This window comes from Globicephala melas, chromosome 2, assembly GCF_963455315.2.
Source record: "Globicephala melas chromosome 2, mGloMel1.2, whole genome shotgun sequence".
Taxonomy (NCBI): domain Eukaryota; kingdom Metazoa; phylum Chordata; class Mammalia; order Artiodactyla; family Delphinidae; genus Globicephala; species Globicephala melas.
In genome coordinates, this window is record NC_083315.2 from 160,379,006 (window position 1) to 160,451,094 (window position 72,089).

At 34.3% G+C, this 72,089-nt stretch overlaps 1 long non-coding RNA gene across 1 annotated transcript; it reads right to left on the reverse strand.

Annotated features, from left to right (window-relative positions):
• Positions 1-1,551: 1,551 nt before the first annotated feature.
• On the reverse strand, positions 1,552-53,635 carry LOC132596780 (uncharacterized). Its single transcript, XR_009562783.1, has 3 exons — positions 53,322-53,635; positions 44,738-44,847; positions 1,552-1,857 (listed from the first exon to the last, which is right to left on the reverse strand). It is a non-coding gene; the product is annotated as an uncharacterized lncRNA (long non-coding RNA).
• Positions 53,636-72,089: the final 18,454 nt, after the last annotated feature.

Below are 72,089 nucleotides of genomic sequence, written 5' to 3' on the forward strand. Positions count from 1 at the left end.
ATATTTTAGTTTAGAAATTAGCAGAGTAATCCTGAGAGGGCTGGTTCTTGTATACTTAACTGTTACTTAATTGCAAATTTGTTAGCATTTCAACAGTATGGATGTTAGTGAACTTCACGTGATATGCATGTTAATATTTGTGATGTGTGTGTGTGTGTGTGTGTGTGTGTGTGTGTGTGTGTTTCAACCCTATGTATCTTTGGTGGGTGGGAGAAAGGGAATTTATGTCTAGTAGTTGAGACTGAAAGAGATGGTTAATTCATGGTGATTGTTGGAAGAGGTCATTGAGAGGATGTGATCGTTGGTTGACTACAAACTGGACCCCAGTAATGGAAGCCTCCTCACTCACTCCCCTGTCCTTGGAGTGTAAGTTCTTTTCACCTTTCTCACAGTGGAAGACATTTTCAAGAACACAGCTTTGAAAGAGTAAGGTATTGTTGAGACCATCAGGACTGTGCAGTTGGCAAGCTGGGGACCAAGGAGATTGGATGATATAGTTCCAGTCTGAGTCTGTTGGCTTGAGAAACAGAAGGGCTGATGGTGTGAGTTCAGTATAAGTCTGAGTCTGAAGGCAGGAGAGGAAGATATCCCAGTTTGAAGACAGAGAGAAAGAACTGTTCTATACTCAGACTTGTATTCTTTTTAAGCCTTCAACTGATTAAATGAGATCAACCTACACTGAAGAGGGCAATCTGCTTTATTTATTCTGTAGATTTAAATGCCAATCTCATTTAGAAATACCCTAACAGATACTCTCAGAGAAATAATGTTTAACCTAATATCTGAGCACACAAAATTAACCATCACATTTTTGATCAATACAGGCATTATTCGTTTTGTTGTGTTTTGCTTTATTGTATTTCATAGATATTGTGTTTTTTACAAATTCAAGGTCCGCGGCAACTCCAAGTCCAGCAAATATATTGGCACCGTTTTTCCAACAGCATTTGCTCACTTCTTGTCTGTGTCATATTTTGGAATTTCTCACAATATTTCAAAGTTTTTCATAATTATTATATTTACTAGGATGATCTGTGATCAGTGATCTTTGATGTTAACTGTTACAAAAAGATAATGAGTCCCTGAAGGCTCAGGTGATGGTTAGCATATTTTAGCAGTAAAGTATTGTTAAATTAAGGTATGTGCATTGTTTTTAGACAAAATGCTATTGCATACTTAATAGACTACAGTATAGTGTAAACATAACTCATATGCACCAAGAAACCAAAAAGTTCATGTGACTCATTTTATTACGCTATTCACTTTACTGCAGTGGTCTAGAACCAATCCTGCAATATATCTCCATGGTATGTGTGTATTTATTAAGCACTAGGGAGAGAACATATCTGGGGGCATGTGAAATTTGGGGTGTTTGTTCAAAATTAAGATGGAAATATTTTGCAGACTTCCCAAAAGAAGTTTCAAAACTTGGAAGACAATTTCTGCTGGAGTTTAAAATGTGTGGGTCGTTTTCCTAGAAGTAATGGCTGGTATTCCAGGCATTTGGGTTTGTTAAAGGAGAGAATAAAGAAAGAGATGAGGTAGCCTAGAGAGGGTCTATGTACATTAACTTTATTGAGGCATATTCAAATGACACATTTTACCAAACTGTACTTTAAATAGGAGCATCTTAGTACACGTCAATCATACATTAAAAAAAACTGTTAATGGGCTTCCCTGGTGGTGCAGTGGTTGAGAGTCCGCCTGCCGATGCAAGGGACAGGGGTTCCTGCCCCGGTCTGGGAGGATCCCACATGCCGCGGAACGGCTGGGACCGTGAGCCATGGCCGCTGAGCCTGCGCGTCCGGAGCCTGTGCTCCGCAACGGGAGAGGCCACGGCAGTGAGGGGCCCGCGTACTGCAAAAAAAAAAAAAAACCTGTTAAGAGTAGTAAACCAAATTATGTATATCCATGGAAGTCATCATGATATCGTCAGGTGCATTGATTGGACCAGTTAACCAAGTAACTTTAGTATATCTTCATCATCTTTCTATTGAGTTAACTCATCAATGCTAAGTGAATTGTTTGTTTTTCACATAGCCATAATCACAACAATGTTCTTCGACAACGTGTCCCATGGTTAGCTCTTAAACCATAGCATGACACTAAAGAGTCTTTCTGATAATAAGTACAAGTTCTGGGCTTCATTGTAATAAATATGTAATAAAATGTGATAAGATGGAATAAATAATATTCTATTATATTATTAGAAGTAAAAATGGAAATGTAAGACATGCAGAATGAAGTCAGGGAGATCATGCTAAAAATTCAATAATTTCCTTGTCCCTGAAATCAAAGAAAGGATTTTTTTCTTACTGTCCAGGACTCACTGTTTTGTTTTGGTTTTTTTTCCTCCCCTTAAACAGAATATCAAGATATGTTTAAACATTTACTCTTTTAAATGTTAAAAAAACCTCTTTGAAACTACAAAATGTATTGAAGTTTTAAAGAGAAAACTTTATTACATCATGTCTGATTCATCAGAAAGAAGAAAGAAGTCATTCTATTCTATCGTACTTCACAGTTTATAGGTATGTTCACATACACAACTTAATTTAAGTCTCCCTAAGTTCTTGAGAAGTGGGTAAGACAGATATTGACAGACTCATTTTTTAATCAAGAAACTAAGATTTGAAGAAGTTAATGATTTCTCCATGGTCAAAGATGTAGTAAATGGGACTGAAACTGAGAACCTTGACTTATTTCCTTGATGCAAAGAAACAGCGCTAAAAGTACGGTCCTGTGTTTCTGTCCTAATGAGAAAATCTTAGAAGTTCAATTCCAAGCTAGTTCTTAAAAAGTGGGAAGATTTAGTGAAGGGTGACAGTGGCTTATCTTCATTGACCTGGTTTGTTCATCCATAAAAATCACTGAAGGCAGGAGAGATAAAGGCTCAAAATGCAAAATAGAAAGTGGACTGCATGGTCCAGCACACATGCAAGCCCTGAACACTGAGAAAAATGGGTGGCAAACAGCCAGTAAGAACTGCCAACTCAACATCTCCTGCAATGGAATGAGATTCAGAAGGCTGCTGCAACCTATAGGCGTATTACACCTGGGAGCATTCTAATATCCAGTCTCTCTTTGAATGCAACTATCTGCTGAGATTATAAAATCACCTGGAAGAAGGTTAAAACAGTTTTTCTGGGGAAGAAAACATTTTTATCATATGTCTCAAGATTCAGAAGTGATAGGACAAATAAAAATATAAAAGCAAGTGGAAAAGCTGAAATGTTTCACATTTTAATGCACAGATAAGAAAGGACAAGAATGATATTGCTAAAATCTTTGGCAAATATTTATGAGGTTTCTGTCACATTGGTCCCCTGATATGTAACCAGTAAGACCTCTTTAATAGCAATCAATTATATAATTTCAAGGTGGGCAACCTTTTAAATACATTTTTGGAAAATGTTTTCACAGAGGATTAACTGAATTAAAACAGCTTTACTAAGGTACTGTTTTAAAACCTAGTTTCTCCTCCCCATAATTATTGCAATTATTGTTTTCAATAACTAACAGCATATATTGTATCTATATTCATTATAGTGTTTTCTCTTTTTGAAACAGAAAATAGCCTAAAGAAAAGTAGGGAGGAGTGAGAAAAAAAAAATATATATATATATATAAAGTTATAAATACAAGTAGCATTAATTTAAATACATTTTTCAGGTTTTAGTTTCTTGGTCAACTAAAACTATTTTGATAATAGAAATAAATAAATGTTTTGTAAGTTGATGATTGTATGCTCATTAAAGTACTAAAAAAATTCCTTTAAAATAATCTAACTTACTGTTTCCTTCATCTCAGTTCACTCTAATGGTCTTGGAATAAAACTCTGGAAGCCTTAAGAAGTTATTAAGATAAACAAATTAAATGCAAATTAACATATTCAGTCTCAAGAGTAATAGAACAGACATGTTGATGTTGTTTGGTTTGTAAGCGAGTTCACTAACCAACACACCTATCTGTACTGGAAAAAAAATTTGCTACTGAAAGTGCTTAAAAAGTGTTCCTAATTAATTATTTAATATAATAGGCATAAAAGACACACCTTTTTTGATTATTGAGCATTTTTTAACTGTGGTTTCCTATGAAATAACTAGCCCTGATATTCTAAATCTAATTTCCTTCAAAAGCTTCACCAGTGTTAAGGTGAGTAGATGTTTTCCAAGCTGAAAGGGGATGTGGGGCAAGAGAATTCCTGCCAGAGGGAAAAAATAACTTAGGCAAACAAACCAACATTTAAAGAAAATATGGTTTATTTCAGGAATAATGATTAATTAGCTATGATTTTAGAGTAGCATTCTTTAAAATCAGGTTGGTACAGACTATGAGCTCTCTAAGCCACACACGTATAAAAATAAAAGAAAATTTGGAGTGTCTTAGCCAGCTTGGTTTGCTATAGCAAATTACCATAGAATGGGTGTCTTAAATAACAGAAATTGATTTCTCACAGTTCTGCAAGGTGGAAAATCTCAGATCAGGGTACATGGCATACTTATGGTATGCTCCCTATTCTGCTTTGCAGATGGCCATCTTGCTGTGTTCTAGAGCAGGGATAAGTAAACTAATTAATGCTCTTGGGGCAAACTTAGACTGCTGCCTGTTTTTGCAAATAAAGTTTTATTGGAACATAGTCATGGCTATGTATGTGTGTATGTATGTATTGTCCATGACTACTTTTGTGCTACAACAGCAGAGTTGACTTGTAGAGATGGAGATTATCTAGCTTATAAAGCCTAAAATATTTACTATTCAATCCTTTATGGAAAAAGCTTGATGATGCCTACATTAGATAATCTGATGAACAATTTCATGTCAGATTTTCTGATTTGCTTCACTTCAGTCTGTCGGGAAGTCAAACAGTGAGACATAAAATACGTAAAGTTTGTATTATTTATAATTAAATAAAAATATTTAATTACAAATAGTATAATTCATACATGTAGCTCTCTATATATGCATGTGTACGTATCTACACATTTAATTACATGCACACACTATCAAGAACTAAGTATTGGGCCTTCCCAGGTGGCGCAGTGGTTGAGAGTCCACCTGCCGATGCAGGGGACACGGGTTCGTGCCCCAGTCCGGGAGGATCCCACATGCCGCGGAGCGGCTGGGCCCGTGAGCCATGGCCGCTGAGCCTGCGCTTCCGGAGCCTGTGCTCCTCAACGGGAGAGACCACAACAGTGAGAGGCCCGCGTACAGCAAAAAAAAAAAAAAAAAAAAAAAGAACTAAGTATTTTTAATTGCTTTTAAATTAAAAAGATTTTAAAGATCTTTTACAGTTCCCTTTTTGATACAAGAACTTATATTTAAATAGGTTTCAATTAATTTGTAAAAAGAAAATATGATATAATTCATCTTCCATTACTGTTTCCTCTGCCAAACTTATTTTTTATTAAGTTATTGTCATTCCTCTTTCATTCTTGCCCATTCTATTCCTTAATATTATATTTTATTTGTGACTTAGCACTTGAAATGCAATCATAGTAAAGTTTGCTTCTCATGGGTGTTATCTACACTGCTAATTATGCTTCACCCTTTTCTAGCCCAAGCCTCACTATTTGAGATAATTCAACAAAGATTTGTACCAATTACTAAATGTTCATGGAGCATATAATGTCAATTGTATCTCAACAATTATTTAGTTACTTAAGAAGCAGATTAAAAAAGTTCTTCCTTCCTTCCTTCCTTATTTTTTTCTTTCTTTCATTATATTTAATTTTCATGAATTTAATGTAGCTGATTTTTGTATTGTAAAATATTCCTGCTGTATAATTGTGTAAAAAGGAACAGAAATATGTAGTGCATTTTTTCTGAGTGACCCAACACTTGCTTTCCAGGACACTGTGCCTACAGAATTAACATTCACTGAAACTAAATATAAGTCAAGAGATTTTGGATTGCTGTTATTTATTATAATGTTAAATGGAGAAGTGGTTTTGTAGAGGGCTGGAAGGAAAAAAAGCTGGGGATAAACATTGAGGGATCCAAGTTTGAGAAGTTGGTTTGAACATTCAAAGGTATAAAGTAGATTCTGCTTTACTGGCTCATTGGTTTAAAAAAAAAATTACAGAAGAGAAAGAACACATCTGTGTAGTATTAAGTACAAAGTAAGTGTGTATTCAATATAAAGCCCTTGTGTGTATATATATTATATATTGTATATATATTAAATATAGAATAAGAAGTTCACTGATATTAGAACTCTACATTTCAGTTTCATTTTTTGAAATGAGAGATCCCTATTAAGTGCCTTTTAACTTTACCTCTAAAGTCCAAACAGATGCTGAATCATACAACCAGGGTGGGGCGTGCCTTTAAGAGGGTCTTAGATATGGATTAGAATAGGAGTAGTTTCTAGTGGATGATAAGGAATGGCAACGTCCTTGGTTCTCTTTGCTCAACAAGGATCAGCGCACAGGGTGGAGACCCAGCAGGGCTTCCATCTGCCACCACCTCCGGAGACTTCCTGATTTGTCCTTCAGATGTGCCCTCTCTGTGAGCTCTCTTTATTCTCTGGGGTCAGAGACTAAAGCCTGGGACCCTTTGAGGCTGCCTGTTTTTACATAAGATACTAATGGCAAACAATGTTGATAGGTCTATCAAGCTCTACTATGTCAGGTAAGTTTGAGAAGTCATCAGTACTGTACTGCAAGTCATTTAGAGAGGAATTGTTGCAGAAAGGATTTAGAGAATATTCAAATTATACAAACTTGGAACTGAAACTGTGTAGAGTTCTAAGAAGACCTCTTAATTGAATCTAGCAATGGCTTAAATGTGTATCTCAAAATAATTACAATGTTTTAATCAGTTGCAATAAATCAGATTTATACCATGTTACACCCGTTTGTATTTTTGACCCATGTGTATTACAAAAATTGAAAATGAGGCCACCCTATAAAGTGTCTTCACTAATTAGAGAAATTCTTCTACTCATTTTATTTTTGCTTTATTTTGTGCTCTGTTGAGGTTCATCAGAAGTAACTATAAACACTTTCCAGGTCACGTAGTCATGCTTAAAACTGCATAGTTCCTCTGGTTGGCAAGCAGCCCTATTCCTAAGGGTATAGTGACAAACTCGACTCTGTTTATCTTCTTTACATTAAATTAAATTACTGGTACTGATATGTTTTTGCAAAGCAGTTCACCCCAGTTATTAAAATGTTGTGTATTTTTGACCACTTTTAATTCAGCTTTGCTCTTTAAATTTGCAGCATTTCCTTATCCACAAACATGAATGCAAAGATTAATTCTCTGCCAATGTTTTTGTTTCATGTCGTCTAACAAAGTATGTTTATATTTAGTTCATAATGTACAAAGAGAAGCTATTTTTCTCCATTATTTTCACTAGCATTATCATTATATCATCATCATTAAAAAAAAAAATCTTAAAACTGACTTGTGTGGGAGACTGACCTAGAGACTAGAGACTATAAGAAAGGTACATAATAAGATCATATAATTCTTTCCTTTTCAAAAATACCAAGCTATACATCTCCTAATAAGAGTTTTATTTTATGTTTGTTTTGTTTTGTTTTGTTTTCCCCCACTGGTTGCAACTAGGCATTTATTCCAATGAGCCTGTCCTGCTCTGGAACTCTGTTTTGGTAGCTGTCCTCCATAAATTATTTTTAATACCTCCAAAGAGGTTGACTTTTACCTTTAATTTGTATTTCATGGATCCCTTGAGGCAATACAGAGATGAGATCAGAGCTAGGGCCCTGGCTTCAAATTCCTGGGGTCCAGTCCCAATTGCTATATGTACTGTCTGTGTGACCTTGACACACCCTACTTCAATTTTCTCACCTGCAAAATGAGAACATTAAGAATAGTCAGCCCTATGGAGTTGTAGGGAGTGATAAAAGAGGGGAAAATGTGTAAAGCGTTTAACAGACTGACTGGTACCTAATCAAAGTAAATACTTGTTAGCTGCTATCATTCTAAGTTAAGTTAGGTAATACTTGGTAGGTTCAGTAATACTAAGGCCTAATAAAGTATATATTTCATTTTTCAAATCATCTTATAACTTAGAGGAATTTCTTAAGGATAATTCTTAAAATGAGTTTTACAATTGGAACTAGAATATGGACTTCGAAAATTATCTTAAAAATATGCATTAAAATTATCCTATAGGTATACTGGATAATAAGTTACTTTTTTTATCTTTTAGTTACAACTACTCATTGCTTGAGAGGCTTCCCTGCCCTCTTGGAGTCACCAATCTATAAATGACTTAAACAAATTTGGAATGTTTAATGAAAGAGTTGGGTGTCTGCCCTGGGTAGGTGATAAGGGTAGGTGCATCTTTGGAAGCCAAAGAGGAGAGATCCTCATAAGAAAACATTTGACTCTTGCCATAAAGCTTTCATACATTTGTTTAATAGCAGGTCTAGCTAGTGCATTTACATTCCATTTTATCATAAATTTTGCTGTAGTATGTTGTTTCTCTCTGGACATTTTGACAGCTGAGTGGAAAATTCTTCCACCCTCTTCAATGGGTATCCATAGGACAGTTTTCTTTAATACACTCTGGTACTAATGCCATTTGCATTGTTTCCTGCTACTTTGAAACTTCTTTGGTCAAAGGGGTTGCTTATTATTTGCTTAACTCCTTAGAAACTATGCACTTAAAGCATAAAATCTATCTCTTCAAAACTGAGCCCCACATGGCTACTTTTGCCAAAGGCCAGGAAGGATTTATCATGGTGCTACATCAAGCATTTGAATATGAACTGACATAGATACACAATATGATTTAAAGGAAGTAGTTGATGTTGTCTGAGTGATAACTCTTGACCTGAGAAGCTCTGAAGTAGTGAAAGGGGGCTAAATTTGCATGATTTGTGCCATAAGCAATATTTATAATGTAAGAGGGCTTTAAAGATTAATACGTTCCCAGAGCAACACATGAAAGAGACAGGAAAGGTTATTCAATGATCATCCAATGGGCTGTTTATTTGCAATACGTTCATCTGGAAGACTTTCTTAGGTTTTTTTTTTTTTCTTTCTCCCCATTAATTTAGTAAACAAGGAAGACATTGATATCTCCCTAATTTAAAAATATTTTCTGCAAGTTCAAGTCTTTTAATCAAGGAGAAAAGGCACAATACTGTTTACAAAAATAGTTGATTGATTGATTGCCTCTTATTAGTTAAAAGGCCTATGGTACTTTGTAAGTTCTTATATCTTTAACTCCTTATTTTGAGAATCAAAGAGCTGTAAGTATTTTTCACAAAATAATTACATTATTGTTTTATTTAATTATCAATTGGTAGAAGGGTAAATTGATTCATAAAGCCCCTAAGAAAATATATAATTACAGAGGTCAAGTGTTAAAGTCTGAGGTTGACCACACTCTTGAAGGCAGTCCTCAGAAAAATTTCTTCAAAATTACTTGTCATGCACTTTTAACTTTCTGTCTAAACATAAGGGAAGTTCTCAAAAGAGCTTCATACTCCTTACTTTTTTTTCCAACTTAAAAATCAAATGGTTCTGAGTTCAGTGCCAAAATGAAAAGACTTGCGAGGAGTAGCATTAAAGGAAGTGTCAAGAGAAAGTTCAGAATTAAACAAGTTTTGATATCTACATATATTGTGATTTTAATTCCTTTGGCAAATGATGTTCGAGAGTATGGTTTTGTCTACACCCTTCCAAAACAATTGAGTCTAATTGAAAAGCAAAGAATTCTGTCAGTCAAACATTAGATTCCTTCATAGTGCCAAGCTGCTTTCACTGCAGATACAGAATACAATGCTTATTCTAGAAATGTGGGCAGAAATGGAACAGCCAATAACAAGATTGGCTCCAGCATCAGTGCCTACCTCATAGGCTCCCATTTTTGCTCTGCTTTCCCATCACAAGTCTTGTATAGTTTTCATTCCATTTTGGCATATTGAATCTCAATCAGAAAAAAAATGTGGATATTATGATTTATTTATAATATTGCTTTGAGGGAGGAATAAAGAAATCCAAAAAAAAAAAAAAAGAAATCCATTCTCCCTTATCTCATGGCTACTGAAGCATCATCTAATGTCACTGCCATCCTACAAAGGAGGGGAATTATTTAGGAAATTTAGCCAAGGTAACCGAAGAAATTAGCAGGACCAGACAAGAGAACTCCTAGTTCCCCAATTTTTCTAACCTATTTAACAGTAATTTCTCTGGGATCAGTTGCAGAATTTTGAAGAGGAATTTAGGGGAAAATATTTCTATTTTCCCCTGACAGGCACACAAAACCTATAAAAATGACAATTGATTCAGGATAATCACTTGGATCCATTCTAGAGTTGTTAAGAACAGTAAGATTTGTACATAAACTGTAAAGATAGGTTCAATAATTAACAGTTATTAGAGCAAATTAAATGCATCCAGATTAAATTGTTTCCCAAGCATTAGGGTCTTGACTTTATAATCAAAAGACTATTTTTCCCCATTAGTGTCTGTTCCATTCTAGTAGCTTTGCAGCTTAAGCATGCTTACTGCCACTAGGATGATCTATTTTTAATTGAGTACCACAGACTCACTGGAAGTTTACTAACCTAAGCTTAATAGGCACATTTATATTCTCTCTACTTGGTTCCCCTCATACCTAATGGTATGTACTGTAGCTAAAAGTCCAGGCTATGGAGTCAGTCAGGGATCAATCCCAGTTGTAAAGCTGTACTTTTCAACTGCATATTAGGTATGTTGTTGCTCTCTTGCAGCAAAACCATGTATGGTTTTGTAAAACAAGGATAATATTGTTTTGCGTTACAGAAATATTTTTAGAATTCACATAATATAATGCATAACAAAATCCTTAGCATGTAGTAAGGGGTCAAAATGTTTATATTATTACTTTCTCAGCATCTCCTTATGTCCTGTAAGCAAGTGTAGGGTGGTTTACATTGCAAGGAGGAGGTGGAAAAATGTATCAAAATAATATCCTCTGTGATGTCTTATCTCACCTCCTTAGGAGTGAGATTTCTTCCTTTTTAGAATAATCATGATTATCATTTGGTCATTAATATACCATTGACGTGAGTTGCTTTTTATCATAATTGTGCATATGTCCTATTACTTCAGGTCTGTGGTAATCTTGAGGGAGGGTGTCTGGACTTTTAATTCTATATAAATATACATTCTATGTAATAGCCAGAAAGTAAGTATACTCAGAAAGTATTTCTTTGAAAGAATAGGCCATGTGCCTAAAGGCAGATGACCTTATTTCCAGTCGTGGTTCTTACTCTCAATAAGCTGGTTTTGCTCAGACAAGTCACATGATCACATGACTTATGGCCTTCCTTTATAAAATTGTGGTAACAATCCCTCCCTACTACTTAGAGTGACGTGTGAATCATACAAGATAATGCAGATGAAAGCATGTGCCAAGTGAAGAAGTTAAACTCTAACTTGAAAATAAGAATGAGAGCTGGCTCTTGTTATGTTTCAGTGCATAATACAACATTTAGTTGCATTTACGTACTTGAAATGACAATGTGATTTAGAAAACACACTTGAATACAGTAATTTGCAGGTGGATGTGATTTACTTATAAATAAGAGCTACTGTTAACAGTATCCTATGTCCTCTGAAATTTCTTGTTGCACAGCATGGAGACACATGCATAAATGTAAAGAAAGTAATCATGGAAAGGTCATCACTTGCACAAATGTCATGCTGCCAACACCACGGACCTCCATTAGGAATGAGGAATTTATCTTGAAGAACTGAAGTGGGACGAGAATAAGTTTTATTTCTTTTCATTCTCAGACTGACATTTCACCATTCTGGAAGAACAGTCTCGAAATTCAACCTTCCCTTCTAGGGCTTTAATAAACATAGACAAGGTTTGTTTCCATTTCGTTCAGAGACTGGAGTGAGAAATGTTGAAATACCACATGAAAGACCTTGCTTATAGGGTTTCCAGCTGAGACTGGAGGCTGAAGTGCTGAAAACTCTCACAAGGGATCCAGACTTCATGACATTTCCAGACAAGCCTTGTGGTCCTGGGGGACAGAGGTAAAGTTAAGGTGAGCTTCCGGAAGCTTGGTACACTCTGTCTCCTCAATTTTGACCCACTCAAAGAGTATTGATAGAGAATTTTAGACATGTTTTCTTCATGATATTTTGTATTTGCTACATTATTGTGAGGATTACTATGCTCTGAATAGGAAAAGAATGGCTATTTTCCACTAAATGTCAAATGTTAACTACATTATGGAAAGTGCAGCTTCTTCTCCTTTTTTTTTTTTTTTTTTTAATGACCTCTCCTCAACAAGAGGCCTGTGGAAAATGGAGCGTTACCTATCTTAATAGGTTTCAATCTCCTGCCCAGGCTGCTTCAGTGATATTTCAGAGTCTATTAAAAGGGACTCAAAATTGCACAGCAGGAAGGCACTGCCAACTATTTTCTTGAAGCTCTGTTTTCTAGATTATCAAAAAGAAAAATAGAAAAAATGTGTTATTAGTTTTTTGTTGTTGTTGCTCTGTTGATGTGAAAGATACTATTCCCTACTAACAAATTATTAGGATTACTGACAATGTATCCAAGTCATTAGCCATAAGGAATAAAGAAATGAGACTGAAATAGAGTACTGATCATAAAAGTAGTCTTTAATTTAAAAAGTAAGGTATTATATTGTAACACTCTTTCCAGATACGTTAGTACCTTTCTAGAAAATCTAGACAATTATGCCTGAGTATCTTTATTTTGTTATTTTTATCTGCTAATACATACTTCTGAAAGGAATAAAAGTCAGTTACTACTCATTTCAAATGGTTGACATTTTAAAATAATGTGATTTGGAAAACATGAGCACATGATTTCTTTCATATTCAAAATCTGTTGGGCTATATGTATCTTTGCACCATGAATATTTTTATTGATACCTGATACACCATCATCTCCTATATGTTGACTTCATTATGTGCAAAACTCTTGGGAAAAACAGGATTTTCTTTTATCATGTATGTTTTGGATATGAAACAGAATTTATACATAAAATAATTTTCCAATTAGTATTAGTTTTTGAGTGACAGTAAAAGCACAGAGAGATGGTATAGATGCACATAAGCACTAATTTTCATATGAATATTAATTGTAGAATCTTTAATCAACTCTTGTCTTTTGAAAGATTGTTTCTTTCCCAGAATATGTTGAGTTTATTTTACTTTAAAGCAGAGTCCTTATTTTGCTTCCCTGGCACTAAATTAAGCAGAATAAATATTACAATGTTTTAACCATATCCTCCTGTTCTTCGGGGAAAAAAATAATAATTAAAGGACAGAGAATAATGTCACAATTGTTTATATGCATATGCTTAATGATGATACAAAAATCTCCCCTTGTTTTAAAGTTTCTTTATATTCTTTCCATAATGGTTGGTAACTGAGTGAGTTTTGGCAAACAGATATGCAAGACAAGTGGAAGTGGTTTACTGAGTAAACTGTCACAGGCAGAAAGCAAATTTATTTTTCTTATGACTTCATCTTTAACCCCATCCTCTTTATTCATTCTTTGCCCTCATACACCCTCACCACTCACAGCTCATTGGTCGCAATACTCATTATCATAGCCTTTCCCATTTGTATTATTTAACGAAATACCAGTACAGCTAGGGTGACCAGCAGTCCAGCTTAGACTGAGAGATTTTTCTCAGATGTAGGACTCTCATTGCTAAAACCTGGAATGTCCCAAGCAAACAGAGATGGTTTGTCACCCTAAGAGAACAGTCTGGAAATCATGTGACTCCAATCCTCCTCAGATTAACTCAAAGTTAACTCTGCAGCGCAGCAGGCTCTTGTCAGATTTTGCACTATTTCTCAGCTTATTTTTCTCTCCCTCCATCCACACGCCCAAGGGTGCATTTTGCTGCTCCAGGCTTGATTTGAAAGGGGACAGAAAGGTCAGTGTACATTAGTACAGGTGAAATCGATCTCAGTAAGCTCAGAGAGGACCCTGCCTTTTCTTATATCCTTGAAATCAATTCTACTACTTCCCTTCAGCATGTCAAGGCTTTGGGAGGAAGTGACTTCATCTTGCAATAACTTATTCTCATGATTAGGAGACACAGTGCAAATGAACTTTCTATCAGCCACAAGCTGTGCTGCTCTAATATGAGCCTTCTCTAAGACCTCCAAAATAGTGGATACCAGATTGAGATATATTGTTGAAACCGCTGGAATTATTTCCTTGACAAGTTTTAATCAATGTTTTGAAAATTTTGTATTTCTTGGGGAAGAGGAGAGAGATAAGGATGATTGGGGAAAAAAATATGAGTTTCCAGCTACAGTTCTTCTCTTACCAAACAAGGAATAATCCTAGATAATGATTATACTGCCTCTCATTTGTTGAGAAAGAAATGTCAATAACTAATAAATAAAAGTAAACCTTTCCTTCTAGACCCATTATAAATCGCCTGCAGGGTTTGTCAGTTTCTTTTGGATTGGCAGGAAACTCACCAACTATGGAAAGATTCATATTTTAAAATATTATGTAAGCATCTATGCTTTACTCTCAGGATAAAAACTCCCTAGAAGGGAAAAAAAAAAAGTCAAATTCTAGATTTCTAAGTCTCCTTATCTTTTCCTCCACTTTTACTCACTTTTCTTCTGAATTGTTTTAGGATTTTAGATTTCCTATTGATTGCTTAAATCACTTTGCTTTTACAAATCCACAACATTTCCCAAAAGGGTCTGTATTTGTACTTGGATGTGAATCACTATGAAAAGTCAAAACATTTCTTGTAAAGAGTGAGTGAAATCTAAGATGAATATTTACCTCTATCCATGCAATGGAAAAAGAAACAAAGCTATATCTCACCAGATTATATTGGAAGCATTTATACCTAAGTTGACTTCAACCCAGGTTTTGACTAGTTTCTATATTTATATAAATAATTTTAAATCACTACAAAATATTTTCTGCTATAAGATTTTAAATCACACTTTATGAAAATAGACATTGTTTTGAAATAAGAGTGTATACACTCTTATTTTGATGCCATTTGCTTCTAACTATTCAATTCTTATCACTCAATGTGAAGGTGTTTATCTTTGGTCAACAGAACTGCCCTATATCACCACCTGTAAAATAAGCCTGAGATAGCTAGAGTGATCATTTATTTTCTTTCCTATAAACCAAGGCAGTTTTGAAATAAAAGTGAGCACTAAAATTATTTACAATCGAATAATTTTTTAACATCTATTGACCAAAAATTTGTTTTAATATATTGGTAGATCTATAAAATCATCCTAATAAAATTTTAATTTGAGAAAAAAAATTCCAAGAATAATAGATATGTATGTATTTTGAAGAAAAACAAGAAAATTTTATATGTATAATTATATATAATATATATTTTATATATTATAGTATTAATTATAAGAATTTTATATATTATATTAATATTTTATTATATATTTACATTCTTTATATTGATTTTCTCAACTTTTAAAGATAGGCAAACCATTCCTCAGTTCTTATTTCTATACTTTAAACATTGTCTTAGCTCTATCTTAGTTTCTTAGTCATTACAAAACATCTCAATGATAATTTTCTAATTTATACATTTCAATATTATTTTATTATTTTAATGTTTTTATAAACTTTCCTGGAATTTGTTTTCAAAATTGCACTTTATATACAAAATATACATAGATACATAAACTCATATAAATACATACATTTCTAACTGATTCTTTTCTATAGACCATATTATTTTTAATTCAGAAAATATTCACTCTATAGCTGCTAAGATACCTACTAAGCTAAGAGAAAATTTTGCTAGGTGGAGAATATTCTCCATCGTAAATTTTTATTTAAATTAAAAAATATTTCAGTTCAAGAGATTACTTTTTTGCCTCCATTTAGAGGTTATTAATTTAACAATTATTTTTATAAAACAAAACTTGTGAAATGAGTTATTGCTGTTTATTATTCTTTTGAAATTTTTGCCAAATATACCTACAGCAATATCAAAGGTCTTCTCAATTTTATTATAAAGACAGTCAAAAGAATTAGAAAACATTTATGTATGGTCTGAAATAGTTTTTGGCATTTTTATCAGCTTCATCACAAAAATTTTGTAGTTACTATTCTAAATTTGTATTTGTAAAGTATTCTTTAGGTATGGAAAACTACAGTTTTAATTACTAGAATATCACAACTTCTCTGAACATAATTATGTTATATCTGAATGAAATCCAATTCTTAAATACATTTCTGCTCCAAAAATAGTTTTCTCATTTTCTAGAACTTTAAACTGAATTAAATATGCATATTGTCACTTCTAAATCAAATAATTTTATCATCTTTTGAACTTTTTAACTGAATGACAACAGCATTCACAATAATGTTAGATGTTTTAACAAAGTGTATTTCAAAAAAATTAATTCCATTACATTAGTAGAATTCAAAAACTTAACCATTATTAAATGTAACTAATTTTCTATTTAACTCATCTCACATAGTTACCTAAAAATGGTATATTTAACTGTTTGCAAAGTTCTTCCACTAATGATCTAACACATTCACAAATACTGTATTGCTTTATTTTCTTGTGCAGTCACAGGAGAACTTGAAATGGAAAATAAGAGAAGTAGAAGAACAGTCTGTTGATCTAAATGAAATGTTAAGCTTCATAGGATGGTGTGTAAATGTATTTTTCGTAACTATACACATAAAATAATTGTGTTTGTCATAGTCTCCTTTAAACAATGTATTCGTTATCTAGTGCTGCATGACAAATTTTTTCAAAATTTAAGTTAAAACAACTCATTTCTGAGGGTCAGAAATCCAAGCACGGATTAACTGGGTGGTGATTCTGGCTCAGTGTCTCTCAGAGGTTGTAATCAAGCTGTTGGCAGAGGCTGCAACTATTTCAACACATTCATGGCTGGAGAATTTGCTACCAAGCTCACTTCCATGGTAGCTGGCAGACCATAGTTCCTGGTCTGGCTGTTGGCCAGAGGCTTCAGTCTCTCTCCATGTGGGCCTTGTCATAACAGCTGTTTTCCCCAACAGCAAGAAGAGAGAGAGAGAGAAAGAAAGCGAGTAAGTACCCAAGATGCAAATCACATCTTTTCTAACCTAATGTTGAATGTGACATGCCATCACTTCTGCCATTTGTCACGCTGACCGACCAGTGTATGAAAAGGACTATATGTGAGTGAGAATCAGGAGGGAGAGATCACTGGGGTGACCTTGGAGGCTGGGTCCAAGAAACTACTACTAATTTGTAAAGTAGATGAAAATGTGAATATTCTAGATTTCAAGTGATAATGCATATCACCACACTATTCATGGATTAAGGGAAAGGTTGACTGACATTTATAAAAAGTACACATTCATCATCAGCTTTCTAGAGAAACAGAAACTCAGTGCCAGATTTTTTTCTCAAATGCTCATTTTTGTTTTCTTCAACTCATTGCAATCAAAAGAAGTTCTTTAGAAATAAAATAGGTACCACACAATGAAATAAATTACTGTAGATTGATGTCCTGCTGGAAATGACACACACAAAAAAAGAAAACAAACAAAAAAACAAACAAGAAAAACACTGTTGCAATAGTATTCAGACAGCCCTCTATATCCTACAGCTGAACAGCTAAGACTATTTCCACACATATATCAGAGAAACTAAGCCTATAATTGTCCGTATTTACCACTGATGCATTCATTGGTGACCAAACTTGTGCATATTCCAGACCTAAGGTACCAGATGGGTTAACTCTCCATAGCTGCTGATTTCTGAGAGTACTAATTCTTTTATTCAAATGTTATACATCCTATCCTTCAAAAATGAGCTTTAGTATTTTGCACGGGGAAAGAGCAGAGAAGAGAGAGATGGATGATCACTAATCATCTTTCAGCTTTAAACACCTGTTAAAGTGAGACCTCAATTCAGTGCATCTGATTCTCATACACTATTCAAGGAGACTGTGAAAAATCTGGGAGTGCTACAAAAGCCATCTTTATTTATTGTAGTGTGATAGTAAGAAAAATGCAATAATGTAATAATAATGTTTTATATAAAAAATAACAAAACTCCAGAACAAATGCTAAACTGAATGGTATCCCAGATCAATAGAAATAAACCAAGATTGTCCTGATAAACTCAGTGTACCGTCACTAGTCATCTTAATAACTATATTTAGGCTAAGGAGTAAAGAGGAATGTAAGTTACTATACATATTATAGGGAAAATATTTTCAAACATTTCATGGTAGTAAGAAACCTTGCACCAGTATTTTTCCTGGTAAACTCACTGTGATAAATTGGAAGTTATTGTAAGGCTGACAAAGACTTTGGGCTGTCAGAGACCTATTTTTAATATCAGTTTATTTTGAAAATACAAAGATATCATCCCTATTATACTACATTTATCTCAAAGATAGAGATATTTTCATACCATGAGAGTATACTGTTAATAAGGGTATAAATAATAGACAGGTGGACAGATGGTAAAACAATTTGAACAAACATCAAATAATAAATGGTTATTTTGGCACATGTTAATTATATACCTTTTTCTAACACTTTAAAGAGTACTTAATAAGCCTAGAGTCATTTTGAGTCATTTCCAAGAGCATTTTGGTGCTTCTCCAAAGAAGAATTAAAAATCAAAAGATAAGATTCCTCGTGTGGATGTGCTCTTCAGTCAGGAGACCTGAGATACACCCTCCCTCTGTTGTTACACATTTATTCAGTCAAGAGATTACTGTATTTCCTCAACTTGGTGGTTCATGAGCTTTAAAAGGTAGCTTTTTTAAAAGTATCATTATAAAAATCTTTAAGCACAGAGAAAACCTATGTACCTGCTACTCAAATTAAACAAATGGAGAAATTCACTTCCCGTCCCTAACTTTTCTCTTGAATTAGTGTGCTATGATCTTTTTCAATATTGCTAAATATTAAACATCGATCTCTAGTATATATTGTACCAATATATTTTTACTTGGTATTTCTAGAATATTTGTTTTTTCTACCAGTTTATTTAATACTGGGTTGTATTAACTTGAATTTACCTGGTATTAGAAAATTGAGCCTATCTTTGTATAGTGAAGAGCCTGCAGGTTTTTCAATTCCAAGTCTTACAAGTTCATGCCTTTACATAATTTTATTAATTTAAATCTTTTTCTTTATGTGTAGAGATGCCTTATTTTATTTTTATTTATTTAATTTTTTTTTCGGTACGCGGGCCTCCCACTGCTGTGGCTCCTCCCGCCGCGGAGCACAGCCTCCGGACGTGCAGGCCCAGCGGCCATGGCCCATGGGTCCAGGCCCTACGCGGCATGCGGCATCCCCCCAGGACCGGGTCACGAACCCGCGTACCCCGCATCGGCAGGCGGACTCTCAACCACTGCGCCACCAGGGAAGCCCCTTATTTGTTTTTTATAGTAATTATTTCACTCTTAAACATTCCCAATACCTTTTCCAAGTCTGTGGCTTGTTTTCTAATGTTGAGTACACTGACTTTTGCATAAAGAACTCTGCAATTTTAATGTGGTTCAGTATAGCAGTTCTTTCTTGCATGATTCGGACTTCATGTGTTTTAATTTTGAAATCCCTCTACTTTAAGGACAAAAATATTCTGTTATCTTCTGAAAATTCAAAATTTTATTTTTCACATTTATATCTTTACTTTGATATTTACTTTATCATATGAATAAAAATTGACATTTTACCCTATGGTAAACAATTTCCCATAGGTCACTTATTTTTCCCCCAGTTTATTACAGTAATATTGACAAGGGCTCAGGAAGGTGTGGATTCTGTCTGGTCTCTGGATAAAGGGGACTGCCTCTAGGGCTTTTTCAATAGGGTGATGCTGGGTCAAGGGTCTCCTTCAGGGTCCCTAGTTGGGTCCTCATACAGTGAACTTGTTATCAGGTGCACAGACAGGTGTGACTTCCACCAGGTCCCTGGGAGGCCCCCTGCTGGGTCATTGGATGGGTCCCTGGGTGGGCAAGATTGTTCCTGGGTCGCACCACAGAAGTGCTGAAACTGAGTCCTAGCAGTGATTCAGGGTCCACAGTCCAACTGAGGTCTGCATCCCTGGTTCTGGAGGCAGGGAGGACATGTCTCCCACCAAGTCCCTGGGCAAACAAGGTTACTTTCTTACCATGGCTAGAGGAGGATGGTGTCAAGTATGGGATTCCTTCAGCATCTTCAGGGATGCAGATCAGATTGTCTCTTGCCCAGACCCTGTGCCAGCAGGACTGCTTATAGACTATGGCTGAGAGAGGCTGAAGCCCAGTTACAGGACCATTTCCGAATATACAGTTGGATCAGTTTTGGTGGGCTTACCTTCAGGGTCTCCTGGACCATGGCTAAAATGGACAGGAGCCGGGTCGCAGGCCACTTCAGAGTCCACAGCATGGAAAAAGGTCCATGTGACTATTACCCAAGGCATGTGTGAGTGTGACTCCTCCCAAGTTCTTTCACGTGTGGTTCTGGTGACAGGACCAAAACCAAACAGAGCTGTAACTGAATCTTACCTGGATTACAAACCTCCTATCTGGATCCCAAAACTCCCATAAAGGTACTTTTGTCTGTGGATGGCTGCCAAATTATTATTGTCAAAGGGATATACTTTCTTATTCAGTGAAGACATCACTCCCCATACATCACTTATTGATTCATCCATCCTTTCCTTAGCTCTTTGTGTACATACAGGTATTAGTGTATTAGCACCTGCTCATATACTACTATCTGATATATGCTTGATTGTATTTCTGGATTCTTTATTCTGTTTTGCTGTCTATGCTGAACTAATGCCATACTGTTTTAAGCATCATACATCATGATAGACTTTAAACTCTGGTAGATTGTATCACATTGCTATTTTTTAAATGGTCTTTAGTAATCTTAGCCCTTTATTTTTCTACTTGGATTTTAGAATCAACTCAAGTACCATAGCAAGTCCCTGTTGGAATATTAATTGGAATATCACATTAAATTTATATGGTGATTCAGAGAAAAGTGTTATATTTATAAATGTTGATAATTTTCATCTATAAACACAATGAGTTTCATTGATTGCCTTATATAAAATTTTCATTTTTTTCAGAGAGGACTTGCAGTTCTTCTGTTAGATTTATTACTAGTTAATTTACAGATATTTTCTCTTCGTGAAAAGAGCCTACTCTAAATCATGTTTTCTTTTTTTTTTAACATCTTTATTGGAGTATAATTGCTTTACAATGGTGTGTTAGTTTCTGCTTTATAACCAAGTTAATCAGCTATACATATACATATATCCCCATATCTCCTCCCTCTTGCGTCTCCCTCCCACCTTCCCTATCTCACCCTCTAGGTGGTCACAAAACACAGAGTTGATCTCCCTGTGCTATGTGGCTGCTTCCCACTAGCTATCTATTTTACATTTGATAGTGTATATATGCCTATGCCACTCTCTCACTTTGTCTCAATTTGTTTTTATTCAATTTGTTTTTATATATTGATTTTGTTACTAACAACCTTACTGAGCTATATTATTAGTCATATTTTTCTGTAGACGCTCACGGATGTTCAATGTTAATAATCTTGTCTTCTACTAATACTAGCAAAACTGTTTCTTTCCCATTCAATCCTAATATTGATAACTTTTTCCCCCTTTTTCTTACTTCACTGACTAGAACTTCAAGTATAATGTTCATGTAGGGGAAATTGGATTTTTTCTCACTTTAATGTAAATACTTTAAATATTTTACCAATAGTACAATGTTTGCCATATTGTTTTGATGTTGCTTTGATATACCTATCAAAACAATCTTATCTTTATCAGGTTAAAATGTTTCATTGCATTACAGTTTAAACCAGTATAAATGGCTCTTGAATTTTGTGAATGCGTTTCTCCATTGACAGCAATGATTTTTTTAACCTTTCAGTGTTTTGTTACCATTACTGAGTTGTTTACTATTACTTAGCATTTTAGGATTTTCATATTGTGCTTGTGAAATATTGATGTCAAGATAATGTTAACCTCACAGAAATTTGAGGAGACGTCCCTCTCTTTTTCATTCTTTGCAAGAATTTGGGCTTAGATAATTCTTTAAAAAATGTCCCTGTAAATCTTAGTTGGCTTATTATATCTCTGACACATTCAGCCAGGTATTTTCTATATATGTGTGTCCAATTTTAAAAAATTTCATCAATAGTAATATTTTTCTGAATTGTCTAATCTACTGTTATCTAGAAATTTGCATCCAATGCAAACTCCTATGTTGAATTCCCATATGATTTTGTGAAATTCTTTCAACAAATTTTAAGTAATAAATTCAGTTTTTATATATATGGAAATTGTTTTAATTTTACTTCCATTCTAAAATAATATTCTAGCTGGGTACTAAATTCTAGACTCATATGATTATATTTTCTTACTATATCTATTATTGTAGATGAAAATTCAGCCATTCTTCCAATTATTGTCTCATTGTAGGTATTTTGTAATCTCTTTATTTACTTTATCAAGTATTTTTTCAGTAATTTAAATATGCCATTTTGCAACTGAGGTGTCCTGATATACTTCGGAAATTAACCCCTTATCCAATATGTGGTTTGAAAATAAATATTTTCTCCCATTCTATAGGTTTTCTTTTTACTTTGTTGATTGTTTCCTTTGCTGTGCAGAAACTGTTTAATTTGATGTAATCCCATTTGTTTATTTTTACTTCTGTTGCCTGCACTTTTTGTGTTATATCTGAGAGATCATCCCCAAGACCAACGTCAAGAAATGAGAATTTTCTTGTGCTTTCTTCTAGGAGTTTTACAGTTTCAAATCTTACATTCAAGCCTTTAAAACATTTTGAGTTGAGTTTTGTGTACAGTGTAAAGCAGGGGTCCAATTTTACTTTCTGTATGTGGGTATACAGTTTTCCCAAAACCATTTGTTGAAGAGACTATCTTTTCCCTATTTCATGCTCTTAGCACCTTCTCAAAGATCAGTTGACCATATATGCATCGGCGTGTTTTGGGGCTCTCTATTTGGTTTCATTCTGATTGCCAGCATTACTGACTACATTTGCTGATAGACGATTAATATATATTAATTTGAAATCTGCTTTAGTCACCATCATTGTAAATTTATTGCCCCTATCACTGTGACACCTAACTTTCTGTTAATCTTGCATTTTCTCTTTCTTTGGATGCAGATGTGTGGTAATTAATGTTTATATCAACACCATCTCAATATCTTTGGTATTATCAACTTGGAATAAAGGTAATCAAAGAGATACGTATAACAGTTAACAATATCTGTGCCCTGAATCCTCACTAGCCTCCCATTCTCTTGCTTGATTTTTCTGTCAACGCCTGGCCTTTTCTTGGCTTGGTCTTCTGATGACTCATATTCTTGGAGTAATTAGATGTGTTCTCTCTGGCCAATGGCTCAGCTCTCTCTGGGGGCTTTCAATTTGCTGTCTTGCTCTCAGTCTTGATGATGGGAGCTGGCATTTGGATCACCTTTTTTCTCTCTTAATCACCCTTTTTGGCTTGTCAATACTTTATTAAATAATTTCCTGTACACATGCCATTTTCTTACTCTCTCATCATCTTATTGTTTCTACTCCTATTGTGACTGTTTTGAGGTGACAAAAAATCCTTTACAATGCCCCTGGTACTATAATGTTTTACTTAGGTGTATATTTTTATATTTTCACAGCTAACCTCCTACTCCTGCCCTTCCATCCTTTTAAACTTGTCTCCAGGAGCATCTACAGAAACAAAAATGGATTAATGCAAGTGATAAAACAAATCTGGTTAGTTCTGTGGCATCTGGGCATCACCTAGGTTTTTTAGCAAGAACCTGCCTTAAAACCTATGCTTTCACGAAATAACTTTAGTGACAGTGAGGTGAATAAATTGTAGGTTAGAGAAACTCAAGGCATGGGAACTCAGGTGGTTGTCGGAGGACACTAGAAGACAGATGATTATGATTTCACCTAGATCAGTGTTTAGAGAAAAAAGAATCAATTTGAAAAATGTGAAGGAGAGGGCTTCCCTGGTGGCGCAGTGGTTGAGAGTCTGCCTGCCGATGCAAGGGACACGGGTTCGTGCCCCGGTTCAGGAAGATCCCACATGCCACGGAGCGGCTGGGCCCGTGAGCCATGGCCGCTGAGCCTGCGCGTCCGGAGCCTGTGCTCTGCAACGGGAGAGGCCACAACAGTGAGAGGCCCGCGTACTGCAAAAAAAAAAAAAAAAAAAAAAAAAATGTGAAGGAGGTAATATTCTAGTTTAGTGAGTGATTTCATGGGGAAGGGTAAAGGGAAGGAGAAATCAAGCTGCCTATCATTCATTCATGTTTCTAGTGTGAGTAATATGGGAAGTGGAATCAGGAGAGGAGGGGCAGATTTTAGTTTGGAAATGACTACTTTATTTATCTTTTGATTTTACAGTTTTTGATGGAATGACCCATATGGCAATCAGGTAGAAATGTCCAGCAGATCATTATAATTATGAACCTTCAGTTTATTAAAAGGATTATAGAGTGAAGAATTTTGAACTCATCTTCATATACATGGGAGAAAAGACTAATTAATTCAAAGATTATACAGTGAGAGCCACAGATATAAGGTGTGATAATTTGTCAATGCTTCTCTAGAAACAATGGTCTTACAGAGTGTTATTTTATTATCAAACAACTAAGTGTATTAGTTGTTTTGTTCTATACCAAGCACTTTAGGTTAGTTTTAAAATAACTATCTATTTATCTATATGTATTTGACATATATGTATGTCAAATTCTACAAGTTTTTTGGGGATCTCAAAATAATTTTCTATATGTCAACATTTAAAGAAAAGCAAGGGCAGGTCATGAAATGATTATAACAAAACAAGGCTCCACAGTTACAAATAAAAGCAAAATGCACCGTACTTTTTTGAAAAAAAGTCTTCAATTTCCCACCCTAAGTTGCACAACATTCAGCAGCAAAATGACAAACAAGAGAAAAAGAAGAGAGAAAAAACACATTCACAAAGAATTTGACCCAATAATTTTCTGTGACTGTTTATTTCTAAACAATATACTAGAAGAATTAATTATGTGAAGATTTGTAGGCAAGTAACAAACACCACTTTGCATTTTTGAACTATTAATTTGTTAATTATATATTCTATAGCCAAGTTCTTTGAAAAGAGTCATGCCTTCCTCTCCTGGAGAAGGAGCCTATTGTAAGGACCAAGTACTGTATCTTCATACATATCAAAGGTCCTCTGCTGAAGAACATGAGCTAGCAAGCTATGGTAAAGGGGTAAAGGGAGCGCTCAGGACTTTAGACCCTAAACCACACGAAGATGCATGGAGTTCCTGCTGTCCTACTTTACACCATTCATTTCTGTATTTCATGTGTTTCGTGTTCTTTGCAGCCATAATCTTCCAAATATGTGTGCTAAATGAATATATTTTGCTTTACCAGCAAAGACCTCTTTGCCAAAATGGAAAGAGCTTAATCATTTTCGAAGTCTGAAATGTCAGTTTTCTCCAAAGCTATGTCTTCATCTCTCTGTTTTTCTTATGCTCTCCAACCTCTCTATCTAGTTTAACTCTTGTACAGACCTCTCTAAGGTGCTCCAGAATAATGCTTGGCACTTTGTAGAGTCTAAGCATTTTTTAATAAATTAATAAATGAATGGATGCACTCTACCATTTTTAATGGGACCACTAAACACCTACTCTCTAAATACAGAAATCATTTTGTTTTTTTAAGTTATTTTGATACTACTATCAGTATTATTACTAAATTCTAAAGGCATATTTTAATAGATTATTTCATATCCATTAAACATATAGTTACCTGACTCTGTCTTTTCCAAGTTAATATTTTAAATATTTAATGATAAACTAAACATTACCATGAAATTCTGTGTTTTAGATTTATTCAGTGAATTCCCATAGAACTATGAAGTGGGTACCATATTTATCTTCATTTTATGTATGAGGAAACTAAGTCTGAAGTAACTTAAGTAACATAGCTAGACTAAGAGACAAAAGTTTAAACTCATATCTGAGAGTTTGTAACTGGTCATTTTCCGGGGAAGCCCATTCTACATGAGAATAATCCATTCAACTCTAGCCTTACAATTCCTTGAACTTCTCCATGCCACTATTCCACTCCAAAACTAAGCATTATTTCTTAGAAATGCTTCACACAAGAAATCAACACTACATATTTACCCATTGTGTCTTATCTTTCCAGCACTATCACACCCTTGTCTTCAACTCACCTGATCTGAGCTTTCATAGACATTCTCCATACTTTGATCCCTTTTTCTTCTAACCTATCATCCTTTTCCTAACATATTTCCTAGTCAGCCTAAAGAACAAGGAGTGACTATTTTAGTTGGAAGAACAGAAACACAATTAAAATTATTCAAGTAAAAATTAATTGATTCATCTTAGATTACATAGTACAGAAATTTATTGATTTTGAATGACAGGATCTAGGTGCTCAACTGAGTTTGAACATGGCTCAATGCAGGTGCTCAAGGATCTCATCAGAACATTGTCTTCTCTCTCTCCATCTTTTATTTCTACATTTCACCTTTTCTAGGTATATGAGTTCCTGGTTAAAAAATATATATATACAAATTTGTGTTCTCTAATCTCTGTAATTGCCTCAGCACCATTCATAACATTTTTCCCTTGCACATGGGATACTCTTTTTTTTATTTCCAAGCTAAAAATTTATTAGTCTCCTCTATTCCCTACCCAGTTTCTATCTGCCATATTCTCAGAAAATATCTTCAACCAACTTAGATCAATTTAAGGTCATCTAAAGTATGAATTCTTTTCATTTCTGACCACTCTCAAGTTTGAAGTTTTCTAAATGCATTCTTCCTTCCTCTCCTCCAGTCTCAGAGGTTGAGGTGTATTACTGCTTGTTTTTCCATTTTCTGCAGTAGTCACCCATCCTTATCTTGTTACTCTTCTGTGTTTTCTTTTTTAAGGTTTGCTAATGGCTCTCCTTTTCTTCACTTTATATATATTCTCAAACTTAAAACAAAACAAAAAATAGTCACAACAAATGCCTCCCTTCACTATGCTACTGCTGTATCATGTGCCTTCCCTGATCAGGTGGGCTTTTAGAAAGTTAAGTCTTTGCTATCACTCCATGAGTTTTTGCTTCTCATTTCCTCTTCAGCTGATTGCATTATAGCTTCTGCCTCTACTCTATTGAAATTGCTTTGGCAGATATTGTCAATAATGTCCTTATTGCCAAATTCAATTGATAAATTTTAGCCCTTATCTTACTGGAAGCATGAGCTGGTTATCTAATGTTTTGTTTTTTTTTTTAATTACTTGTCCATCAATAAACTTATTTTACTTTCTTCCTACTTTTCTATTTTTTTCTGGTCGTCTTTATGAAAATTCCTAATTGTAGGTCTTTTCCAATGGTTTCATCCATTATTGTTTCATTCTAAATATGCTCCTTGGGAGAGCTTATGTATAGATTGAGCCCTGATGATCCCCTTGAATTTTGCCTTTTTTATCCAATCATTACTTTGCCTTCTTCCTTCAAGAATGCCCCACAAATACTTCAAATTCAACATAACCAAACTCACCATTTTTCCACATGACCTCACCAGTGTTGTTGCTCTCTTTCAAACAAATAAAGGTTATTGTTATAACCATTATTATTATTACTGTTGTTATCATCATCATCACTTACTATGATATTTATATTTCTGGAATACATTTTAATAATGAGCAGACCACAATAACTTTAAAAAAATAGTGTTAATACATTTTTTCCAAGCAAATCTTATGCAGCTCTCTAAGGACATCATCATCATCATCATCCTTATCATCATAATCATCATCATTCCTAGTTTCCGTTCTAAACTAGACTGAAAATGCTTTGAGAAAAAGAGCATAACTTATTTTACATCACTGTTTTCACAATGCCTGCCACTTAGTGGAGTTTAGTAAATGTTACTAAATAAAGTAAATGAAGATTTTACTGCTACTATGTCTCAAACTTTAACCTAATTGGAAAGGATCATCCTTTCATTTTTCTTCTTGCCTTTTTCTTCTCTGCCATCACTTACTGCCATAATAAAATACTATAGACTAGGTGGCTTAAACAACAAAAATATATTTCCTCCCAGTTCTGAAGGCTAAGAGTACAAGTTCAAGGTGCCAGTTAGAATTGGTTTCCTCTGAAGCATTTCCTTGGCTTACAGATAGCCACAATCTTGCTGCTTCTTGGAATGGTTATCCCTCTGTGTATGCACATCTTTGGTGTCTCTATGTCTCCTAGTCTTTTCTTATAAGGACACCAATCAGATTGGATTAAAGCTTACCCTAAAGTCCTCATTTTAAGTTCATCACCTGTGTAAAGGTCCTTTCTCTAAATACAGTCAAAGTACACTTTGAAGTACTGGGATTAGGGCTTTAACATATAAATTTTAGAAGAACACAATTCAGTTTATAACACTTTCGATTATTTCATTCTTTCTCATGATTTTAAATACCTTCTATCACTGACAACTCCAAAATTTTTGTTTCTAGCCTGTATCAATCCCCTGAAACACAATCATGGTAACTCCATCCTTCCAGTGCTTTTAGACGAATGCTTCAATTCATCAGTTTCTTTCTCATTCTCCATCTAGTCCACCAGCAAAACTCTTGACCCTTCCTTCAGAATACATCTAGATTCTGACCAGCACTTCTCATTACTTTCTTTATAATTACTGCACTGCAATCAACCAATTTGCATCCTGTGTATTGTTGTAAATGCCTTCTATCTCCCCCTGACTTGAACGTCTATCTATGCTCCACCTTTAACCTCCTATAGTCTTTCCACAACACAATAGCCAGAGTAACGCTTTTACAAACTAAATTGGATCATGTGACTTCCAGTCAAAGATTTCCAGTAGCTGTCTATCTCGCTTAGGGTAAAAGCCAGCAGTGAAATGGCCTGTGGGTCCCCATATGATTGCCCCATCCCCAGCCACTATGTCTTTGACTTACTCTTCTTTTATGACTACATTGTTCATTCACTCTCCCTTTGCCACACAGACTTTGTTCCTTTCCTGCTACTACATCTGATTGTTTCTATCTCAAAGACATTTCACTTGCAGTTCCTTCTTCCCTGGAGCACCTCCCCCCATGGTGTCTGCATGGTTTATTCCCTAACCTTCTTGGGACCTTTACTCAAACACCCTCTTCTCAGCGAATCCATCTGTGACTCCCACACTTACAATGACAGAACAATCCTTACTTCCCTCTCTCTACTCTCTTTCTTGTTCTACTTTCTCCCCTATGTACTTGGGGAAAATACTATATATTTTAATAATGTGTTTTATGTTTCATCTTCTCCCACCCCAGCCACTGGAATCTGAGTTCTATAGGGGAAACAAGTTTTTTCTAATTTATTCACCGTTGTATCCCCAGGACCAACCCTTAAACACTGATGGTATGACTACATGTGTATGAGGCCACATGTCCCTTCCACATTTTAGGTGTCTGCATGTGAAATGGCTTTTTACAAGATATTGCTGATTATTTGAATGGAAATCCATTGAAGACAGAGAAAACAGTCTTTGGTTGAGAAATATTGAAAGAGCCATGGATTGCCTCAGTAATCTAACTTTGTTCGGCTTTTCCAGAATTTCAGTTTGTTTATTCATATTGTTTTTGTATGTGTGTTTTTTGTTAGTTTGCCTTTATTCTTTTTTTAGGAACGACAAGTAGTGTTTTCTGCAATGAACAGCCTGCTTGAGGTCAGAGAAAAAAAGTATCCGAATTATCAAATCTTCTTTGCGCATGTTAGAGTTGAAACGTAAACAGATCTGCTTGTCAGCTCCAGCTATCATAAAGGACTGCTTTCCTGAAAGCCAACAAATACAGAAAAGTTAATAGAAAGTGAATTAGTGGAACTTTTTTTCCACCATCTAGAAGAAAAAGAAATGTTGTATTTGTGGCCAGCAGCAATAAAAATATGTGAATTCCTGGGACTTTAGGTAGTGTTACAGATATTCTAAAGATATTATTGTTTTCTATAAGCTAGGCTTTCCTTTTTATTAATGTTAATGAAGACAGATTTTTTCTGAGTTCTAACGCCAAAACATAGATTAAATGTTCTATAAATATTACATATAAATGATGACAATAGTAATATCTGATCAAGAATACACCAAATACTGTTATATTTCCTAGTTTTCAAAAAGAATAAAATATGATTATTCAAGGAAAAATGAACTTTAACTGGCATCTGCATGGGTTGTCAATGTTGAAGTCTAATTACAAGCATGTATGTGTCACCACTGGCTTCTTTGGACCCAACTAGCAGAGTCTAGCTTACCTATCCCGTGGTTCTTGATGCCTCTGTCATATTTCTACTCATCTGAAAGCCTCCACAGAAGAACTAAATCTAACCTTTGTAAAAAAACAAGAGTCAGTTTAGTCCTCAGGTCAACAGTTCCCTTCTGTTGGGGAATAAGCTACACTGAAATCATGAGTGCCAGTCAATGAGCCCAGGCATGCAGGGTATTGCACATTACTTCCTGGTCTTAAATTAGCTTAATTTTTTGACTCTGAGCTTCCAACCTGCCTTGGAGACATGAAAGGTAAATTTATGTTTCCTGAAGTTCTTGGGATAGTGTGAACCTTCAGTGCCCTGACATAGTGAGGAGGTACCTAGGAGTTCATTTTAGCCCTTAGTCATCTTTCTGCCTCAATTACCACAGAGATCTTACTGTCCCAGTGAGTGGTCCTTCAGGTCTGCTAATTTTCCAGCTTCTGTGCCTCACATGGAGCCTAGGATACATTGACAAGCCTGAATCCAAGTAAATGCATGACTCTTGATGTTACTTCAAGTGCAAAGGCAGGGAGAGGGTGAGACAGAATAACACAGATTTTTCTTGATTAGGAAACTTCTTCCTTCTGTCCTCTTAAAACTTCTACTTTTTAGCTCTTTACAGGACATTCAGTATAATCTCCTCAATGCCTTGAGGTTTTGGGAAAAATAGATGCTGTGAAGGGAATTGTCTGTGGACAACTTCTACTTTCCGTGTTGTTACAAATATTCCCTGGGGAAAGAAGGCATAAAAACTTTCCCCCTGCTTGAATGAAAAGCAAAAGGGGAAAACAAGAAGAGAAAGAATACATATAAACATCTTTAAAATGTTATTGTCACGGATTTAATTATATTTGGAGTTTAAATCACTTAAAAAATAAAAAAGAGCAAAACACAAATAAATGAATGAGGTAAAGGTTTTAGGATTTCATCAGAAATAGTTGAGGGGAATAGGAGTATTTATTCTTAGTAAAAGAAAATGTTATATAGTTATCTTGATTTTTGTTGCTCTGGAGGAAAGAAATGAAGTGAGATATGTTTCAGTTTAGCATGAAAAAAGAAGCATCAAAGTTTGATGAATATAGAGTCAGAAAAACTTGGATTTGTTCCCAATTTCTCAACTTTGGAGCAAGTCAAATAGTGTATGAGTCTTAATTTATTCAGTCTCCCTTTCTCTGTCTGTCTGTCTCGCTCTCCTTCACATATTCAAGAAATGCTTATGTAGTACCTTCTCTGTTTCAGAATTCAAAGCACTGGTTCAGTTATTTGCGTCAATGAACAGAAAGGTCTAAAAGTTTTGCTTTCATGGCACCTACTGTTTAGTGAGAAAGATAGAAATTAGTCAAACAGCAGTTTAACTCAATGTAGAATGATAACAGTAACAAAAGCTATAAAGGAATATTACATGGTGCTAGGAATGAGAGGAGGCTAAGACATTCTGAAAAGTCTGGAGAAAGCGATTGAGGGTAGATCTGGGGAGGTTTTGACGTAGGGGTGGTGCCAGGTAACCAGACAAATGGAACAGGTGTCATGGGTACAGTCCTTGAGTTGGGAAAGGAGCCTGCCACCCTCAGGGAACTGAACAAAGGTCAGCCAAGACAGAAAGCAAGAGGGAAAGGAGAGAGAGGCTGGGAAAAGAAGAAAGGCTCAAGCCACATAGAGGTTAAAAAATGTGACAATTTACCCTAACACTAATAGTAAGCCAGTGTAGTTTAATTTGAGGCTATAGGATGAAGGCCTAATCAGATCTGTAGAATGTCTGTGAGGAGCCATATGGAGTTTTTTTTTTTTTTTTAGCAGTGAAATAACATTTGAAAGGGATTCAAAGGGCCATACCAAAGGCAGCTGTTTGCAACAAGTACAACTTTCTATAAGCCATTGCCTTTTTATGTAGATAATTTCTACACTTGTACATATTTAAGCAGAAATTAAATGGCCATCCATTTGGAATGTCTTTTGAGGTAGTTTTGCCTTGGGAGAGAGTTTGCAATTCTAGGGATATGTTCTGTTTTTAGACTCCATGATTTTCCTTAGGGAATTCCTGAGGAGAATCTTCCCATGAAAAAGCCTTGTATTGGGAACAAGTCTTTGTGGTTCCACAATAATACAAGAAGCCTCCACCATTTTGTCCCTCATTAGCTGACAGAGTTGTTTGGGAGGAATACATACTCTCACATTATTGGAGGAAAAACTAATGGGTAGAACAATTTTTATGGAACCTCCTGAGGCTTTATATATTGAAGGTTTAGAAGCGTAAGTTTTATCTGGGTGTATAATTCTTCAGAATGTTGGGGTTACTACCTATTTATTTCCCACCTGCTTTTGTAAATAATGATTTAAAAAAAAGTGAAATGACACCAGAAATTATGACAGTTTTACAATTGTTATAATAACCTGAATTGAGGTCTCATATGCAAATTATCTAACAAAAATAGTTTTCTTGCCCCTTAGATTTAGCTTAGATATGCAGGGATTATGTCGACACATGACAAGCTCATACATGTCATATTGTTTTGTTTTGGCAGACATTGTTGGTGTCTCCTCAGACTCTCTGGGATTACTTTTATTGGTTAGATGTGGTTCCCATGCCCTAGCAACCATAGGTGCTTTGGCTAATGGCTCATTGATTGACATCTGCAACTTTCTCCAAAGAATTTCTTTTGGGCTATTTACTTTATCTCATGGGGAACATAAAACCTCTCCCTCTGCCTCAAAACAGGACAAACTATGCCTTAGGTTTTATGCTCCAAAACTCCCTGGACAATCAGGCACAAAGCCAATTTCAACTAACACTACATTCATGTGTAAATTATTTGCCCTTCCTGTCCAGCTTCTTTTGTTCCTATAAGAGTTGCGCCTAAGGACTCCCCCTGAATAAATCATATACACAGAACTCCCAGCCTCAAGCTCTGCTTCTGGGGATCCCAAATTAAGACACATGGATATGTTACTCTGTAACCCCTGAGAATTCCCTTCTTACATGAAGAAAAAGTGAATAAATATTTTTAAAAAATAATGTGAGAACTGAGGTAAATGCCATTAATTGTGCCATTAATTATATTCTATAAAGAAACTAAAGAAACATATATTCCTAACATTAAGCATGAAATAAAATAATAATCTGATTAGAAAAAAGAAGTCTGCTTTTTCTCTGTTGATTGCTTCCTTTGCTGTACAGAAGGTTCTTATTTTTATGTAGTTCCATACATCTTGTTTTGCTTTTGTTGATTGTGCTTTTGGTGTTATAGTCAATAAAAATCATTGCCTAGACCAATGTCACAAAACTTTTACCCTATGGTTTCCTCTAGGAGCTTTATAGAGTCAGGTCTTATGTTTAAATTTTTAATCCATTTTGCATTGATTTTTGTGTATGGCATAAAATAAGAATCCAATTTTATTCTTTTACATGGGGGATATCCAGTTTTCTCAACACTATTTGTTGAAGAGACCAGTCTTTCCCCCATTATGTATTCTTGGCATCCTTGTTGCAGATCATGTAAACATATATGCATAAGTTTATTTCTGAGCTTTCTATTCTTTTCCATTGGTCTATGTGTCTGTCTTTATGTCAGTACCATACTTTTTTAAACACTATAGTTTGTAATGTAATTTGAAAGCAAGAAGTGTGATGCCTCCAGCTTTGTTCTTTCTCAAGATGGTTTGGGCTGTTTGGAGTCTTTAGTGGTACCATATGTATTTTAGGATAGTATTTTTTCTACTTCTATTTAAAATTGCCAGTGGGATTTTGACAGAAATCATGTTGAATCTGTAGATTGCCTTGGGTAGTATGGACATTTTGATAATACTAATTTTTCTAGTTCATAAACACAGGATGTCTTTTTCTTTATTTGTGTCTCCTTTACTTTTTTTGATCAATATTATGTAGTTTTCAGTGTACAAGTCTTTTACATTTTTCCTTAAATTTATTCCTAAGTACTTTACTCTTTTTGATATTATTATAAATGAGATTGTTTTCTTAATTTCCCTTTTGGGTAGTTCACTGTTATGTATATAAACAAGATTGATTTTTATATGTTGATTTTGTGTCTTGTTACTTTACTGAATCCTAACAGGATTTTTTTTTTTTTTTTTTTTTGGTCTTTAGGGTTTTCTACTCACAAGGTCATATCATCAGCAAACATGAATAAAATTTCACATCTTTTTTGATTTGGATGCCTTTTTATTTCTTTGTCTTGTCTAATTGTTCTGGCTGGGATTTCCAGTACTATGTTGAATAGAAGAAACAATGCAGAGTTTTTATCATGAATAATAAATTTTGTCAAATTCTCTTCTGCAAAAATTATAGGATTATGTGAGTTTATTTTTTTCTTTTTTAACTTGTTAACATAATGGATTATATTAATTTAATATCTTTTTAGAATTCCCTTTTAATTTTGTTAGTGATTTTTAGTATACTTGCTAGTGTTGCCATAACAAAGGACCGCAAACTGGGAAACTTAATAAAAATAGAAATTTATTGTGTCATTGTTCTGAAGGGTAGAAGGCTAAAATCAAGGTGTAAGCAGATTTGGTTCCTTCAGAGGGCTGTGAGGGAAAAATTTGTTTCATGCCTCTCTTTTTGGCTTGCAGATGGTCATCTTTAAACTGTGTTTCTTCACATTATCTCCCCTTTAAGTGTGTCTGTGACCAAATTTCTCCCTTTTATACGGATACCAGTCACATTCAATTAGGGCTTAAAGTAAAAACCATGTTTTAATTTTATTGCTTCTATAGAGACCCTTTCACCTTATTAGGTCACATTTTGAGGTACTCAGAATTAGAATGCCAACATATCGCTTTGAGGGGAACACAATTGCACTTTATATAAATTTCACTTAGTGATTGTTCTAGGTATTATATGTATATAGTCTATGGGTGTCATTATTTTTTTTCTTTTAATTTTTATTTTATATTGATTTTATATTTTATATTTTATGTTGATTAACAATGTTGTGTTAGTTTCAGGTGTGCAGCAAATGATTCAGCTATACATATACATGTATCTATTCTTTTTCAAATTCTTTTCCCATTTAGGTTATCACAGAATATTGAACAGCATTCCCTGTGCTATACAGTAGGTCTTTGTTGGTTATCTATTTTAAATATAGCAGTGTGTACATGTCAATCCCAAACTCCCAATCTGTTCCACTCCCCCACCCTTCCCCCTGGTATCCATAAGTTCATTTTCTAAGTCTGTGAGTCTGTTTTTGTTTTGTAAATAAGTTCATTTGTATCACTCTTTTTTTTTTTGATTCTGCATATATGCAATATCATATGATATTTGTCTTTCTCTATCTGACTCACTTCACTTAGTATGATAATCTCATCTCCAGGTCCATCCATGTTGCTTCAAATGGCATTGTTTCATTCTTTTTAATGGCTAAGTAATATTCCATTGTATATATGTACCACATCTTCTTTATCCATTCATCTGTTGATGGACATTTAGGCTGCTTCCATGTCTTGGCTATTGTAAACAGTACAGCAGTGAATATTAGGGTGCATGTATCCTTTCGAACCATATTTATCTCCAGATATATGCCCAGGAGTGGGATTGCTGGATCATATGGTAGCTCTATTTTTAGTTTCTTAAGGAACCTCCATACTGTTCTCCATAGTGCCTGTACCAATTTACATTCCCACCAACAGTGCAGGAGAGTTCTATGTGTTTCATTATTTTAGCAGATCAAGTAAAGTATTGAAACCTTACTGCACTTTGTATCCCTATACCCTCACCTGTTAATAATATAATTGTTTTAACTATTTCCTCTACATACATTTAGAACCTTATCCGTTGTATTACTTTTGCTTCAACCCTTACATATAATTTAGAAAAACTGAGAAGAGAAGAAAGTCTATTGCATTTAACCATACTTTTGCTTATATGCTCTTCCTTCCCTCCAGGTGTTTCAAGATTCTTTCTTTCATAAATTCCTTTATGTTTAAAAATCTTTCTTTAGCCATTTTTTAATGAGTGCATCTGTTTGTGACAAATCTCTTATTCTTCCTTCTTCTAAGAATACCATGATTTCCTCTATCATTCCTGAAGGATATTCTCATGGGCTATAAGATTATGGGTTGACAGGTTTTTCTTTCAGTACTTGAAAAATGTTGTGCCATTTTTCTCTGGCCTACTTGGTTTCTGATGAGAAATCCACTGTAATTTTAAATTGATTTTTCCTCTATAGATAAAATGTCTTTGTCTCTAACATTGCCTTCATTTTTTTGTTTTTATTTTTTTACTTTTTTAGTTTTCCATGTTTGACTATAATGTGTCTTCATGTTAATTTTTGGTGATATATGCTGTCTGTGGTTTGCTTAGCTTCTTGAATCTGTAGGTTTATGTCTTTTGCCAAATTTGGGAAGTTTTCTTTTCAATTATTATTTCTCTTCTTCTGGCTCTCTGATGACAAAAGTGTTGGATCTTTTGTTCTAGTCCTATTGGTATCTGAGCTACTGTTAACTATTTTCAAGCTATTTTATCTCTGCTGTTCAGATTGAGTAATTTCTATTGTTTCATCTTCAAGTTCATTGCATTTCCAATGTAGCCTTGATGCTGCTATAGAGCCATTTGTTGACTTTTTAAAAAAATAAATATTTTTCTTGGATTTTTTTTCATTCTAACACTTCTATTTTTATATCTTCTCTTTTATCGATATTTGCTGAGACTTTCTACTTTTTTGCTGAGACTTTCTGTTGCTTCATTTGTTTCAAGTGTGTTTGTAATTGTGCATTAACACATTTTTGTTTGGCTACTTTAAAATCTTTGTCAGATAGTTCAGATATCTTTGTCTTTTCAATATTGGCATATATTAACTATCATTTTTCTTTCAGTTTGAGATCTTCTTTCTTCAGTTTGAGATCTTCCTGTTTCTTAGTACAGTGAGAAATATTTTAATTTAAATCTGGACATTTTGAATATTATGAGACTCTGGATCTTATTATATTCTCCATTTTAGCTGGACTTTCTGATATTACTGTGGTGGGGCAAAAGAGGGGCACTACCATGTTACTGCCAGGTGTAAAGAGAAGTCCAGTCTCCCACTTGGCCTCCATTGACACCTAAGGGGAATGGCTGCTTGATATTGCTGGTTTAAAGTGGAGGCTATGGCTTTCCACTATATCTTCACTGATTGTTCCTGCTGGGATGGGTAGGAGTGCCTTGCCAATGCTCCCCTTGTGGTTGACTTGATAGCACGGTGAGATGAGGTGTTTGACCTTGTTACCACTAGGCAATGGTGAAAATCCTGGCTCCTGAGTTGACCTCTCTGACACCACCCTCAATGGTGGTGTTGGGGGATTTTGTTATAGCCAGGAAGGGTAGAAGTCCAGACCCCCTACATAGCTTTGGCTGACATGGGTGGAGGTGGGAACCACACTTTTTTTCCATGGTGTTTTACTTGTAGAGTGGCTATTATATGAAAGTTTTATGTTTTGTTAGGTTGCCTCTTTCCTGTCATTCATTTAGAGAGAAAAGGATTTTTGAGGGGTATATGTTACCTGTACCTTTTGGCATTTCCAGCTTGCCATCTTTATCTGCTCTAAGAGTAATATCTATAAGACATAAAGCAATCCCAAAGAACTCACCACCATGACATTCCTTGGCTACTGAGGTTTGTAGTCATTTTGGTTTCTTCTCTCTACACTTCAGAAACTTATGTCTGTGTTACATTTAATGCCCATGGTTTTAGTTTTTATCGTGAGGAGAATGGGAAAATATGTTTTCTCTATCTCATGGAAGCAAAAGTAATGAGAGCTGATATTTTAATAGAAATAATGGATCTCACACTTGTTAGAATAGCTGTTATCAAAAAAGACTAGAAATAACAAGTGTTGGCAAAGATGTCTCCACACTTGTGCACTGTTGGTGGCTTTGTAAATTGATGCAGTCACTATAAAAAATAGTATAGAGATACCTCAACAAGTAAAAATAGAACTACCATATGATCCAGAAATTCCACCTCTGGGTATTTATCCAAAGAAAACAAAAACACTAACTTAAAAAGATATATGCACCCCAATGTTTATTGTAGCATTGCTTATAATAGCCAGGATATGGAAACTACTTAAGAGTTCATTGATGGATGAATGGATAAAGAAATTATATATATATATGATATATATATATATCATATATATATATATATCATACCATACTTCTGGGCTTTATGGAGATGTTCACATTAAGAATATTATTTTGGCTGTACATTTATGATCTGTACATTTTTCTGTAGGTGTATTATACATTAATTGAAATAAAATGTGGAGGGCTCATACTTGTACACCATTGTGATTTTGTGACACTAGAAGATGTTCTTTGCAAAAGAAGAATTTAGTGGTATAGACATTTTCTTCACTAAAATTATGAGAGTTTAAAAAAAAAGTTTGTTGTGTTATTGTTATTATAACAGTACTTTCTCAATATTAATCACTAGCAAAAGTGTCAAGAATATATACTTTGCAGGTCAGGGAACAGAGAGCCATGTTCTTTATAACTTTAATGATTTTCTGGTAAACAGTCCTACATATTGTGGAAATATAGCGGCCAGAGAGAAGTTATGTCTGAAATATTTTAATAACTAATTTTGATTAAAATAAAATAGACCAGTACAATTTTTGGTCATAGAATGTTAATAGGATTCATCAGCACTTTGAAACACTCCATAATGCTGTCATTGAAAAGCCCATTAATAGCATCAATGTTTTGGGGTGACATGGCGAGCCAGGTAACTTTTTGGAGTCACTTTTTCCTTCTCTGCAGGAGGTTACAGCATCAGTGCACAGGGAATATAGTATGGTTTGAATTAAGAAATCTAAATGCTGGGAAGAGAATCCGAATCTGAAATTTCCAAATGACAGCTTAGATACAGAGTGCCAAATTTTATCCTTCTCATGTGCTACTGAAAGCCAAGAAAAACTAAAACTCAACAAAGGGACTTTTCATGCTATCTGCAGTGATCCAGATCAAGAAATCTATTCAGGCTGGAGGCCATTAAACCAAGAGCCGCACGCTATGCCATGAATTGGCTCACCCCCAGACTCTACCATACCACACTTGGTATATATGTTAGGTCAACTGGTGTGCTTCACCATCCTTGATTTGAAAAAAAGAGGCTAAGAGAAGAAGGTGCTAGTCTGACTTGTGATATTTATGGGATCATAATATTTTCATTAAATATGTGTGTGTAATTCAGTGAATGTGTTGACACTTGGAAACATCGAACCACATTAAGGGATAAAGTACAGGCTCGGCATTGACTAAGACTGTCAATATTAACAACATATCGAGATTACTTTGTTAAGAAATCAATAATGTGCCTGAGTAACTCCAAACATCTGGATATTTGTAAATAGGTATAGGAACAACCTCATATATTGGCATCGCATACAATTGGTGACACTGAAGGATTAATCCTAATCATTATTCCTCGGGAAAATAGACCAAGAAAATGTAATATTACAATTTCATAACAATTTCTTGAATTTTTTTTGTGCTTTATACTTTTTCAGGATATTTTCACATGCACTGTTTTATTTGCCCTGTGTGAAACCATTTTCAATTAAACAGAGCTTGTTTGTTTGTTTTGAAAAGAGATGGATGAAATGTGGTTTAGCGGCACAGTGTCATAGCTGGTTACACACAGAAGAGAATCCATTTTTTTGAGAATCCATTTTAATTAAAATTTATCCATTTCTCTTTCCCACAACTCTAATACTGTGGAATTGAGCACAATGTATGATTGTTGTGAAATGCATAGATCTATTGAAATGGAAAACCCAATAACATATCTTGATGTGTTCTCACCTCTTGTGTATTACCAGACACTTCTCCAGAGGTTTTTTGGGTTTTCTTTCATAATTGAGATTTTATTGGTTGTTTTGAGGATCAGTACACAAACATTTCAATTTTTACACTATTCTTAACATATATACCAAAAACCTAAAAGATCATGTAGTTGTGATTCTTTCCTGAACAGTTATTTCAGTAACTTTCCAGCTTAAAATTTGAAGGCAAATTTTCCTTAACAGGATATTAAGTACAAATATCTTCAAATATTGTTATGTTGTTACATTATAAGTCCCACTGATTCACAATTTAATACCATATACACTACATACTCAAATTGTCAATCGTTTCATAGCACATTAACAAAGTTACTAGGAAAACTGGGCTACCACAAGCAAAGATGTTACAAAGTGCACAAAATTCTGACCAGAAGTGCCAAGACCAGGGAGTGAGTGGTTTGCTGTACGAAACAATTCTACCAAAACAACATGGGAAGAGAAGTAATTTAAAGTGTTCAAGACATTAAATGCACAACTGACTCCAAACTGCCTTTTAGTATGCTAGGAGTGATCCACAGCACAACTAGATATCAACATTTCTATAGACTAAGAATAAAGGAATTTTTGAGTGGAAGGAAGCCTACTAATCACTTCTTGAGAATTAGAGACAAGCTCAGATAAACTTTGTAATCTATTTTAAGCTACATGGTAAGCTCAGAGCTGGTAGTAGAATTAGTTCAGTAACTAAAGCCAGCTATCTTTTCAGGATATTATGCATTAAATTCTTCAGTTGAAAAAAACAAAAAGAAAAAAAAGAAAAAAAACCCTAGATACATAGAATGAGATGCCTCTTAGTCAGAAAATATTAAGACTATATTGTGTTGACATTTTCCCAAGATTATTACAAAAATGTTTAGTCACATTTTGGAAAAGTTTTGCTCTTTTCTTTGGACAGCAGCCTTGCAATAGTAACATTCTTTTGCCCTTTCAAGTACAAGCTAAGACCAAAGACACCTTATCCTAGAAATAACGTTTGTTGTAATAATTAGGGGATAAAATTTATTTATTTTTTTCCATGAATCTTACCTGAATCACTTCAGGCTCAATCATCCACCACGATGCTTATTTAATGAACTTTATACCTTTTCAATATATATAAAAATGTTCACTTAAAATGAGATACATCCATGAGATGTGAATTTGATTTTAGTGCATAAATAAGAAACATATAAAGAAATATTTAAGTCTCAGAGGCAAGTTACTGTGAAGAGCAAAACTGTTAAGAGTGAAAAGTGTTCTTGATTGCAAAGTAAAACTATATTTTATGGTGCTTTATCAAAATTCTACTTGTAAATCAATGCTGTATTTTCAGTACATATTTTATTACTCCACATTTATAAATATATATGTGTACATGTTTATACTCACTCCTCTACTCAGTTTAATTAGTTACTCTGATATTTATAGGTGAACATTATTAATCCAATACTAGTAACTGCATAATCTATAAAATGATATGACATGTTCCTAGGGCTATAAAATTAATCGATGTAAAATGAAAACATTTGTGTGGTTTAGTATGCATTTGTTAATCTAAGTGCAGCCAAGAACTTCAGTTTCTTCTCCCCTATTTTCCAAAGTGTATTGGTTCATTTTTCCATATGAAAATTGATACAGGAGAAGCCACACCCTGATTCTCCCTTCCTGATTAGCCACAGTAAAAGAAGTTTTTCTACGGAATATTCGTAAGACTAGTTCAAGTGGAAGAAAATCATTTAATTATTATAAAGTGACATTTTTCACCTTCCCAAGCATACTCACTTAAATAAAATAGAATAATATATGTTTAATTTAAATGTGTTAATATTTTTAATTTATGTCCAGTTAAAGCCCTTTTTGTAAATGTTTTTAGAATTATTGGTTTTAGGTCTTAAAATTTAATTTTATAAATGAATTGATTTTTTTCAAAATGGAAAATCACAATATTTGCTGATTTTTGTCTGCATACTTATATATGCCTGTGTTTGTGTGTGTGTGTGTGTGTGTGTATATATATATATAGTTTTTAAATGCACAGAAGTTGTTGCTGTTGATATACAGGTACATGTGTATAAACTAATGCTATTTTCCATGCTACCTTGCTTGATAGAACTACCATATTTGGCTAATTTCAACAACTTCAATTTCTGGCTATATTTTTATTTCTTTAAATTTAATATGTTTATTTTTCTATATTGTGATCTTAGCTCCATTCTTTTTTTTTTAAACTTGTACTTATTTACTAATTCCTCCCATAGCTCATAGGAAATTTGTTAATTTATACATTTTATTTTAAGATAAAACAAGATTTTTACATTGATAATAAAAAGGAAGGGACTGAGTAAACCTGCTCTTTCTGTCACAACATATTCTATTACAGAACATGATATAATTTAAAACATTACATCTAATATTATTCTGATAAAATATAGATCATGAACTTTGTAAGTGATTTGGACTTGCTGCTTAATGCTTCCCCATATGTAGAATAGTTACTAATATCTAATTATCATTAAATCAATAGATGTTTTCATTCTTATTCACTGCTACACAAAGCAATTATTTAGATCTGTGGGTCTCTCCCACATGGGTCAACCTCTCTATTGGTGAACTTAATTTTTAACACGGTGAGCCAGTGCAATATTCTTGTGTCTATCTATTTAAACATCACTTAATTTCCATCAGAAACTAGATTAACTGTAGAGTAAGAAAAGTAAAGGAATTATTTCACTTAGCATGTATCAGCATTTTTTGCTGCCATTGTTCTTTGTTGGGAATAAGAAGTTGACGAATTTGATGCAGATTAGATTTTGCTTCTTGGAGCGAAATAAAAACAAAAACAAAAAAACAGGGCAATGTACAGTTGATGGAATTGTCTGTGTATTTGTGTATTTTTGAATATTAGTTGTTTAAAGTTGTTTGTCAGATTTTTAAATTTTATTTTTTTCACGGTAGCGGGCCTCGCACCTCTCACCGTTGTGGCCTCTCCCGTTGTGGAGCACGGGCTCCGGACGCGCAGGCTCAGTGGCCATGGCTCACTGGCCCATGTGAAATGCTGGGAATGTGGGATCTTCCCGGACCAGGGCACGAACCCGTGTCCCCTGCATCGGCAGGCGGACTCTCAACCACTGCGCCACCAGGGAAGCCCTGTCAGCTTTTTTTAACTGTCTTTTTTTCCTCAAAATTTGTAAGATACCAAGTTAGCATGTTCAAATTAGTAACACTAGAGCCAACGTCTGTCATTTTCCTTTTAATTTATTTACCCGTTAAATTTAACTGGACTCTTGAAATTCTCACTGGGCTTCTGGAAAGTGTAGGGGTAGAATCAGTAAACACTGAAGCAATTACCATGTAAGTATTGGACCAACTATACTAAAATATGGATTACTTTGGTGTTTTCTATAACAGAGCATCCAATTTGCCATTTTGAATACATTAAAAATTAATAAGTAGAATGTGCGGTTTATCCGTTGAAATGCTCTTAGTGATTCATTAGTGTGGATTCACCCACGCTATTACAATACCTAAAATATAGAATAAAATATGGGAGAGTCCTATATCTGCATATACCCACCACAGATATTTAACACAGTTCATCATGTTGTAATATTTGTTTTATATCATTTTTGTTTCAACAAGTAAACAGTATTTAATATCCCAATCTTGTCTCTTCCTCTCAAGAGGTAAGCATAACCCTAAAATTGGTGAAAGTCCTCACAGTTCGTGTCTTTATAGGTACCCAGCTCCAACGACAAATGTGTTTGTGCTTTAAATTACTTACAATTGAATTAATACTGCATATATCATTTTGTTCCTTGCTTTTTTCACTAAAAGTACAGTTTTTGAGACTTATACACATTTGATATATATAGATCTAGTTAATTCATTTTAGAATTTCATTATATGACGACATAATTTCCATATTCTCCAAATGAAGCATATTTTCGTAATTACCAATTGCTCACTGATGATGAAAACATGCTATTAAAGGTGAACAATGCTTCTTAAGTATTTACTTGGAATTAAAATTTTTTGATGGTAGGATTTGTAAATCTTGGTTTTACCAGACTTAAAGCATGGACTCAATTTTCTGCTCAGATTAAGAAATAAAACACTCAAAATATTTCATTAATTCATGTTGGGTGAGAAGAGGCAGTAGACCATTTAAAATAAATCAATCATAAAAAACTAAAAGCACTTCAAGAGCTTCAGTATGATCCACAGAGGCAGTATGCTGTATGAAAATCAGGACTCCCATTTGGAGGGACACCATATGGAACCCAACACATGGAATCCATTTAACAGTAGATGATACCACCTATCTGACCCCCTGACCCCAGTTTCTTCTATTCCATCTCTCACTTGCTGCCAGGATTATCTTCAAAACAGAAAAATGATCATGCCAAGCCCTAGCTTAAAAACTGTTGATAGTTCTCCAATGCACCAATGTGTTTCTAACCTACAAGAGAAAATTAATCTCTGTTCCTTTACTTTTTCCACCCTCTTCTCTTTACTCTAAACTCCACTCAAATCTTTGAACTTTGAATTATTCATAAGGCCCTGTATGAGACATGTTCTTTCACAACTTCCAGGTCTTTGGATGTATTCTTCCTCTTACCTGGAATGCACTCTTCTCTCTGTCCAGCAACTTCCTTCTCATCATGTAATGTAATGTCTGTAAGAGTAGCTCTGACATGGCCTTTTCTATGAAGGCTTCCTGGTAGCTCTCTGAAAGTAAAATTAATCTCCATCATGTGTCATGCATATATATATAGTAACATGTGACACGTGTCTTTTTTAACCCTAAGATTCTGAGCTCCTAAGACAACTTATTTAACAAACCATAATTTTAAAACATTAAGAAACTGAGATTATATCTAATTTATCTCTACAGATTAGAGGTGTTCAATAGATATGTGCTCAATTTATAGATGAAATCTACTGTTTAATATGTGTTTTATGTTAACTAAACACATATTTAGGGAAAATGTATGATGTGTTAGTTTGTGTTCTACCTGATGGAAATATAAGTTTGAGCTACCCCCCCAAAAAAACAGAATTGAAGTATTTGAATCTGCCCCCCAAATTATTGCCTGTTGTTTGGATCTCTGAATTATGGGCTGTCTTTGACCAGAGGACACAGTTAACCTAAGTGGTCTCTCCTGTAATTGAACTAATAACAATCACCTCATTTGGACAGTGTTCTAAACCACTATAGTGAAAATATTTCCATGTGTAAGGTGTGAATGCATGAAATTTATGAAATGATGATCTAATTTACCTCCTGAACTCAAGGAGAATAGCTTGAATGGATAACATTTTGGGGGGTAAGAGTAACCTCAGAATATTGGCTCCCAGCCATTGAAGATGGAACACTGCTCCAGCTATTAAATTTCACATCATGCTATAATTTAGTCTTGCCCTTTGCAAGATCTCCAAATACCACACAAACCTATTTATGACAGCGGAGACTGCAGCTAACTTTCTCCAAGCACTTGTACCATGGATCCTTCCACTCACAGAAAAAAAAAAAAAATTTTCAAACCATATTCCCTTGGACAGACTACAAAGACCTGATCACAGCTCCCTCGTCATTTTTCTCTTTTTGAGAAATATAACTTTAAACTACTTTTGAATTATGTGAGGGGAGACAGGGTATATTTTCTGCTTTAAAAGCAATTTAAGGTGGAGTTATCTGGCACAAAGGCAATTCAAAAATAGCTGAAGCTTAAGAGCTGAAACTCCCCCTTGTCTGGTATATATTGAGTAGAGTTATTAGCAATCAGAGCTGTTTTCAAATGCTCAGTACAAAATTTTAAGAGTGTTTAGGTTTATAAATACTTTGCAGGCAATTGAAGTGTCAAATCGAGGGTACTATTTGTTCAGTTAGAATTTTGAAGATGATGAGCACTTGGTGTGCCATTTTAATTGTTTCAGTCTTTTCAAGTTAAAAAATAAAGGACAAATTAAATGCAAAAAACTTGAAATAAGAACATCTCAATATTTCATGTGAAGTATCATTCTATTACCTTACTTGTGAGTATTGAAATACATCACTTGGTGTGGGAAATATATTAGTGTAATATTAAGATCAGGAGCTTTGGACTCAGGAAGCATTCGGTTCAAATCTTGTCCTCAACATTTTTACGTTTACTGTGAGCAAATTCCTTAATCTACAATGTTTACTTAGTTTACGTATCCATAAAATATATATATGTCAGTTATTATACCTAACTTATTAGGTTGATGGAAGTGGTCCATCTTCACTGAGACTATCCCATATTTCTATCCCAAACTTAATTCATAGCTTTTTAGAAGACAAAGTGCCTTTCACATTAGAAATGAGATTCACAGGGAAGATTGGAAATATTTTGAAAATATGTTTAAAGTTGCTGTGTCTTTCATAAAGTAATAAATTAGCAATCAGACTTTGAATTTATATACCATATAGATAAGCAATTCACATCAAAATCCATGCATAGAATTGTCACCGAAGTCCTGACTCAGAGACATTAATGTAACTCATGTGGGTAGCTCTACACACAATTTTAATATTCAACGAGTTCTTACGGGGCAAGGCAAAATTACTCTATGCAGATATCAAGGTGGCTGTATCCAGACAGATGGCGTAAGAGAAAAAAAATAGCGTTTAAAGTTCAGGTCATTTTTAAGAATGGGAAGCATGATGCTGTATCACTCTGGAAGTCATATTCATAAGATAAGGAAAATGAAGGTTAATTAGAAAAAAAGTCACACGTATACCTAGATAAAAGCAGCTGGACAGGTACTAGGTAAATGAATGGCTACATATGTAAATGGATGGAAATAAATGGATTACATGGACCTCCAATCAGAGAAGCTGCCAGACCCTTGAAGGGGGTCTAGAAGATGTAGCTGAGACATATCCCCTGTTGGCATACCTAAAATAGATTATTTAAGGAAACATGTTTATTAATACCTTCAATCAATTTAGATCTCCTTTAAGGTCTATATGGATAGAAGATCTGTAGAATGTTATTTTTTTAAAATAGAAAAATAATTGGGAAAAATTTCAATAGCATGATTTCTATGTAAAAACATAAAATCATTTAAACTATGAGGTAGTGCTACCATTTAGACTTTTATGTCATAAGTTAAAAGATCTGAAACTTGTTAAGACTTCAGCCCAGTTATAAAGTGAACCTTGAGTTGAATATTACCCTTGTGTCAGCAGGGACAAAAAAAATAATGGGGAATTCCTTGAGGAACACTTTGTATATAACAGAGGTGGCTAACATACCAAACCTATTTCTTCTTGGACCACAGATAGACCACATTCCAGATTGGCACTTTGTCTTCCTTTGACCATGTGCTTAAGTTTGGGGCAATGGAATATAAATGGAACTGATAGACACTACTTCCCAAACTTTATTTGTAAGAAACATCCATACATTATTCTCCTTTTCCTATTTCTTCTGTTAATTTGATGCAGTTGAGAATAGGAAAATTGAAAGCAACAAGTTGAAGATAACTGAAGCATAGATGGAAGGGACCTGGAAAACAATGTGGGAGAGGCTCAAAAATCACTGAATCCCTTCTGGAAGGAAAGCTTCCCTCCATCCATAGACACATATGCATGGGCACTCATGGACTCTATACAGGATATAAATAAAATTTACCTTCATGAGAAATGATCTATCATGTTTGAGCCATCATGTATTTCTAGTTTCTATTACATGAGTTTTTATTTTATCTTTAGTGAGAATAATTTATATATGTTAAAATACACATCAAAATGTGTTTGAGAAATTTCCATCTGAGTTTTCTAATAACTTTTCTAGTCAGCCACCTGTCCTCCTTAGAGGCAACCACTATTCCAACTAATGTATCCATAGATTAGTTACCCATATTTGAGAAATTCATAAAAATGGAGATATCTAGCCCCTATTCTTTTGGTGTGGTTTCTTTCATAAATATTCTGTTAGATTCATCAATGTTGTTGGTGTAGAAGCAGTACATTCTTTTTTATTAAGTTATATTCTATTTAATAAGTATATCACAATTTGCCTCTTCACTTTTGTGTTTATGAAAATGAACCTTTTGTTTGGGGCCATTATAAACAAAACTTCTATGAGCATTCTTGTACAGGTCTCTTTGTGAATACCTGTTTTCATTTCTCCTGGGTAAATATCTAGAAGTAGAATTTCTGGGTAGAAGGGAAAGTATGTGTGTGACATTTTTAGGTAAAAAATTGCCAAACATTTATTTCAAATTTATTGTATAATATTCAGCTTTCCCCAGTGATATATGAGGTTTCCATTTTCTCTATATCCTCACCAAAACTTAGCGTTAATCTTTTTAATTTATCCATTCTCGTAGGTAGAAAATGGTATCTCATCATTGTTTTAATTGCATTTTCCTCATGATTAATGATGCTGCACACCTTTTAAAGTGCTTAAGTGTTATTTTTTATGTAATGGCGATCTTATTTGTGAAGTGTCTCTTCAAATTATTGCTAAGTTATTTTTATTGGGCTGTTTGTCTTTTTATTGAGTTTTGGGTGTTCTTTATATAAGTTAAATATAAATTCAGTATCAGAAGGTGTATTGAAAATATCTTCTTCTACTATATGGCTCACCTCTTTTACCTCTTAAAGATGTCTTTTAATGAACAGAAAATTCTCAGTTTAATGAAGTCCATTTTATCAACTTGTATGGTTTTCATTCTTTGAGTCAAGAAAATTTTGCATTAATGCAAGACTGTCAATACATTTATCCTATAATTTCTTCTAGAAATTTATAGTTTAGGTTTTACAGTTAAGTTTATGTGCAATCTTAATTTGACTTTTATATATGGTGTAAGATAAAGTATGATATTCTTTCTTTTTTATCTTCAAAGGATTATTCAGTTGTTACAGCACTATTTATTGAAAATAATTTCCATTTCATTTTTATTCCATTTCCTTTTTTGATACCTTCCTAAAGATCAATTTACCAGGTAAGTATGGTAATTTGGAATCTCTATTTTGTTTCTTTAAAAAAATGCCAATGTTATAGTGTTTTATTTACTATGGTTTAAAATAAATCCTATTTTGGCTTTGCAGTGATTGTTATTTTGCTATTCTATGTCCCTTATATTTCCAATAAATTAAGAATCAATTTGTCAATTTCTACAAAAAAAATCTTCCTTTTATTTTAGATGAAGTTTTGTTGAATCTACAGATCAAATTTGGGAAAATTATTATCTTAACAATATGTCTTTCAATTTGCATTGTCTTATTTAATTTTTCTCTACACTGTTTTTGTAAAATTTTAACTATAATAGTCTTGCATTCTTTTAATAAAATAACCCTTAAGTATTTTACACTTTTTGATGCTATAGTAAGTGATACTTTCAATTTTTTTCCAACTGCTCATTACTAGTTCCTAGGAAGATAATTATTGTATGTTGACTTTATATCTGTGAACTTGTTAAGAGTCATTTATATGTTACAGTAGATTTTTGTTTATACTACTGAATTTTACTGTAAAATTCTGTGCATGAAGAGTCTGACTTTTCCTTTTGAATGTTTATACTTTTATTTTTCTTGCTTTTTACATTAGATATGTTCTCCTGTACTATACTGAATAGAAATAATAAAGGAAGAGATTCATACCTTGTTCCCAAACTTAGGGGAGATGGGTTCAGTGTTTCACCATTATGCATATTGTTAGCTCTTGGCTCTTTGTGGATGCCTTTCAATAGATAGGGAAAAATGTCTTTCTACTCCTAGCTTGCTGAAAGTATTCTTCATGAGTGTGTTGAATTTCCTCCGATGATTTGTATGCATCTCTTTGGGTGATCATGTAATTTCTCCTGATTTTTTTATGTTAAACCATCTTCTCCTTCCTGGGATAAACTCTTCTTGCTCAGGATGTATTAGCTACTTATATATTGAGGTATTTGATTTGTTCATATTTTGTTAAGGATTTTGTATTTATGTATACTAGCGATAGCAAATTTTTATTTTATTTTCTTATAATTTCCGTGTCAGATATTGTTATGAAGTTGATTCTTGCCCCATAAAAATCTCTCACCTGGCAAAGATGGGACAATTTGATCATCCAAAAGCAAAAGATTATAAGGGATTAAAACACATTATATGTGAGTTCAAAAATCATCGATAAACTTTGGAGATAGGAAATGTGATTTTTTTAAAAAAAGAAACAGAAATAAAACCTTAAGCTGTCTTTTCTATATGAACTGTACCTCATGTAAGCATATAATTAAAGAGAGGAGATTTATCTTAAAAGAAGTATTCTAGCTAATAAGCAAAAGACATGAGAGAATTAGTGTAACATTTTAAAACCCCCTAATGGATTTGTGTGTCTATCCAAAGTTCACCAGTGGCTGCTAATATCTTATAAAGAAGTTATCATACACACACATACACACTCAGTAAGTCACACAAAATACATAACATCAAATTTATGTACCTTATGGTGACTACTTGTGAAGTAGTTTTACCAAAATGAATTCAAACCTCAATTTGACCAAGACTCTAATGTAACTCCCAATTTATAGAAAATACATGGAACAGAGAATGTTAAAAGGTATTAAAGATATGCACTCAGCATAATCCACGCTGGGCAGTTTTATAGGAATAACAATCTGGTTTCATCAACCAAAAAGAAAAAAAAATGTAAAAGTGTGACATTTATATTTAGAGAGGCTCAAGAGATATATCATTCATTGAAATACATAACCCTATTTTATGACCCAAATTACAATTATATAAACAACACATACATACATATATATAGATGCATGCAAAAATAATACACAAGTATATTGTTTATTTCTACTTTTTAATATATTTGCAAATTTCCATAATTATTTAAAAATCATAAGAAAATGGATGGAATAACTAGATAATTCATTCTTTCTAACATGATTAAATATGAATTCCATGGCACCATGGAATGAACTATTTGTGTCAAACTTGCTGAATCTAATTTTAATCAAATCTTTGGCTACGGCTTCCAGTTTAAACCAAATGCCAAGTCTAGAGGAACAAAATGAGCAGTAATATGAGAACACAATCAGACAAATCCAGAATGTGAAATTATTCTGGAAAACTAAAAGTAAGTCAGTATGATGAAAAAGGGCAGGGGATCTGTTCTAAAGTAAAAGAGGCTAAAGACACAGCATCCAAATAAAATTTGTGTATATCATTTAGATCCTGACTAGAATAATAAAATGGTGAAAAAGATATGGGGTAGGAGCAACTGAGCATGGTTGGCATGTATAATGATGATATTTAAAATGTTGCATTAATCTTGTTAGATATCATAATGGTATACTGATCATGTATGAATATATTCTACATGTAATTTTCTAACATGTAATATTTATTGGGTGTGATCACAATATTGAGGTCAATTAAGAAAATATTATTTTTCAGAATTGTATTCTGAAGTATTTGGGAATGAGTTTTCTAGGAATAATTTTAAAATAACATTTCAGCAAAGAAAAAATAAAATAAGCAAATATGACAAAATGATAATTCTTTAACCTCAGGTTGGTGTTTATTATGCCATCCTATCTACATTTATGGATGTTTCAAAAACTTTTTCATAATAAAAAGCTTTGCTATAAATTAATAATATTAAATAAAATGCCTTAACATCTTATCTACGATGAGTAGCATCCAGATCATTAATGTTCATTAAAAGGTACTATCTATTCATTTAAACTGATTTGGTAGTATATATTTACTAAGAAATATTTTGCTAACTACTCAGATTTATGAGTGGGTATGCATTCTTGAAAGCTGTAAAAAGGTATGATTCTTAGAATGTCATCTAATTTAATTCAGTCAACTTCCTAACAATCCTCAACCATTATTGATTGACTTTTAAAAATATCCAGTATTTAGAAATCACTTTTAAAGAAGAAAACAAAACTGTGTATTGATATCTACGTTATCATTGAATAATAGGTACCTCTTTTCATTCAATTATTGCTTATTCTTAATATAGACAATGAGATTTTTTTTTCATTGTCTATTGATGACTTTCCCAGAAAAGTTAGAAAGAAAATATCATAAAATTCAAGGTATCCTGACTCATGCAGCCATTACAGATACACTGTAAAATAAAGACATCTTGCTAAGATTTCTTGAAAAAGAAGGTAAAGTTACTGTGATTGCTTCATCGTTGATAGCAGAAAATCAGTAAAATAAATTACATATTTTATATCCACATATAAATGCATTAGATACATTCTGATCATTCCCCACATTCTTGCAAATTTCCCTACTGCAAGTTGTTTATGTTCCTCTATAAACAAATACTTTCCAGATAGCTAAGTGGTTTTTTTTTTGAATTTTATTTTATTTTTTATACAGCAGGTTCTTATTAGTTATCTATTTTATGTATATTAGTGTATATATGTCAATCCCAGATAGCTAGGTTTTTTACTTTATCACATAGTTAACTATAATCTTTTACATGCTGTAAATTTGCATTCTATAAATTTACACCTAAATCATTCCTCATTTATAAAACTCTAGTCACATTCAAAATTAATTGGAAATTTGATATCTCCCCTAAAGCTCATACCATATAAAGGTCAGTTAAGAGGTAACAATAATTATTGAAAAAAAAATAAGATATAAAGTGAGGATCTTAGTAAACCACTTTATCTAGAGTTGTTTCATTACAGATATATTTTAAAGCTGTAAGTTCAGAATAAATAAGTCTGATAATTTTTTAAAATCTCTAGATAGAGCAAGAAACAGCTAGGGTGTTTAATATGTGGTCTTAAACTACTCAGTTTTATTAATGGTGACAGCAATTTGGGGATTCAAATTATCACAAAATTACATAGAAACGGAAAGTCATGGAGAGAGAAAATATATTCTTATTTGAAAGGAATCAACTTAGGTACAAAGAAGTCAGCTTAGTTTCTTCTTACAAATTGTTCTTAATGGATTAAAATTTTAAATACAAGTTTTCCCATTTGTGCTGACCACAGGAATGTATCTATCATCTATAACTAAGCATTGGGCTCCTTGAGTGTCACTGAGCCCTTACTTCTGGGTTCGTCTCCTGTAATGAACATATACTTTCTCTTCCAAAGCAATACAGGGATTAAGAGGGCAAAAATGAACTTTAAACAATTGCACTGCTACAATAAGCATAAACGTGAACAGCCCTGGGCAGATTGGAACATCTACTTACCCTCTGCATGACCCCTCTGTTCTGAATCATAGACGATCAATGTCTCGTACAGCACAATGGTTGGATCTCCAGTGCCAGAGGATGAATGTGGGACATGGATCTTTACTCTAAAATCATCTGGATCCCAGGAAGTCTGTTAGGTGCTCATCTAGTGTAGAATTTACCGGAGACACCGGAACCAAATGTAGCTCAGCACAGATTCTTTAACTGTCATCTTGTTTTCAGGTTCCTTACATATCCCTAACATCAACTAGTCTTGCATTCTTAGGGTTATATACTTATTCCTGTTTCCATCTCCCCTTGTTCATTTTGAAGTCTTCTTCCCCAAATGAGAAGAAGCTGGCATCAGCACGAGTCTGTTCCCTGAATTCTCTTTTTAGATATGTATCCTCAAACACGATAATATATTTCAGAGAATGAATGGCATCAGCCTTCCTCCCTCTGATTTCTTGCTGATTACAGGAAGGTCTGCCTAAACCAGGATGTCGCATCTGGGAAGCTATTAGCCACATCTGTCTCTGAGCACTTGAAATTGTCTAGTGTAAATTGAGATGGAGTCAAAGTGTAAAATACACACTACATATGCAAGGCTTGGTATGAAAACCATAATGTAAATATTTCATTAATAATTTTATATAGATTACATTTCAGAATGATATGTTAGGTATATGTGGTTAAATAGAATATATTATTAAAATTCACTCATTTTTCTTACTTCTTTAATGGTACCTAGAAAATTTTAAATTACATATGCAATCATATTTTAGCTCATATTAATTTTCTGTTGGGCAGTTCAGGTAAAGATTTGCTTTACTTTGCCTTCTGTTGATTATGGAGTGCTTTGACTTTTTCTGTCTTTTATTTTACATCTCATTGCATCAGACAACACTGAAAGAGATTATATTTTTCAGTCCACACTTTACTTTTTGCAGCCTATCAAAAAATGTTGCTATGCCAGGCACGGTGATATCCTGACAATCTAGAACATCCTATAGTATCAATAAGACTTTCAAAACAGGACCCGGTGTTTCCTATGGTCCCGTCTACACACATTTTCAATAGGTTTTCAACAGAGCCTAACACCCAGCACAGCCACCAGCACTACCTTCTATTAGCATCGTGTATTATAAGATAGTCCAATGGCAGACTGTGTGATAAAGTTACACTTTTATATTAATTTGGGGAATGTATTTCATATACCCTGATTGTCATTAAACTAAACACCATTATTTCTGATTGAAATTGTCAGATGCACAGTACACTCACTACCCAATTCTCTGTGTAGATCACGTTAGCCAAAAAGCAGTCTCTTATACTGTGGGATTTCTTCTTCCTTCTCACCACCTGTTATCATTGGCAAAGGAAGGATATTTCCCTGCTCTAAGAGAATACAGCAGTTGTTCCCTATTTATGGTCAGTAAGCACATACAATTTTATATCTCATACCTTGCCTCCTATATGTTACAAAAGATATATATGTGTGTGTATGTGTGTTTTTATGTATATATGTGTATACATTTAAACTATGTTCTTTGCGTCTACTGTTATCAGTTAAAGTTATTCAAGAAAAGCTTTCATGGTATTCCATACTTTGTGATGACCATTAGTAGATGTCAAAGATATAAATTATCATCAGAGGTAATCTGACAGTTACTTGATGTAACTACATCTTTACTGAATATATTAATGCATGCCTCTCACACTATATACACATAGGACTCAGGAAAAGATAAACCTCTGTCCTGATTTATGGAAGGAAAATGGACTTCTGAATTTACTATCCTCCACCAATAAATAAAATGATTTTAAAACCTTGTTAATTCTTCACTCTGCTTACATTAGTTTTCGGTCAATTTAATCCATCCCAGGAAATACACTTGCATAAACATGGCTCAGAAGAAATGAATCATTGAAATTCATTCCCCCACAAAAAATGGAACTGTGCAGAGATGGCTCTGAATAACTACCAACATTATCTTCCCCATGTAACTCATTTTCTGGTTTCATTGTCTGTCCCTAAGAAAGCTAAAACTATCATTTGGAAAATTGCTGATGGCTTGGAAGACAGGAAATCTCAAAATACGTTCTGAAGTCCAAATGCTGTATAACAATGGAGTGAACAAAAAGATGCAGACAGAATGAATCCATATGTGGAGCTCATTCACCTGCCCTTTTAAGCTATGTGACTCTTCTGTGTGAATTGATTTCATATGTTTATGTGTTAAGAAAATATTTATTAAGCAGGGAAATCTGGTTGGGATTTGGCACAAAGATGAATTAAACAGGTATTAAGCATCCTTTATTACCCAACACTCTAATATGTGTGACTCGAACTGCCCCCAAAATTGACAACACAAAATAAGGTAAGTGTCACGTGTGTGGTTCAAGGTGCTGTAGGATTTCAGAAAGCAGGGAGAGTTGAAAGTTATGAATTATCAGGACAAGTTGTTTATTCCCCTTAGCAATGATAAATGAGAAGAGGGAACATTGATGGACACCATAAGATGTCATCTAGAATTTCCAAATATGCTTACATAAAAATGGAACAAAAACACTGTTTTTTTTTTTTGCTTTCAATTCAACACTTCTTTTTCAGTTTTTAAAGTACTTAAATAAAGTGTGTTGTGACAGTTAGAGGTAACATATGTAGAGTGGCTGCAGAAGACTTTCTTCCAGTTGTTAGCTGTGTTTTTATATCCTTACCATTGTGAACTATTTATTAGTAAACAGGAAAATATAATTTAAGCAAACTTAGTAGATGATCTGCAAATATATGGTGCTATTTTTTTTTACAAGAAATACCACATACCCATATCAACAGAAATATTTATTATCTGCACATTTTTTGAGGCTACAATTAATTTTCCCACTATTTCCTTCAGAAACAACCTGAGGAGGTTAAAAGATATCATTTACAGAAATGCATCTTAATTCTGCTGCAATGAATTGCTATTTACAATTTATGAGGTCCCAGCTGATTAGGGATGTGTTTGGAGAGGGAGACAGAAGATAAAACTTTATGTATCACAAGAAAGAGAACCAAATAATGCTTCTCCTTTTTACCAGTTGTTTTGGCATTAAGCGGACAGAATATCTACACCTAATATAGGCAGATGTATTTAACCTTTTTCCTTATTTTTTCTGTATACTCTTCCTGACCAGCTCTGTTGAATTGAATTCAATTCAGTGGGCAAAGATTCTTCAAAAGCTGAACCAATTATAGTCTCAGGAACTCAAATTGAAGGCATCTGATTAACCACAAAACAGTAGAAATGTAGACAATGGTCAAACCACAAGAATCAAAATAAAACCATACAGAATATTCACAGTGTGAAGAACCATGCAATCTGCCACAGAGGCTAGGAGATGACTGACAGATCATTTTACTGGAGCCAATTCTTCTCAGCCTTTTTTGCAATCAGACTTTTAAAATGGGTTCCATAACTTAATTAATCCAGGATCTGACAAGTAAGTCCTTAGAAAAAGAAAAGCCAGCTGCAAAGAAAAAAAAAAAATCATTTAACTATGAACTGTTTGAATCATCAAAGAGAAGAACAGGAAAATTAGAACTGAGAATGCCTAATGTGGATTTTGGCTTTAGGGTTCCTCTTAATTTAGATCACAGACACAGAAGAACAATTATTCTATTTTTTGCTATGTTTTGTCTTCTCCTGGCCAAATCCCATTCTGATGTTTGACTATTAAAGTGAAAAGTACCAATGAAATGTAGGCAGAAGTGACATCCTTTTATAGATCCTTCCTAGGTCCCTTGAGAAACTATTTCTCTTATCAGAAGTTAAATTGTAAAAATGAACTCTGGAATATGGCGGGTAACACCATATGTTGAACATTTGATTACCTATAGTGCCAAACCATTTGTGAGAAACTCAATTAAATGCAGGATTATTTTCTCTCAAAAATATATTTAACCCATTGAGGACAAAATAAAAATATTGCATTAAAAACTTGGGGTAAAATTTATGTGTGACTGTGTGAGTGTGTATGTATGTGTACGCAATGCTCATTTAAACAATATTAGTCTATTGTAAAAGCAGGTTTAGCGAAATTACCACTCCATTTTCTTTTGAAAATGATACAAGATAATATAACCTCTTAATTACATGGAAAATTGTGTATATGTCTAAACCCAAGTGCGATTTTATTTATGTTTAGTTTTTGTCAACAATCTCAAAAACTTATTGTATACAGGAATAGATGGAATATAAATACAAAGTAAAATTATTGAAAGCTCTATGTATTCTACGTGTATCTCTAAACGGTAATGCCATAGGACAGGCAGTGTGCTATATTAAATGTGCTGGGAACTAGAAGTCAGAAATGTTTGCTTGAGTTCTGATTTTATCATTAACCAGTAATGAGCCCATAGGCAAATTTAAGCACTGACATGGTTCCAGACTTTGAAAATAAAAAAATACTAGGCCATATAATCTCAAAAATACCTTTTCTCCCTGGATCCTCTGATCTATCAATACATTTCTGGTGCAATCCATTTTTTCTACAAATCCTTATGAGTACCTGCTCTGTTTTGTCCACTTTTCCTTCTAGGTGTAGGGAAAATAATCATAACTTCATCCAACAACATCCCTGGTTTCATAGATAATAAACCAAAGAGAATCTATGAAGTAATGGTGTGTGTTATGAAGAACACAAAGTGTGGTGCTATGCAAAACAATGCCCGGTGTTACTCTAGATGAACTAATCAAGGAAGACCATTCAAAGGGTGATACTTAGACTCAGAGCTGAAGGACAAGAAAAAAGATCTGGGGGAAAATAAACAGAGAATATACAAGTGCAAGAACTGAGAATTTAAAAGAAAAATGAGAAAACACATTAGTGGCCCTGGAACCAATGGACAAGAGGAGATTGGAGTGGCCAACAGAGGGCAAATCTTGGACTGCCCCACAAATCAGCATTCAGTGTGTGTATTTTCATCTTAGATGCCTGATAATGGCATGAGCTGATTGACATTTCTCAAAGATCACCCTGACTGCTGACTGTGGCGGGGATGATGAAAATCATTAAGAGAATTTCTTAGTTTGAATTCCTAAAAAAGGATAGCATAAACTGAGTGACTTAAACAACAGCAATTCATTTTTCATAGTTCTGGAAACTGTGAAGTCTGAGATCAGGATGCCACCAGCTTGACCAGGTTATGGTAAGGGCTCTCTTCCTGGTTTGTAGATGGTCATTTTTTTTGCTGCTTCTTAACATGGTAGGGAGCAGGGAGAGAGGAAGTAAGCTTTCTAATGCCCTTATAAAAGGGCACTAATCCCATTCATGAGAGTTCCGTCCTCATGACCTAATTACCTCCCAAAGGCTTCACCTTCTAACATCACATTGGAAGTTAGAATTTTGACATATGAATTTGGTTGGAGTAGAAGGCAGGGGGAGAGGGAGGCACAAAAATGTTCAGTCTATACAGAGAGGGAGGGTGGGAGACTATTAGCTCAGTTAATAATTCTTAGGATAAAAGCAAGAGCTGATTGGAGTGTTAATGGAATGAATGGATTTGACTTGAGAAATGTTTGGAATGAGGAGTTGGCAGGAATTGCTGTGATTGTTTGGTTCAGGGGTGAGGGAGAGATCAAGGATAGATTTCCAGGTTTTAGGCTTGAACAATTAAATGAGATGGTGTTATTTACTTTACTGGGGAAGAGTAAAAGAGAGACAGGGCATTTGGAGGGTGTATCAAGAGTTCTCTTCTAAACTGATTAATTGAGATATTTTCAGACATCCAGGTGCAGCTGGGTAAGTCAGTAGCTAAGGAGTTTTGAGCTGATGATAGAGGTTTGGGAATAATAGCTTATTGAGGACCCTAAAAACCACCAGACTGAATAATAATTAATCACTGGCAATAGGTTTTCCACAAAGACTAGGGTAATGTGAATGGTTTAATGAGAACTTAGGTTTGTATGTTTTCAGAAGAAGCTAGCATAACCACCTTGAGGGATGTACCTCAGGTAAGACCTGGTGCTCAGATATTCATGATCAGAAACTTGACATATCTGTACTTTGGTAACTGATTCTTTTCTCAGAGAAATACACACCAATAAGTGCACATAGACTAAACTATGAAGCGAAAATCATAATTTATTAATTCATATTTGTGGCCATATGGATCAGGTATTTTTAAAGCAAAAGTAACCTGCTATTTTCATTATAGGAATTTCTACAGATGAGATCAAATTTTGCTCAGGACCCTTATGTTAATCCTTTAATGCCTGTGTTCTCATGCTAATCTCACTATAATTAGAATTTCCTACAGTGAAAGGAATGTATTGTTTATGGTAATAGAATTAACTTAAGGTAGTCTTCCTCTCTCCAGGAATGGCTTACCAATAGCACCATAAATACTTTGGTGAAGGTTTTCTTTCTTGGAGAACCTTTGAATTATACTTGAATGGATGTTACTGACATTTGCCGGTGCAAATCATGCTTTAAGGCTCCTTTTCCTTACCAATCCCTTTTTTCTTATTGACACCTTCTTTCTCTGTATGTGTTAATGTACTCAGTGAACTTTCCTCAGTATTCTCAACAATTTTTTTACTTTAAGTGTATTTGCATACATCTAAATTGTGTATTGACTTAATATGTGAGCTTCCTGTTAGTAATGCTGTATTTCTTTGGTGCAAGTTCCTGGGGTAAACCTAAAGGTGCCTTGTAAGATTACAAATCACTGAAGAAAATTTTAGTCGTGCTTACTTGGCTGTATTTATTGAAATAACCACAAAGACTACAATTTTCCTCCACAATATGAATGGAAGAAAAATAAAATATATTCATGATAAATTTGAATTATCCATATATGCAATTAACCATATTTTCACCAACCTCAATATGTCAGGAAAACATGATACTTTTATGGTAGTTTATTTCTTTAATTTTGGAACTCAGATGACATTATTTAAAAGTTCATTTCTTCCAATCTGAGAACTCAGAAGAAATTATTTTAAAGTAATTGCAATTCATCTAACAATTTACAGATTACATTTCAAACTCCAACCAATTCTGCTGTGTGTGAAATTTACTGGTTAGTAAATATTAAGCCAGGACTTAGCAACTCCTGCCTCCTAACATTCAATCTTATAATATTGATAGCCAAGATTTCTTGGGTCTCTTCTAAGAGGCAGATACTTTGCTAGATGCTTTATGAGAAATATCTCATTTAATCAGCACACAAATCTATAAGATAGGTCATTGTATTCTCTTCCTTATATGGCAGAAAAATTGAAGAATTTAGGGGAAAAAAATACTCTGCCTAAGTCTTCAGAGCTATGAAGAGATGGCACAGGATTTGCACCAAGGGAGTCTGAGTTCAGAGTTCAAAGCCCTTAAACCATAAGGATCAATTATGGATCCTTTAACACTCTGTTTTTCATGTTCATGACACCTCAGAAACATGGTAATTTCTCTGAAGTTTATTTTTTTCTTTAACTTCCTAAATAATTGTCCATTTTCATTTGTAACACTGACACTATATACATTATCATGTGAAGGAATAGTGATAGATCTCTTAATAAAATGATTTACAGCTAAGCATTCAAGTTTGCAAATGGGGTCCTATAATCAGTCCTGGAATCATTATTAGATTTATATAATATTACCCAGAATATACAGTAAAATTTACAACCTGACCCACATATTGTTTAGATATGCTGCTCATTAGCGGAAACAATGATATGGTAATAAACCCAAGAGAAAATGAGTTCTGGGAATTACTTTCTAATTTTGTTTGATTCCAGAAGTATTTAACTTCAACCTATTGGGTGGGCTAAACTCTTCGTTCAGTTTTTTCTGTAAGGTGACTCTAGTAGCACTTAGTTGTCTTTAACTTTATTCAAAACAATTTCGTTAGATTGTATGTGACAACTCTAATATCAGTGTGTATTTGAAATAAGACTTATCAAAATTGGTGAATTTTTGTGTAGCCACTTTAATATTGAAGATGGAAGAAAAAAGACAACATTTTCAGCCTATTATGGTTTATTATTTCAAGAAAGGTAAAAACGCAACTGAAATGCAAAAAATTATTTGTGCAGTATATGGAGAAGGTGTTGTGACTGATTGAATGTGTCAAAAGTGGTTTGCGAAGTTTTGTGCTGGAGATTTATTGCTGGACGACGCTCTATGTTCAGATAGACCAGTTGAAGTTGATAACGATCAAATTGAAACAAAAATTGAGAACAATCAACATTATACCACATGGGAGATGGCCGACATACTCAAAATATCCAAATCAAGCATTGAAAAACATTTGCACCAGCTTGGTTATGTTAATTGCTTTGATGTTTGGGTTACATGTAAGTTAAGTGAAAAAACTTTCTTGACCATATTTCCGCATGTGATTCTCTACTGAAACGTGAGGAAAACGTTCCGTTTTTAAAACAAATTGTGACGGACAATGAAAAGTGGATACTGTACAATAATGTGGAACAGAAGAGATCGTGGGTCAAGTGAAATGAACCACCACCAACCACACCAAAGGCTGGTCTTCATCCAAAGAAGGTGATGTTGTGTATATGGTGGGATTGGAAGGGAGTCCTTTATTATGAGCTCCTTCTGGAAAACCAAACGATTAATTCCAACAAGTACTGCTCCCAGTTAGACCAACTGAAAGTGGTACTCAACGAGAAACCTTCAGAATTAGTCAACAGAAAGCACATAATCTATCAGAATAACACAAGACCACATGTTTCTTTGATGACCAGGCAAAAACTGTTACAGCTTGACTGGGAAGTTCTGATTCATTCACCATATTCACCAGACATTGCACCTTTGGATTTTCATTTATTTCAGTCTTTACAAAATTCTCTTAATGGAAAAAATTTAAATTCCCTGGAAAACTGTAAAAGGCACCTGGAACAGTTCTTTGCTCAAAAAGATAAAAAGTTTTGGGACGATGGAATTATGAAGTTGCCTGAAAAATGGCAGAAGGTAGTGGAACAAAAGGGTGAATACATTGTTCAGTAAAATTCTTGGTGAAAATGAAAAATTATGTCTGTTATTTTTACTTTAAAAACTGAAGGCTCTTTTTGGCCCACCCAATACCTTCATTTTTTTCCTTCTTTTTAGAAAAACAGCACCAAACATGAATCTTACAATGAGCCTATATCATTATCTTCTCATGTAAAAAATAACAACATATATAAATGTGTTCAAGTTGTTTGTTTTTCCCAATAATTGTTATAATAAATGGCACCTACTTCTTTGTTATATCATATATACTCATCAGCATTTCATTTACAAAGGAAGACACTTCATTAATTCTTATTTAACCTTTATTCATCCAGACTATGCCCTCAGTATCATACATAATAACCTCAGAAGGCTGGGTAGTACATTATCTCTGGGTGCTTTCTCTGAGACCTGTAGAAATACTGGAATCCCTAGCCATGGAGGTTAATTGCTGATGTTACTCACCACCATTTTTTTCTAATAAGTTGAAAACAGATTTTACTTGCTTTAATCATTACTAGTGCTCCAGAAGACATTTACAGTTCTGCTATTCTGGTCTTTCTCTCAATCTCTCTCCTCTTCTTTTTCCCTGTTCATAGTCCCCTCTGCCAAGCAACATGAGGCAAATTTCATAAAGCAAAACTAGAATTTTCCTCTGAGACATCACTGAGTGCTTTTACAAAAGTTTTCTTCTCTGGTGTCTATGGAGTGATTTACTGCCTTGGATAGCATTCTCTGCAATTTGGCAAAGTCTTCCATTAAGAGTTTCTTTCTCACTATTGTGAAGTCCTACTATTCTGTCTGAAAGTCTTCCTGACTTTTGTCCTCTTGGTGTGTAGCAGAGAAATTTCTGGTAATTAAAATTTCTCAAGTCAAGGATGGTAGTAAAATCCCGTCTCTGTAGCAGAGACAGTACGATATGCTCATCAAATCCTCTTTCCAAACACCACCTAACAACTACAGAGCATGCCTCAGCCATTTTTGTATGAAATGATTCCACACTTACCAAACCACTGGTGGTTGGACCAGTCATCAACACAATATGGTGTTATCTGTTCATAAATTAGGTATGGGCAGAGCAACTTCAGGTAACTGACCACTAAGTACACAGAAGGTCAAGGAGAACTAAATTGACAATAAAGTTCTACATTCTATCATTAATCTCTACATTAAGTTACATAGTGTGTTATTTTTCTACACCCCAATGGGATTATATAAAAAATGAGGTTGAACTAGATGTTACCAAGAGTCCCTTGCTTGAGTTTCTATGAGTTCATTTTTGGTTGTGTTTACTGGTTTTCGATTATCTTTTCTATATACTATTTATTGAGCCTCAGAATCCATACTGGGAACTCTTTCTCTCTGCTCCCAATGGTAACTTGTATATAGCTGTATTGTATCTATTGCCATACAGTATTATAATTATCTGTCTACTTGTGAAATGACACTACTAATCTCTAAGCTCACTGAGACCAAGAACTTTGGAATATAACACATAGAGGAATATTATTTTTGAGTAAATAATTAATCTCTTAGCAATTATATATGCAAAAAGCTTGGGCTCCTAAACATAATTTACAACAAAATGACAGATATTTCTGTCTTAACCAGAATTCTCTCTTGTCTCTGAAATGTCTGCAATGTGCTGCAAGATTACAAGACCTTTACCAAAAGCAGATGCTGTGAAGCTGGATGAAGCCATCATTCAGACATGTGGCATGTCCGAAACTCTCTGTCACTTTTTGGCAACTGGGACCATATGTCTGCTCTGATATCTCGATTCAGAGATATAGACTACTTTCATCAGGGATGCATTATAAATACTTTATTTAAATCTCAAAATTACAAAGAATATCTAAAGTTTTATTTGGGGTTTAACATGGATAACTACCAATTCTATTATTCTATTTTTAGATCTTATCAGATTGGCAAATAGCATGTATTAGATCATATTAAGCTTTATTTAATATTATGAAAGCTATTTTATAAGTTTCATGTGGATATCATGTATTTTTGGATGGCAAAGTATGTTAAATTTTGGGATATTATTATTAGTGTTTTCAAATCATATCTGAAGCCATACCTTTAAATTTCAACTGGGGCCAATGTAGGCTAATTAAAAAGCATAATATGGTTTGACTAGTCACTGCATTTTTCTTAAACAATTGTATTCATGACTAAATGGTAGTCATGACTAAATGAATATAACTATTTAAGCAAAACGCTGTCAAACCAATACTTCATGATTACACTGAGGAAACATCAGAATTTGGGAAAATAGTTCCAGTTTTGCCTCTCTCTCTCTCCCTCTCTCTCTCTCTCTCTCTCTCTCTCTATATATATATATATATATATATATACACACACACACACACACACACATATATATATATACACATAAATATATCAAAATAAATATTTTATCATGTAAATATTCTATACAACAAAAGATCAGACAAGTAGAATAATCATTCTAAGGATGCACAAAATCCTGACAAAACACAATTAAATTTCTTACTATTGACATTAGAGGTGGCAAATCCTAAGGCAAATCCTAAATTTTGTGCATTCTAAGGATGCACAAAATCCTGGCAAAACACAATTAAATTTCTTACTATTGACATTAGAGGTAGCAAATCCACACAGTGAGAGGCAGCAGTAGTGTCCATCAGTCATTGAGATAGTCTACAACCAGGACGTAGACAGAGATGTGACTACTGAACGGCTTGGCAAATGATAAAAATGAGGGACTGACTCATGGGCACAATTCCATGAGAAAAGAGTAAGGTCAGGAAATTTTGTGAGGCAGTAGGGAGACTTGGAGACATGTTGGACAAAGTATTAAGGAGTTCAAATAAGTTCTTGAGAAAATGACTAATCATTAAATTGCTTTCATTTCACCTTTTCTGCAGAGTACTGTTTTCCTCTACCTTGCTACCCTGTTTTTCCGACTACCTTTTCTACTTCTAATACCATGTCCATTTTCATCACAGAAGTTCTTGAATTCAGAGTAGTAAGGTTATCTTCTCAACTCTATGATTCCAAACTCCTCAAAACTGATGTTCTCTTTTTATAAAATAATAAATGGTGTCTATGATAAACATTTGAACAAACCACTAGATGTGATTTATTTTTCACTCAGCTAAAACCCATCTTATATATTTCTACAAAGCATATCTTAAAATGGAAATCTTGTAAGGGAGATGCTTTCCTGAATCCACTTCTGCCTTCTAGTATCCAGTTCAATGTAAACATTTAATGGCATTGATTGGAAAAATACAGAAGGATCTAGAATAAAACCATAAATCTAGAATCAAAAGCACAAAATGTTTTGGATCCCTAACATAAAATGTTTTGATTTATTGCATTCTATCATAACATTTTAACCAAAACCCTAGATTCTGAGAGATCTTTGCAAAAGTACTCAAATTGTAAGCAACACAGTTGAAACCTGATGTTCCTTACCACCAGAAGAATGGTGTAACAAGCTTTTATTAGAATAGAACAAGCATCATCTAATCTGTCCTGTATGTCATGTAGTTCTTCTTTGATTATAGAAAAAAATACGTTGTAAGTAGTCACCCATCTTTCTACTCATGGTGATTAATTTTGTTACATATAAGCTGTCTTACAATTATTTTCTGAAAAGTCAACTGAAAGATAGGGATAAAACTTTGTATGGTAGTGATCACTAAATCATTCATAATCAATAACAATTACATGACACTTTTTATATTTATTTTCTAGTATATAGATACTCCTTCCCCCCAATTCAGTCTTCTATTACCTCTGGGAAATACAATAGGCAGCTATCTCAGAAATTAAATAAAGCAAGAGGAAAGGTGGATTCATCATTTGTTTTAGTCTTCTTGGGCTACTATAATAAATACCATAGATTTGGTGGCTTAAACAGCAGAAATGTATTTCTCACAGTTCTGGAGACTGAGAAGTCCAAAATCAAGGTGCCTGCTGATTCAGTTCTTGATGAGAACCCTCTTCCTGGCTTGCAGACAGCCATCGTCTCATTTTATCCTCACATGGCAGAGACTGTGAGCTCTCTCTCTCTTCTTATAAGGATACTATTTGCATCATGGGGGCTCCATCCTCATGACTTCATCTAAAACTAATTACATCCAAGGCCCCACCTCCTAATACCATCCCCTTTGGTGTTAGGGTTTTAACATATAGATTTGGGGGTGGGAGGGACACAAACATGTAGTCCATAACATCATTAGACCATAAAACTGTCAAACTTAAAAAAAAATATTATTTCTATACATGTACAAATATTTGATGTATGTTATAAAGAGGTGGTATATTTTAAAATATCACTATTTTATGCACAACAGAAAAATATAGCAGGAGTGATGTATATCATTTTCAGGGCAAGAATTTGAGAAATAAGTCTATCTCTTCACCCTCAACCATGCTCACTCTCTCCTTTCCCTGGCTGAAAGCAGATAATGACATGTCTCTAGAGGAACAGGGAAGCCAAAATCTGGAAAGACTGGGCAGCTGAACCACCATATGGAGATAAGCCATCTGCTAAAACACCCTCTGTGAATCAGTATATAAGCAAGAAATAGGCTTTAATTGCAATTGGACTGTTACCACTGATGTTGGATTATTCTGTAACACAGTCTTATGCTAACCACTTCTTTCTCTTTCTCTTTCCATTTTCTAACACTATTTCATATTTTCTGTGCTTTAAGACTGTATAAAATATTTCTCATGGATATAATATATGATATTGGAGTTCTTGTGAAAAATTTACGTGACAATGTTGATATAATATTGATTAATCCTCTTAAGATGGGAAGAACTCTCAATTTTCAAATAATTTTTTTTCCTTGAAAATTCTTGGAATCAATGATTAAATGATTAAATATTTAAAGGTTATGTATAATCTTACAAATGCTAAAACAATAAATACTTGTATAGAGTCTAGAATTTTGTTATGTCAATCTTTGCTATAATTTAAACTTATTTAAATATAGTTAACTCCAAAATGATATATTTTTCTTCCCAAGATTACTTTGCTAGGGGTAACTTCCTGGTATTTGTAGTATTTACCAAGTTATTTATCTATTTAACTACTTTTCTAGTTAATCAACAACCTTCAATTTTTGGAGCATTTAATTTTTTCAATTAAAAACACATATTTATATTTCTAATGATATCATTTTGGCAAGGATATTCCAAAAGAGATTTTACTCTAGTTATATCCAGAATGCTAATATATACTTGAATGTGACTATTCAAATATTAACTCTAAACCCAAATGTGTTGCTCTGATTATATTCAGTGTTTGGGGGCTGATAATTATAAGCTTAAAAATGCAGTCACAGCAATTGATCATGTACGAGATCAGGTATGACAGAAATGTCATTGATGTGGGTATCTGACAGTTTCTTGGTCCAAAACCTGAAGCCAACACAGAGCATCAGAATTTTGCCATATACTAAAGATGAAACTTAACATGTTAGTATATTTTTACTACTTCCACAATATTTTATGTGTTCATACCTCACTACTTTTGCACACATTGCTCCCTCCCCCTCCATTTACCCCATAATTACCTCATCTGTTTGATAAACTTATCTTTCCCGACCCAGATGGAACAGCTCCTCTTTTCAAGAAATCCATCTTGGACGTTATTTTCTCAACCTCTCAAACTCTATAATTTTATGTATCACACTTAATTTAATTATTTGGATGTATGTGTGTGTGTTGTGTGTCCTGTAGTAGGTCAGTAAATATTTGTTGAATAATACTGAAATAGTATCTCTTTATACGGATTGAGTATAAAGAATTTCAGACAACTTTTTTTTCAGGCTTCTGGTTAAACAGGAAAAAATGAGCCCACATATTGTCAGGCCTCAGTCACGAGTTTGCAATAAAATGGCCAACTATGTGCCTACTTACAACAGTGAGGAGAACTTGATTGCTTTGAGTGGATATGGGAATTATGGATTCATTGCAAGTCAGAGGCATTTGCTGGGTTTCTGGAAAACAGGACATGTGAAGGAGAATACAAGATAAAAGAGAGATGAGGAAGCCCTGTAGCATGGGGAAGATCCCTGTGGTGGAGTTGGGAGTGTTTTCTTAGCACTGATTTACAAAGTCAGCAGCAGTCAGAACTGGCTGCTGTGCAGAATGAGAGTAGATGTTTGAACACAAAGCAGCAACGTTCCTTGAGGAGTTGACAATGTCTCAGTTCTGGGGACAGTTCTCCATACTGAGTACCCCTTTACTACTACTGAGTACCCCTTGAGAGTCCCGATCACCTGCCATTTAACCCACAGGGCTTGGGACAGGGAAAAAATGACAATAAAAATAACAAAATCTTTTACCTCTCTAGCAATAGCTGGGGCTTCTCCAGTTATTATGCCTCATTCTAGCATTTGGAACAGGCCCTCACTGTTTTCAGCTCACACAGTCCACAGTGATACTTGACAGCTGCCACCTTCTGTCCAGAAATAGTTTTGCTTGCAGCCAGCTCTCCCATTAGAAAGTGAGACCAACTGTGGAAATGGTCTTGACTATATAGCAGCAGAGGATACCCAACACTAGTTAAATCAGCCAGAACTGTCATAGGTAAATACAAAAGGACATCCAAGGAGCAACACCCATTTAAGGAAAATCCAGAGCACAAAAGAAAAAGACGAAGACTAGCATAAAGGACAAAAGAACACAGAGGAAAACAGGGCAAAAAGTAAACTAAAATGTTTAAATATGTTCTGATCCATATCTTCAGAGGAATATATTAAATCAATAGAACAAGAGTCAACAAATAATAAAGAGAAGCAACTAGCTATTAAAAAGTATTCTGACTGGTAAAATTACAGGAAAAAAAAACAGATGTGCTGAAAATACAATTGAGGAACTCTCTGGAGAGTTAAAAGAAACAATAGTGTAGCTACAATCCTAGTCATAGGAGTTTCAAAAGAAAGAGGAAGATGACAGTAAAGGAAAGAAAATAATCAAAGCAATAATAAAAGAAAGTGTTACAGAGCTGAAGTAAGGCAAACATCTTCAGACTCAAAAGACCCATTGAATAGCAAACAGAACAAAAACAGACAGACCTACATATAGAGTTCTATAAACTGAGGTCATATAAAGTGAAATCTTGAAAAAAATATTAAGACCATTTACCTATAAAGGAAATAAAATGGTAATAAAGTCAGATTTTTGTGTCTTAGAGCAGATTCTAGAGAAAACTGGAAAAAGGGGAAATTATTCTGAAACAAAATAATTTTGAACAAAGGGAAATAATCTATTTTGAATATAAAATAAAGGTTTTAGGTAGGGATAGACCAAAAAAAGTTACTTGAAAAGTATCTTTGTCCTTTATGTCACACTTTGAAAAGTATCTTTCAAAAGTGTGTTTTAAGTCACAGTCTTCTAATGTGTCTGTGTTTTCCTTTCTGTACTTAAAAGAGTGTCATTTGTGTGAAACTTTCTACATCTATTTGTGTCAACTATTTTCTCAACACACTTGCTGTTCCTTCTACTAGGTATTTGGGGGCATAGAATGATTTGGGGGTCACTCAATACATTGCAGGGATAAGTAAACACGTTATTCAGCTGAATTCCACATGAGAGTCAAAAGTAAAACAAAATAAAAAAATAAGAAATATTTGATGGAGCTACCACCAAGCACTGATCATTTTATTGATGTTTTCCTTAATCTTTATGACAATCCTGTCAAAGGTTTGAGTCATTTGCCATTTACAGATGACAAAACCAAGATTCAGTGGTTTCACAAGGCTACAGGCTCTATCTGCCATGCCTTAGCACAGGCTCCGGATGCACAGGCTCAGCAGCCATGGCTCACAGGCCCAGCCGCTCCACGGCATGTGGGATCTTCCCAGACCGGGGCATGAACCTGTGTCCCCTGCATTGGCAGGCGGACTCTCAACCACTGCACCACCAGGGAAGCCCTTGCCATGCCTTATTTTCCCTCACTGCCCTATGATGCTGGTTTTCACTTTAAGGTTCCTAACTGGGATTTGAAATTTGAAGAATTTATTTGGGAAAAACTCAGTCTCATTGTGGAAACATTTTTTTTTTTTAAGTTCTGGGCTGAATTAAACTAAAGGGAGCACAGATGGCAACATGTGTTTTCTTCGGATCATATGAGAGACCTGGAAGAGAAATGCCAGCAGTCTCACATACATTGGAAGAATAAATCGGGGAGGCGGGGCTGCCATCCAGGCCCACTCTGCATGTGTTGCAATAAGTTACTAATAGATGTGACATCTTGAGAGATTTCAATTCAGGCTGCTGATACAGAACTTGCATGGGTTAGATGCCAACAAATGCTACGTTATTGTCATACTTTATTTTGCATTTCAGGTTGTCTAAAATATTAAAACAACTTACTGTGCTGATTGGAATATATTCAAGAAATCTACTCAGAGAGTATCCAAATTAAAAACCATAGGCGAAATAGTGCCATTTGCAGAGACATGGATGGACCTAGAGACTGTCATACAGAATGAAGTAAGTCAGAAAGAGAAAAACAAATATTGTATAATAACACTTATATGTAGAATCTAGAGAAATGGTATAAAGAACTTATTTGCAAAGCATAAATAGAGACACAGGTGTAGAGAACAAACACATGGATACCAAGGGGGGAAGGGGTGGGTGGGATGAACTGGGAGATTGGGACTGACAGATATACACTACTATGTATAAAATAGGTAACTAATGAGAACCTACTATATAGTACAGGGAACTCTACTCAATACTCTGTGGTGACCTAAATAGGAAGGAAATCTAAAAAAAGAAGGTATATGTATATGTATAACTGATTCACATTGTTGTACAGCAGAAACTAACACAATACTGTAAAGCAACTACACACCAATAAAAAAAAAATAGGCCACCTCAAAATATAAGATGATTTTTCATTGCTATATTTGCATCAATTTGTGCAGTGGATCTCCAACAGAATAACTGAAAAATGTTAACCCCATCTAGCATTCAGACTGCTAGAGACAGAATGAGCTACATAATTTGTAGGGCCCAGTGAAAAATGAAAACGTAGGGTCCCATTTTGAAAATTATTAAGAATTTTAAGACAGGGACAGCAGATCATTAAACCAGGTGTGGAAGCTTTCCAAGCAGGGGGCTCCCCATGTCTCATATGCCCATGAGGCCAACCTGCTAGGTAGGCAGCCCAGGTGATGCCTGTGAATGTGAACAGGACCACTAAAACAGGGCAGGTAGCCTACAAGGAAGAGTATTCCTGCTCTTGACACTAAGCATCCTTGTCTTAATGCCCTGAGCTTGCTATGCTTTACCAAATCTTTCCATGTTAAAATTTATGAGCAATCTGTGACTCAAACTACTTTAAACAAACAATTCTGCATACAGTAAACTTCCTTCCTGTATTAGGAATTGTCAATGATGATTTTGGGAGGCTCTCAGTTGGGATACCAAGTCCTACTCCATTCTTACTTTGCCTTTTCCCCCTCCTTTTCTTGTGTGTCCTGGAAGTCACCCTTTCCTTTTGTAATCAGTGACTCCATACATTTATTGGTCTTCCTGTTGCATTTCTGTAAAGAGAGCCCCAAGTTATATAAATTTATTGCTCCACAAACTTGAATCCACTTATCACAATTAGTTATTACAGAGCTATAGAAACTGCTAATTTCAGAGAAACCTAAATCCTCCCAGTGGTAGAGCTGGATCTCAATTTTTTCTCCAATATACTTTGCTGCCTTACTCTGTTATTGCTTCAAGTGTACAGACAAGGACACTGAGGCACAATAAGGGTGAGTC